Source organism: Giraffa tippelskirchi, chromosome X (genome assembly GCF_054371585.1).
Source record: "Giraffa tippelskirchi isolate mGirTip1 chromosome X, T2T-mGirTip1v1.2.pri, whole genome shotgun sequence".
In the NCBI taxonomy this organism is placed as follows: Eukaryota; Metazoa; Chordata; class Mammalia; order Artiodactyla; family Giraffidae; genus Giraffa; species Giraffa tippelskirchi.
This window is the reverse complement of record NC_137289.1, coordinates 32,686,967-32,744,884: the sequence shown is the minus strand read 5'-3', so window position 1 is coordinate 32,744,884 and position 57,918 is coordinate 32,686,967. Positions and strand designations below refer to the sequence as shown.

Sequence of the window (57,918 nt, the reverse complement as noted above, 5' to 3'; positions counted from 1 at the left end):
CCAGGGGATCTTCCTGACCCAGGGATTGAACCCGAGTCTCCTGGTTGGCAGGTGGATTTTTTATCACTGAGCCACCAGGGAAGCCGATTGTGTGTGTGTGTGTGTGTGTGTGTGTGTGTGTGTGTATCTCAGATTATTTTCAGCCAATCTTCTGCTGATGAGCACTTGGCTGTTATAAACATTAAGGTGAATATGTCTTTGAAAATTAGAGTTTTCATTTTTTTTTCTGGATCCAAGAATGGAATTGCTGGATCAAATAGTAATTCTATTTTTAATTATTTGAAGAACCTCCATACCATTTTCCATAGTGCCTGCACCAATTTACATTCCCACCAACAGTATAGGAGGGTTTCTTTTTCTGCACACCCTGTCTAACATTTGTTTGTAGACTTTTTGATGATAGCCATTCTGACCTGTGTGAGGTGTTACCTCACTGTGGTTTTGATTTGCATTTCTCTGATGATTAGCCATGTTGGTCATCTTTTCATGTGCCTCTTGGCTCTCTGTATGTCTGCTTTAGAGAATATCTATTTAGGTCTTCTGCCCATTTTTTGATTAGGTTGCTTATCTTTCCTGCATTGAGTTGTATGAGCTGGTTGTGTATTTTAGATTTCTTAGGTTTACTTTTTAAATTTAATCTTTAATTTTTTCTGCAGTGTTTTTGGGGCCATGCTGCATGGCTTGTGGGATCTTAGTTCCAAATTAGGGATAGAACCTGGGCTCTCTCTGGGATGAGGCGAGGGTGGGGTGATTTGAGAGAATAGCATTGAAACATGTATATTATCATATGTGAAACAGATCGCCAGTCCAGGATCGATGCATGAGACAGGGTGCTCGGGGCTGGTACACTAAGGTGACCCTGAGGGATGGGATGGGGAGGGAGGTGGGAGGGGGGTTCAGGACGGGGAACACATGTACACCCATGGCTGATTCATGTCAATGTATGGCAAAAACCACTACAGTATTGTAAAGTAATTAGCCCCCAACTAAAATAAATAAATTAATTAAAAATAAAATAAAATAGATACCCAGCAAGGACCTACTGTATAGCGCAGGGAACTCTGCTCAACGTAAGTGCATGCTCAGTCACTTCAGTTGTGTTGGACTCTGCAACCCTATGGACTATAGCCCACCAAGCCCCTCTGTCCATGGGATTCTCCAGGCAAGAATACTGGAGTAGGTTTCCATGCACTTCTCGAGGGGATCTTCCTGACCCAGGGATTGAACCTGCATCTCCTGCATTGCAGGCAGATTCTTTACCACTGAGCCACCAGAAAAGTCTTGCTGAATATTCTGTAATAATCTAAATGGGAAAATTTTTGAAAAAAAAAAGATACATGTGTATGTATAACTGAATCACTTTGCTGTACACCTGAGACAAATACAACATTGTTAACCAACTATACTACAATACAAAAAAAATTAAAAAAAAAAAAAAAAAAAGGAACTCGGGCCCTCAGCAGTGAGTGAGGAGTGCTAACCACTGTACTGCCAGGCAATTCTCTATAGTTTGGATATTAACCCCTTGTCAGTTGCATCCTTTGAAAATATTTTCTCCTATTCAGTAGGTTTTCTTTTAGTTTTGTTGATGGTTTCCTTTGCTGTGAATAATAAGCTTTTCAGTTTGATTAGGTCCCACTTGTTTACTTTTGCTTTGATTGATCTTTCTTTTGCCTTGGGTGATTGATCAAAGAAAATGTTACTATGATTTATGTCACAGAATGTTTCGCCTATGTTTTTTCTAAGAGTTGAACAGTGTCTTGTTTTACATTTAAGTTTTTAAACCATTTTGAGTTTATTTTTGTGTATGGTGTGAAGAAATGAGCTAATTTCACTCTTTCATGTGTAGCATCCAGTTTTCCCAGCACTGCTTGCTGAAGAGACCGTCTTATCCATCGTATAGTTTTGCCCTTTTTGTCATGGATTAATTGACAGTAGGAGCGTGGGTTGATTTTGGGGGTCTCTATTCTGTTCCTTTGATCTATATGTCTGTTTCTGTACCAATACCATGGTGGTTTGACTACTGCGGCTGATGAAAGAATTTTTGATTTGTCAAAAAAGAAAAAGATTTGTACATGACAATTAACTAAAGCTCTATTACCCTTGCTTTCTTTTTTTAGTGTTAATTGTTGATTATTACTTTTTTAATATTTTATTTCTTTATTTGGCTGTACTGGGTCTTTGTTGTGGCAGGTGGGATCTTAGCTCCCTGACCAGGGATTGAACCCAGGTCCCGTGTAGTGAGAGTACAGAGTCTTAGCCATTGCACCATCAGAGAAGTCCCACCCTTGCTTTCTTTTTAAAAAAATATTTATTTATTAATTTTTGACTGTGCTGGGTCTTTGTTGCTACGTGTGAGCTTTCTCTGGTTGTGGTGAGTGGGGGCTACTCTCTAGTTGTACTGCATGGGCTTCTCATTGCAGTGGCTTCTCTTGCTGTGAGCACGGGCTCTAGGGTGTTTGCACTTCAATAGTTGCAGCTTGTGGGCTCAGCAGTTGTGCTTCCTAGGATTTCGAGCACAAGCTCAATAGTTGTGGCACACGAGATTATCTGCTCCATGGCATGTGGGAACTTCCTGTACCAGGGATCCAACCTGTGTCTCCTGCACTGGCAGGCAGATTCTTTACCACTGAGCCACCTGGGAAGCCCTGCAAGGCAGATTCTTAACCCCTGAACCGCCAGGGAAGCCTCCTTTCTTTTTTATGTCAAACTCTTTTAAACTGTACTCTGCTTTTAGTGCCAACTTATTTTTCTTCCTCTCATTTTCTCTACAATCCCTTGAAGAGGACTCCTGCCTTACAAAAGGCTTTTTTAGTTCAGTGAGGACTTACCAAACAGCACATTCAGGTCTCAGCCTCCTTTATTTCTGCGTATGTCTCTCCACAGTTGGCTACTTTCTCTTTCTTGAACTTCTCTCCTCTCTTGGTTTCCGTGAGCTGCTCTCTTTGGCGTTTTAGTGTCTTTCTCCAGCTGCTCCTTGTCTGCCTTGTTTGCTGACTTTTCTTCTCCCCACTCTTCAAGGTTCAGTTGTCACCCAAAGCCCAGTCCTTAGCACTCTTGAATGCTCACTTTTCCCTTTATGATCTCCTCTACCCTTGTGGATTCCACCATCGTCCCTTCACTGTCATGATTTGTCCATACGTATCTATGCCTTTATCTCTGCTGTCTATCCTGAATGCCAGGATTGTTTCTAAAAGTTCATTGAGTTGCCCATGAATCTCAGATTCTAGGTGTGTAATGCTCACTGTTGGTTTACCACCACAGGCAGTGTTCCCTAAATTGCATAATGACATCACCACCCTCCGGTCATCTTGCTCAAAACTTCAGAGCCATTCAACACTCTTCCCCCAAATTATCTCCAAATCCCTGAGTTCTCTGATTCTTCCCTTTTCCCATTCCCATCCCCAGGCCCTCATCTGGCTTACTTTAACCACAAACTCATACTTGATGCCTAACTGTAGCTTCTCCATCTCTCCTTTCCTACTTCCTGCAGCCTGTGTTACTTTCTCAAAATATTAATGGGCTTATGTAACTTGTTTGCTGGAAATAGCTCCTGGTTCCACCCTGTTGTTCAGTTGCTCAGTCATGTCTGACTCTTTGCATTCCCGTGGACCATAACCTGCCAGGCTCCTCTGTTCATGGGATTCTCCAGGCAAGAAGACTAGAATGGGTTGCCATTTCCTTCCCTAGGGGATCTTCCCAACCCAGGGTTCAGACTCATGGCTCCTGCTTGGCAGGCCGATTCTTTACCATGGAGCCACCTCAGAAGCCTAGTTCCCCCTTACATATAGAATAAAAACAGTTTTGCACAGTTTTTGCCACATCTTGATTTCCTCCCTTTCAAAATAATGTCCTATGATGCCCCAGATTCCCTTCCAACATGCACTGTCTATGGATCCCTGACATTCCTCCGTCTCCTGGACATACCTGCATGCTCCTAGCCTAGGCCCTTGGCGCACGTCTTTTCTGCTTGAACTCTGTACTCTATTGGATTCCTAACCATCCCCTCTTTCCAGGTTCAGCTCTCACGCCCAGCTAATGACTTAGGTCAGAGTCTCTGAATTAGAAGCAGATTTCATCAATAACATGAAAGTAACAATATAAATAATAGCAATAGCAATACAAATAACACCAATAACTCACATGGATCAAGCCCTTATCTACTGTGCCAGGCACTGTTCTATGTGGTTTCAACATATAAATTCTTCTGTTCTTGCCAATAACTCCTCACCTGACATCTTCAGTGTCAGTGTGGACGAGGATACAGACTGACCACACTCTTCATCCCTTGACTCCAGCATCAGCTGATGCTGGTTGAGTGCTCACCACGGGCCTTACCTTTTTTACTCCATTTACACCTCACAATACCGAAAGGCAGGTGCCATCGTTAGATCCATTCTATAGACCTGACAGTTGAGGCACAGAGAGAGGTCAGCCAACTTGCCCGGGGTCACAGAGTGAGGAGATGGTGGGGCTCTGCAACGCGCCTCCGTAATCAGTGGCTTCTTTCTCTGGTGGGCGCTGATCTGACTCTGGAGACGCTGAGAACCCACAGCACAATGGCTGGGTTGCGTATTGTGACATTCCCACACCGCCCAGCACAGGGCCTGTATACCAGAGCCAACATAGGCTTACTGATGCTCACAGGTTCAAAAACGCGCAGGACAGATGTCATTTTCACAGGAAACCATCCTGTCCTCATTGGGAATCATCAGAGGATAAACATCTCCCTTCTCACAGACCCTCATGAATAAATGAATAAAGAGAAAGTGACTGAAGTGGTGAATATAAAGCAGTGTGATGTGGTCATCTGTAAAGTTTTATTGGAAATCTTCAATGCCAAAGTGTTACTGCCCACGATGTAAGGAACTACTCCTCCTAAATACAAGCTTCCAAAGAGCACATTAGTGATGGGCACACACATGTCACCTCTTTTCCACACCTGCACTGAAGTGTCATTAAGAATGAGATTCTTGAGGGACTTCCTTGGCAGTCCAGGTGTTAAGACTCTGTGCTTCCACTGCAGGGAACACCGGTTCAATCCCTGGTGGGGGAAACCAAAATCCCACATGCCATGGGGCGTGGGAATAAAAGAGAGAAAGAAAGGTTTAAAGAATTTATCAACACAATTAATTAATGATAAAAATGATTAATGTCCTCCAGGATAAAGGTACCTAAGTAGCTGTCTGTTCAAATGCCCGTGCCCCTCAAAGGCAGGTTGGCTAATAGAGCAGCCCCACCTCTGTCTCCCTGCTCCTCCTTCTCTATTCCAACCCAGTGGTAGAAGAGGGGCCACGTGTGAAAATGCAGTGAGTGGTTCAGGGCAGCACAGAGCCTGTCGGTGAGTGACACTGAACAATTACACTCTGGTTTGATTTCTTTTAAAAGGGGGATGATGATTATGATGAAGAAACAGGATAAATCAAGTATGCCGTCAAGCATGGGACTCATGGTTAGAAGCTATTCTTAATATTCAGGATATTCCCATGCCCCAAGACACCTGTAAATATGTCTTGAACAAGCATAAAACCCTCAGCCTGGCCTGGCTTTCATTTGGCTCTTCTCACTGCAGAAATAGAATTCAGGAAGTTAGAGGAGAGACAGAGAGGGAGGGGAGGGGAAGGGTGGGTTGGTGAGGGGTGGAGGGGGAGGGGAAGGAAGGAACAGAAGTGCAGGAGAGAAGGGCAGCAATGGGGAAGATGGAAACAAAGTCTTCCTGATCTAGAACACAGGCGCAAGTGTTGTAGGGTGCCTGCAGCCAGCGGTGGGGAGCTGAGTCCAGCCCTGTATGCAGAGCTCCACAGTTACCTGCAAAGTTGAAGGAAGGGCCCTGAAGGAAGGTCCACTTTCACCGTAAGCTTTCAGGAGAGCACCAAGCACTGGCCGGGGTCTCCGCCTGCACTCTGACGTGGGTTAGCGCAAATCTGTAGTACTTGTTGCTTTCGCCTGGGGCGGGTTGGGTTTCGTACAGCCGGCTTCTGAGCACACTGTGTGCCCTGCAGATAGAGCCCCCGAGGGCCAGAGCAAGCAGCCCCCTAGCTAATCATTGCATTTGAATCACTAGCCCCATTCATGGAGTTTGCGGGTGAATGAAACAGAACCAGAGCCCCATCCATTAGTTACAGAGTTGGCGTGGTGGAGGGGCGTGGGGGGTGGAGACATACTCAGAGCCCACAGGACAAGGCGGACCACTGGGCTGTGGGTTTTTCCAGCCCCATCTTTGCATCTCTCGCTCTGGAGGAACTGTGGGCTAGGAGCCTGCATCCCTGGAGAGATGTTCTCCTAATGTTTCTCCAGGGCTCTGGCTCCAGGGGCCAGTGAGGGCTCGTTTCCCTGCCCCTCCCCACCCCAAGTTGGCAGGCCTCCAGCTTATGGCCATGCCCTGGCCTCAAGTGCCCCCAGAGGATCCCACCTACCTCGGTCAAGGGGCAGGACGGGAGGGAGGAGGGTCGAGGGAGGGAGGGGGGTCGAGGAGGGAGGACACCTAAGCAAGAGCAGGTACACATTGGACCAGCAACACAAGCTTTAACCCGGACCAGGTGCCCAAAAGAGGTACGGACCACCCGGCGGTTAGCCTCTGATCTATCCCAGACTGGGACATCTGCACAGATCCCGGCACAGAGGCCGATTCATTCACAGCACTCAAGACTGGAGCCTCCGCTGGGGGCAGGTGGGGTGGGGGGGCGCAGCCTGGGTGATGCTATTGCAGCCTGGAAGATGGCGAAGAACCGCATGGTCAGAGCCCGGGCCGGGTCAGGTGCTTTGGCGAAGCCCAGGAAACGCCCTTTCCCTGGGAGAGGCCGGTGGGCCGGACTCAGCTGCTGCACAGTCACGGCCCTCCGTCTCCCTATAGCCTCTCTCTCGGCCTTTCTCCTTTTCCAGATATGAAGCCTCCCGTGGTCTCAGCGATGGTAGTAGGAGGAGAAGAGGGCTAAGTGCGGTCTGAAGTGGGGCTGGGGGAGGACGAGGAGGCGGCCAGGAGCCCAGGCGGAAGCAGCAGCAGCAGCTGGAGCTGACCGCCTGGGGCCCAGAGATGAGGGGGTGGGGGTGGGGAAACACAGGAACCTGCAGAGGCGCCTCCACCGCATCACATTCACCCTTTGAGCCCATGGATGGAGAGCCTTTTCCAGGGCACCAGATACCTCACCTGGTTCCCAAGTACAAGGCTAACCCTGGAGCTGCCTAGTTCTCCAGGGGGCTCGGTTGGCTCTGGGTTCCTCTGGTTCTCTTCTGCAGTCCCTCTTCAGAGACAAAATCCACCTGGATGGCCCAAGGCTAACAGGGACACCTCCCTCAGGACTCTGTGGTGGAGGCGGTACCTGCTGGGCATCCTGCCGTATTTAAATCCATCAAGGAGAGAAACTTTGGCCACTGACCTGGTTTGTTAATAGTGTTTTGTTGGAACTGGGCATGAGGTACAGTGGAGCAAGTGCAGGGTCACAATTACCTATGTTTAAATTTTAATAATATTTTCATCATGTGCTATTTTTGCACTAATTTTGATATTTGTTAAATACTGCATTAAAATATTTTTGTCTTGATTACTGATTTTTTTTTGATGCCACAATAACGTTTTGTACAGGAGGGAATACCACCCCCTAAAGCAAGCCTAGAGCTGTGTATTGCAGAAATGTGTACTAGGGTAGGGGGCATGAAGGGGATCAGTTCAGTTCAGTCGCTCAGTCATGTCCAACTCTTTGCGACCCCATGAACTGCAGCACGCCAGGCCTCCCTCTCCATCACCAACTCCCTACATCCACCCAAACCCATGTCCATCGAGTCGATGATGCCATCCAACCATCTCATCCTCTGTCGTCCCCTTCTTCTCCTGCCCTCAATCTTTCCCAGCATCAGGGTCTTTTCAAATGAGTCAGCCCTTTGCATCAAGGGGCCAAAGCATTGGAGTTTCAGCTTCAACCTCAGTCCTTCCAACGAACATCCAGGACTGATCTCCTTTAGGATGTACTGATTGGATCTCCTTGCAGTCCAAGGGACTCTCAAGAGTCTTCTCCAACACCACAGTTCAAAAGCATCAATTCTTCGGCGCTCAGCTTTCTTTATAGTCCAGCTCTCACATCCATCCATGACCACTGGAAAAACCATAGCCTTGACTAGACGGACCTTTGTTGGCAAAGTAATGTCTCTGCTTTTTAATATGCTATTTAGGTTGGTCATAACTTTCCTTCCAAGGAGTAAGCGTCTTTTAATTTCATGGCTGCAGTCACCATCTGGAGTGATTTTGGAGCCCAGAAAAATCAAGTCAGCCACTGTTTTCACTGTTTCCCCATCTATCTGCCATGAAGTAATGGGACCGGATGATCTTAGTTTTCTGAATGCTGAGCTTGAAGCCAACTTTTTCACTCTTCTCTTTCACTTTCCTCAAGAGGCTCTTTAGTTCTTCTTCGCTTTCTGCCATAAGGGTGCTGTCATCTGCATTTCTGAGGTTATTGATATTTCTCCCGGCAATCTTGATTCCAGCTGGTGCTTCCTCCAGCCCAGCGTTTCTCATGATGTCCTCTGCATATAAGTTAAATAAGCAGGGTGACAATATACAGCCTTGACCTACTCCTTTTCCTATTTAGAACCAGTCTGTTGTTCCACGTCCAGTTCTAACTGTTGCTTCCTGACCTGCATACAGGTTTCTCAAGAGGCAGGTCAGGTGGTCTGGTATTCCTATCTTTTTCAGAATTTTCCACAGTTTATCGTGATCCACACAGTCAAAGGCTTTGGCAAAGTCAATGAAGCAGAAGTAGATGTTTTTCTGGCACTCTCTTGGAAATTTTAAAATCAAGCAGGAAATAACATCCGTATATTTAATTTCATCCACATCTCCAAATACTGAACATTTTGATTTCAGTCTCTAAGGAAGGAGCCTGCAAGGCACATGGATGAGACTGCAGTCAGGGTGCACGTGAGTAGACCTGAAAAAAATTTCTCAGATCAGCCATCCTAAAACCTGCTTCCGGGCGTGGAAACTTTTGTCCTGGACATTCTCACATTGATTTGTGCTTATGGCGATTTCCATGATTGGAAAATAAGACTGGAACTTTCCGGACTCTGAAAGTGAAAGTGACAGTCACTCAGTCCTGTCTGACTCTTTGACACCCTGTGGCCTATACAGTCCATAGAATTCTCCAGGCCAGAATACTGGACTGGGTAGCCGTTCCCTTCTCTAGGGGATCTTCCCCACCCAGGGATCGAACCCAGGTCTCCTGCATTGCAAGCGGATTCTTTACCAGCTGAGCCACCAGGGAAGCCCCTAAGGAGTAGTAAAGGGGATCCGTAAATTCAAGCTTACGGAAATAGCCCTTTAGCAGTGAGAACATAGTTCCCAAAGAAAAAAAAACAGAGCCACTTTTCCTACACCTGTGGTAACCTATCTATCTGAATATATATATATAGATACAGTCTCTTCCAATAAAGTTCAGGTCCTCCTCACACAAATATCCTTTAGGGAGGAAGTTAGCCCTCCTAAAAGCAATACTTCTATCTTCTGAGTTCATATTGGGACTCAATATGACCTGAAAGTACTTAATGCACTGAGGAGCTGGGTTATAAGAGGGTTCAATTGTACTATTTCAAATATTCAAAACCAAGCATATTCTCTGAGGTAAAATGCATGGTTTTGTGACTGCTTCAGCGCTGGTACAAGGGAGTAATTGGTTCAGAGAACACACTATAGGAGTAACTAGCATGCTTAGTTGCACTCAGATGAATGGGGTTGAAACCTTCAAGTCCATGTCCTGCTGTTGTTTTTCAGCATGTGGTAATGCAAGGTAGGGAGCGGCAGCCCTAAACTTGTCAATAAAAACAAAACCAAAAATGAACAATTACGGACAAAACTCCAGTGACCGAAGAAGGGTAAAAAAAGAGAATTTTAATATATAGTCAAAATATGCCTTGAAGATATCACACAGATTCAATGTTATGAAACTATCAAAGGCATAAGTGAATATTCTCTTGAGGAATTTCTAATCTAAGGATTTTTTTAAACCACTTTTTGTGGTACAATTTAGGAACAAGTGGGTTTTGTGAAATTTGTTTGGTGATGGTGCAGTTGCTGTCAATTCAGGGTAGATTTGGACCTGTGTTAATCTGAAGTACTTTTTCATTTCCTCTAGTGATGACTTCAGAGAAGGCAATGGCACCCCACTCCAGTCTCTTGCCTGGAAAATCCCATGGATGGCGGAGCCTGGTAGGCTGCAGTCCATGGGGTCGCTGAGAGTCGGACATGACTGAGCGACCTCACTTTCACTTTTCACTTTCACGCATTGGAGAAGGAAATGGCAACCCACTCCAGTGTTCTTGCCTGGAGAATCCCAGGGACAGGGGAGCCTGGTGTGCTTCCATCTGTGGGGTCGCACAGAGTTGGCCACGACTAAAGCGACTTAGCAGCAGCAGCAGCAGCAGCAGCAGCAGCAATGATGACTTATTTCTAGGTCATGGGATCAAGAGGTGAATACCTGAGACCATAGAAAACCTTAAGTTGTATCAAAGAAGCATTGATAGGAGGAAAAATCAGGAAAGGTTTTTCATTACCTTTGCTGCAGAAACTCTGTGTGAGGGTTGTGATGGACCTGGGCTGCAGACCTGGTTGGGGCTGAGGTGAAGGGTCTAGAAAGCAGGGCTGGGAGCCTAAGGCCGGAGGCTGGGCTCACAGTCAGATCTGGCCAGGGCTTGGGAAGCCCAGGCCTCTGCTCTGTCACACAGGCAAAGGAAGCTCACAGGGAAAGAAAACCTGACATTTTGGTGACTTGCTTCACCTAGGTTTACATAGTGGTCTGTTAGTGGACATCTGAAGGGCGAAAGAGCCACAAGAAACAAGGGAAACGAGAAAATGTTCTCATCTATTTCCAAGCTACAGCATGAATACCCAAGGACTTCCTTTTCTCTGTTTTTTTTTAATTGAGGTATAACTGACATACATTAGTTTCAGGTGTATAACATAGTATTTGTTATTTGCATACATTACAAAATGATTACCACAAGTGTAGTTATTGTCCATCACCACATAGTTACAGATGATTATTTCCACTGATGAGAAGAAATTCATTTTTTGTACTGTTGGCTTTTTGGGTTTTTTTGGTCTACACTTCATGCTTTTCATGATCTCAGTTCCCTGACCAGGTATTGAAATTGGGTCATGGCAGTGAAAGATCAGAATCCTAGCCACTAGACCACCAGGGAACTCCCAAGAAGAAACACTTAATATGTGCTTTTCCCTTTCTCTTTTGCAAATATAATAGACTTGCTTTCTGTAACCACTACTGGGAATAGAGACCTAATGCTGGCCCAATAGTCCACTGTGGGCTCTGGTTGTTTAGGGAGGTACATTTTGTTGTTAGGGAGGTACCGTGGTCCGTTTGAATTCTCCAAAAATGGACGTGGAGTCCTGGTGTGCTGCAGTCCATGGGGTCGCAAGGAGTCGGACACAACTGAGCGAATGACCTGAACTGAAAATGAGCTCAATTGGGCTTTCCTGTTGGATCAGAAGCTAAAGAATCTTTGTGCAATGCAGGAGTCCTGGGTTCAATCCCTGGGTTGGGAAGATGCCCTGGAGGAGGAAATGGCACCCCACTCCACTATTCTCGCCTAAAAAGTTCCATGGACGGAGGACCCTGGTGGGCTACAGTCCACAGAATTGCAAAGATTTGGACACGACTGAGTGACTAACACTTTGTTTCAAAACGAGCTCTATTACACTGGTCTTTATGTACTCATGTAGAGGAAGGATCCTAAATCCTAAAATTACAGAGCAAAAATGAGGAGTCAGGAAAGCAGAGGAGGCTATACTGTCACAATTTGTAGTCTGGAAACTTCCAAATGATTAAATGCAATGTAAACACCAGTAACTAAGATGCTGAGTGGATGGTGTGGTTTAATTGTCATGGTTTTGGTAATAGTTGCCAGACATCCTGGGAAAAGGCTTTCGTGTGACCCCCACTTCCACAGTTATAATAATTTTTTTTTATTGAGGTACAATTGACATACATTATTTTCTAGGGTTCCAAAATCACTGCAGATGGTGACTGCAGCCATGAAATGAAAAGACACTTGCTCCTTGGAAGAAAAGCTAAGACCGACCTAGACAGCCTATTAAAAAGCAGAGTCGTTACTTTGCCAACACAGATCCGTCTAGTCAAATCTATGGTTTTTCCAGTAGTCATGGATGGATGTGAGATTTGGACCATAAAGACAGCAGAGAGCAGAAGAATTAATCCTTTTGTGGTGTTGGAGAAGACTCTTGAGAGTCCCTTGGGGTTCAAGAAGATCAAACCAGTCAATCCTAAGGAAATCAGTACTGATTATTCATTGGAAGGACTGATGTTGAAGCTGAAGCTCCAATACTTTGGCCACCTGAAGGGAAGACCTGACTCATTGGAAAAGACCCTGATGATGGGAAAGATTGAAGGGAGGAGAAGTAGACGACAGAGGATGAAATGGTTGGATGGCATCACCGACTCAATGGACTGAGTTTGAGGAAACTTTGGGAGTTGGTGATAGACAGGGAAGCCTGGCATGCTGCAGTCCATGGGTCATAAAAGTCGGTCATGCCTGAGCGACTGTAATGAATGGAATTGCAATACATTAGTTTCAGGTGTATAACACAGTGATTCAGTTATCTTATATACTGTGAAATGATCACAAGAAGTCTAGTTAACATCGTCACCACACCAAAATTTTTCTTATAATGAGAACTTTTAATAGCTACTCGCTTAACAACTTTCAAATAGAAAATACAAATATTATTAACTGCAGTTACCACTCTGTACATTACACATTCCCCCTGTGACTTAAGTTTGTACCTTTGAGCCCCTTGACCATTTCTCCCACCTCTGGCAACCACCAATCTGTTCTTTTGTGTGAGTTTTTCCTTTTTTTTTTTGGCAGATTGTTTTCATAGTTGTCCATGTAATAGTGAGGTCATACAGTATCTATCTTTATGACTTATTTCACTTAGCATAATGCCCTCAAGGTTCATCCATGTTGTAGCATATTCAAGATTTCTTTTTTGTGGCTGGATGTATTCCATTGCGTATACAGGCATATTTCACTTATTGTGCTTGACTTACAGCACTTTGCGGATAATGTGTTTCTTTTTTACACATTGAGGTTTGTGGCCCTCTTGTATCTAGCAAGTGTACTGGTGCCATTTGTCCAAGAGCACTTGCTCACTTCTTGCCTGTGTCACATTTTGGCAATTTCGAGGAGCCGCGTGCCTCGGCCTAGAATGTCGGAAGCGGGTGAAGAGCAGCCCATGGAGACGATGGAGCCACGGAGAACGGACATGAGGCTGCCCCTGAAGGCGAGTCGCCGGCCAGCAACCAGAACGGCGCCGAGGGCGACCAGACCAACGCCAGCCAGAATGAGGAGGACGCGGGAACAATGTTCGTTGGTGGCCTGAGCTGGGATACCAGCAAAAAGGATCTAAAAGATTATTTTACCAAATTTGGAGAGGTCGTTGACTGTACAATAAAAATGGATCCCAACACTGGCCGGTCAAGAGGGTTTGGATTTATCCTCTTCAAAGGTGCAGCCAGTGTAGAGAAGGTTCTAGACCAGAAGGAGCACAGGCTGGATGGCCGTGTCATTGACCCCAAAAAAGCCATGGCCATCAAGAAAGACCCAGTAAAGGAAATTTTTGTAAGGGGTCTGAATCCTGAAGCCACTGAGGAGAAGATAAGGGAGTACTTCGGCGAGTTTGGGGAGATTGAAGCCATTGAGCTTCCAATGGATCCAAAGTCGAACAAAAGACGAGGCTTTGTTTTCATCACCTTTAAAGAAGAAGAACCTGTGAAGAAAGTTCTGGAGAAAAAGTTGCACACCATCAGTGGAAGTAAGTGTGAAATCAAGGTGGCTCAGCCCAAAGAGGTGTATCAACAGCAGCAGTATGGCTCTGGGGGTGGTGGGAATTGCAATCGAGGGAACCGAGGCAGTGGTGACAGCGGCGGAAGTGGAGGTCAGGATAGTACAAATTACGGGAAGAGCCAGCGACGCGGTGGCCATCAGAATAACTACAAGCCATACTGAGGCTTCAGCAGGAGTGCCTGACTGACCACACGCTTTGTTTTGGTATCGAGTGAACACGATTATATACCAAATTTAATTTGGCAAACTTGCTATGGCCTGTCCCACGTGCATCTTATTTAAACTTTTCCCCCTGGAAATTGTTCTCCTGTTTAATATTTCCAGAGCTCTAGTTGTTTAGGCAGCATGTGGTTTCTCAAGAGGCCAGAGTGGCATTATGGGCTGATTTTTATTACCGGGTTACCCAGAACCAGATTGAAGGGTCTGCTTCCTGCTGCCGCTCTGCAGCCTGGACCTGTGGACCCTGGTTGTAAAGAGTAAATTGTACCTTAGAAAACCAGTGTCACCTTTTTTTCACCTTTTAGTTTTATATTATTTGTGTCATACATTTCCTATAATGGAAGTGTTAATTTTACTGTAGTTTTTGGTACCTTTTGGGAATCTAATGTATTGTAAGGTATTTTACACATGTCCTGATTTTGCCACGACCTGGATATTGAAGCTATCCAAGCTTTTGAAATAAAAATTTAAAAACCAAAAAAAAGAAAAAAAAAAGAACACTGTGTTTTTATAGGCCGTTTTGGGGGTATTTTCAGAAAAGATGTGAATTCTCTTGTTTACCTATTTCTATTTGCCAAATGGGGTTAGTACTGTATGGATAAGAATTGCTGAGGGCTTCCCTGGTGGCCCAGTGGTTAAGAATTGGCCTGCCAATGCAGTGTACACGGGTTCGATCCCTTGTCTGGGAAGATCTCACGTGCAACAGAGTAACAAGTCCCATGTGCTACAACGACTGAGCCTGAGGGCTGCAACTACTGCAGCCTGCATGTCCTAGGGCCCATGCTCCGCAATTAGAAGCCACCTTATGAGAAGCCTCCACACCACAACTAGAGAGTAGCCCCTGCTTGCTGCATCTAGAGAAAGCCCATGAGAACTAATGAAGACCAAGCCCAGCCAAAAGTTAATAAATAAAACTGTTGTCAAAAAGAAAAAAAAAAAAGAATTGATAAGGAATGTCAACCTGGTCCCTTTTCATGAGGTGACATCCCTGAGTCACTATCACTAGGCCTGCACTTCTCAGACACATGTAGGTGAAAGATGGGGTGGGGAAAGTCTCGAGTGAGAGAACGCTGTGCTGCAAAACGGGGCCGAGCTCCATTCCTGATGAAGAGTTCAGGCACGAGCCTGGACTCTAAAGGAATCTTCCTAAGAAACTACTGTTCATAGGATTTTCTGGGAAGGCAGCATCCTAACATTCCCCTACTTTTGTTCTAGATGCTCCAAATTCTGTTCACTGCTCTTCCTTTATGTGGAGGATAGAGGGGAACAAACCATTCTGGCCCAAAGGAACTGCTGCTTCAAAGGAAGCACAGGAGACTCCATCAAGCCCAGAAAGGCTCTTCTCCCTTTTCTCCCCTGCCCCCACCACAGGAGCCATATTATTGCATCATCTCTGGCTCAGGAGTGACAATCATGCCTTCAAAGGTATTCTGTCTCATTCAGAATCACTGAGAGGACCCCAGTGCCTGACGATTAAACGCTAAAAGGGAACCTTTCCGTTCAGTGCTGCTGGAAGCAAGAGGGCCGCCCTGCTTAATAGTCCAGATGAATGGATCATTGAAAAGAAGCAACGAGACCTCGGCTTTCTTCATGCCGTCTTCCTCATGTGACACTGCCAGGCTACAAACAAAAAGAAAAATGAACTGAGGAGTTACTGTCAAATTTTTGGGCACAGTAATGGTAATAAGTTTATGTTGCAAAAAGAAATGTCTATCTTTTAGAGAAACATGCTGAGTTGTTTATACATGAAATGATACGTGGGTTTTGTTTCACAATAAATGTGGAATGCTGACAACTTCCCGTAAACTGGTAATTGTTCAAGTTGGTGGTATGTGCATGGTAGACCATTACGCTATTCTCCATGCTTGTATATATATTTGACCTTTTCCATAATAAAACTTAAAGAAAAAAACCTGGTCATTGTGTTTCCTTTTCTTTTGTTGGGCTTTTTTTTTTTGCCTTCCTTTTGTATCTTGATCTGAAAATTTAAACACATTACAATTCATAAAACGTTTAGCTCTAAAACGTTAATATCTTTGACCTGATAGATATGCTTTTGCTGCCCAATTTGTTATATCACAGAGATTCTTTCATTCAAACATTTACGTCATGAAACGTGCTAGGCAGTGGAAGCATAGAAATTAAAGTTACACTGGGTATTAGATGATATAAGGGATTATTAACTTATTGGCTGAGTTAATGCTATTGTAGTTATGAAAATGCCATTTTTTAATGAGTTGCATACTGAAATACTTAGTGTATTTTACCTGGAATATCTCAAGGACAAGAAAAAAATCCCTATCTGAAGCAAATGTCAAAATGCTAACAGATGTTATACCTGAGTGAGTGACAAGCACTGTAGATGGCATTAATGACACAACTCCCTTCACTTTCAAGGATGTTTGAGTATCTTCATGCTGTGTGTGATTGGGGGGGATGCTTTCCAGGAGCTCAGTCTAGTGGAGGAGACAGAGGGAAGGGGGTCAGGAGAATCTGAGTGACAGGGAAGTAGGGAGGGAGGGGGTGCTCTGGGTACAAGAGGAGTCTCACCATCAGGCTGATTTGGGGAGGGTGGGTGAGAAATGGTTGACCATGAAAAGGTGACTCTTAAGCCAGTTCTTTCTAAAGTCAGTTTTATTACAAAAGTAATGCGTGTCCATCCATGCAGTGAGTAGCCAAGCCTTGTGCAAGCAGAGACCGGCACTGTAGGCAGCCGGACTCTGTACCACATGGCAGAGTCAGGAGAAAGGACGTGCAAGATGAGGAGACGAAAGTCACTCTCAGACCACACTGGACAATGCAGGAGAGCGACAGTGTACGTGTGATGAGAGATCCACTGATCAACAGGGGTCTGACTTGACCCTGAGGCCACGGAGAGCTATGGGAGGATTTTAAGCAGGGACTGCCATGCTGAGATCTGTGCTTCAGGAAAACTCAGTCTTCCAGCAGGAAGGAAGAAAGGTAACATCAGGGGAAGGGGGTCTGTCTGTAATGTGTCCCCAGAGGAGGCACCCTCTGTCGATCGCCAGCCAGGGGAGGGCACAAAAAGGGGGCTTTGTTGTGATGCAGCCCCATAGGAAGTGTCTTCCAGAAATCAGCTGCTGGCCTGAAGGGTCCCCTATGTTGTGCCTCTTTGAAAATCGCACAAAGCTGCCCACTGAATGTGAGAATCTCTCAAAAGAGCCGCTCCACTGGGCTGATGCAGCCCCCTATGGCCTGGTTTGGCACCACACGTCTCACGGACTGACCCCAACTTGGTTGGGTGCCACAGGCCTTGTGCAGCTACACACCACCACTCTGGAGTCACACCGCTTAGCTCTGAATCCCACCTGTGTGACCTTGGGTTCGGGCGGTACTTATAACCTGCTCGGGCCCTCTGTCTCCCCAACTCTAAGATGCGTCCTACAGTGACTGTGTGGAGCACACAGCAATGGTGATATCAGGCACCTAGCAGGGTCCCTGACAGAAAGTCAGTGCGTGTTCAAAACCCTTGGCTATTAAAAAAAGAAAAAAAAAAAACTCTTGGCTATTATTAAGAACCTTCTTCTAATATTAAGTTTTACTTCTTGAAAGCAAGGTGGGCAGAATGATATTGGCTTTCTCACCACTGGAGTCTGTCAGAATCAGAGTCGCTGTCACTATCGTCACAATGCTTCTTGTGTTTTCTTTTAGATGACTTTTTCTTCTTCCTTTCCTTGGATCTTTCTTTTGAATGACCAGACTTCTTTTTTTCTTGTTTTCTTCTGCATAAAATATAAATAAAGTTTTATTGGGAATCTTCAATGCCAAAGCGTTACTGCCCACAATATAAGGAACTACTCCTCCCAAAGACAAGCTTCCAAAGAGCGCATTAGTGATGTGCACACAAATGTCACCTCCTCTCCCCTACACCTGCACTAAAGTGTCATTAAGAATGACATACTTGAGGGACTTCCTTGGCAGTCCAGTGGTTAAGCTCTGTACTTCCACTGCAGGGAACGCCGGTTCAATCCCTGGTGGCGGAAGCTAACATCCCACATGCCATGCAGCATGGAAAAAGAGAGAGAGAGAGACAGAGAGAGAGAGAGAGAGACAGAGAGGGAGAGAGACATAAAGAGAGGTTTAAAGAATTATCAAGAGAATTAATGACAAAAATGATTAATGTCCTCCAGGATTAAGGTACCTAAGAGGCTGTCTGACCAAATCCCCGTCCCCCTCAAAGGCAGGCTGGCTGATAGAGCAGCCCCAGCTCTGTCTACCTGCTCCTCCTTCTCTATTCCAACCCAGTGGTAGAAGAGGGGCCACATGTGAAAGCGCAGTGAGTGGAACCACTTCATCATCAGGCCAGCGCAGAGCTTGTCACGGAGTGACACTGAGCAATTCCACCCCGGTTTGACTTCTTTTAAAAGGGGGATGATGATAGTGATGAGGGAGCAGGTAGAAACAGGATAAATCAAGTACAACGTCAAGTACAGCACTCGTGGTTAGGAGCTATTCTTAATATTCAGGATATTCACGTGCCCCAAGACACCTGTAAACAGCTCTTGTACAACCATTAAACCCTCAGTCTGGCCTGGCTTTCGTGTGGCACTTCTCAGTGGAGAAAGGGAATTCCAGAAGTTAGAGGAGAGACAGAGGGGGAGGGGAGGGGAGGGAAGGGGTAGGGTGGAGAGCAGGGAGGGGAGGGAGATGAGGTGCAGGAGAGAAGGGCAGCGATGGGGAAGATGGAAACTCTTCCTGATCTACAACACAGGCCCAAGTAAAGGGCAAACATGCCCCATTGTAGGGTGCCTGTAGCCAGAGGTGGGGAGCTGAGTCCAGCCCTGTATGCAGAGCTCCACAGTTACCTTCACCGTCAAAGGAACGGCCCCTTGCCCCACTCTTCAAGGTTGAGTTGCCTATCTAGATTTTGGAGGATAACAACTCGATTTCAATTCTATCTATTAAAAAAAGAATTAAGTATTTCACTTAGATCTACTAAGCAATGTCATGGGTGTTTTACATGCTCTGCTTCATTTAATTAAAAAAAAGAAAATCTACGAAGAAGGTGTTATCAACATTCCCATTTTATAGATGAGGAAACTGAGGCACAGAGGTATTAAAGAAGTTAATAGTAAGTGAAGGAGATACTTTCTGGTCAGTAAATTTATGTATACTTAGTAAACTTCGTGGAAAGGGCACTGGTACATAGATTGTCAGGGAAATAAAACTCGATTTCCAATCTATTTAAAAAAACAGAATTAAGTTTGTTACTTAGATCTCTGAAGCAATGTACTCAGTGTTTTACATGCTCTGCTGAATTTAGTTAACAAAAATCTATGGGGAAAGTGTTATCAACATTCCCATATTACAGATGAGGAAACTGAGGCACTGAGGCATTAATGAAGTATCTAGTAAGTGAAAGAGATGCTTTTGGGTGAGCATGTTCATGTTCATGTAAACTTTGTAGGAAAGGGCATTATCTATCTAGATTGTCGGGGGATAAAATCGACATCTATACTCTCTATTAAACTTGGTCGGAAAGGGAATTGTGTATCAAGTTTGCTGGGGGAAAATACTCGATTTCAGTTCTATATTAAAAAAAATAAAAACTAAGTATGTTACTTAGATCTACTAAGCTTTTCCTGGGTGTTTTATATGCTCTGCTTCATTAAAAAAACTTACTTGAAAGTGTTAACAATATTCCCATTTTATAGATAAGGAAACTGAGGCACAGAGGCATTAATAATGTTATTAGTAATTGAAACAGATGCGTTTTGGTAAGCGTATTTATCTATACAAGTAAACATTGTCGGAAGTGGTTTGTCCACCTAGATTGTTGGGGGAAAAAACGACTTCTATTCTCTCTCTGGGAAAAAACAAAATTAAGCCTGTTACTTAGTTCTAATAAGCAATATCCTGGGTCTTTAACATGCTCTGCTTTAACTAATTAAATAGAAAATCTACAAGAAGCTGTTATCAACAATTGCCAATTTATAGATGAAGAAACTGAGGCACTGAGGGATTAATGAACTTACCAGGAAGTGAAAGAGGTGCTTTTCGGTGAACATCTTTAATCTGTATTTATTAAACTTTGTGGGAAAGGGCAATGTGTATCTAGATTTCTGGGGAAAGTTACTCGATTTCAATTCCATTCCAAAAAAAAAATCAAATTAAGTATGCTATTTAGATCTACTAAGCAACGTCCTGTGTGTTTTACATGCTCTGGTTCAGTCAATTAAATAAAAATAGACAAGGAAGGTATATCAAAATTCCCATTTCATAGATGAGGAAACTGAGGCACAGAGGCATTAATGAAGTTACCAAAGTGAATGAGATGCTTTTGATGAGTGTATTTATCGGAACTTTGGAAACTTTGTGGTAATGGGCATTAACTGTCTAGATTGTGGGCTATATAAAACTCAATTTGAATTCTATTTAAAAAAACCCAAAATTAAGTACCGTTACTTAGCTCCTCTAAACAATAATCTCAGTGTTTTAATTGCTCTGTTTCATTTAATTAAAATATCAATTAGGAGGGTGTTATCAACATTCCCAAATTATAGATGAGGACTTTGAGGCAAAGGGGCATTAATGAATTTACTAATAAGTGAAAGAGATGCTATTTGATGAACATATTTATAGACATTTAGTAAAATTTTCACAAAAGGTTATTGACTATCTAGGTTGTTCATGAAAGAAACTCAATTTCAATTCAATATAAAAAAATCAACTATGTCACTTAGATATACTATTCAATGTCCTTAGTGTTTCACATGTTTGGGTCCATTTAATTAAAAAATATATATGAGGAAGGTGTTATCAATATTCCCATTTTATATATGAGGAAACTGAGGCATAGAGGGATTAAAAAGTTAATAAGTGAAAGAGAGTCTTTTTGGTCAGCAAATTTATGTATACATTTTAAAGTTTGTGGAAGGGGCATTGTCTATCTAGATTGTTGGTGGGAAAATACTCGATTTCTAATCCATCTATTAAAAAAAAAGTATTAAGTATGTTACTTAGATCTACGAAGCATGTCCTGGGTGCTTTCCATGCTCTGTTTAATTTACTTTAAAAAATCTACCAGGAAGGTGTTATCAACATTCCCATTTTATATATGAGGAAACTGAGGCACAGAGGCATTATTGAATTCAGTAGTAAGCGACAGACATGGTTCTTGGTGAGCGTACTTATCTGTACTTAGTAAACTTTGTAGGAAAGAGCATTGTCTATCTAGATTGTTGGGTAAATATACTTGATTTCCTTTATATATTTTAAAAAAATCAAATTTCTGTATGTTACTTAGATCTACAAAGCAATGTCCTGTGTGTTTTACATGCTCTGGTTCATAAAATTAAATAAATGTCGACAAGGAAGATACTATCAACATTCTCATTTCATAGTTGAGGAAACTGAGGCACAGAGGCATTAATGAAGTTACCAAAGTGAATGAGAAGCTTTTAGGTGAGCGTATTTATTGGAACTTTGTAAACTTTGTGGTAAAGGGCGTTAACTACCTAGATTGTGCGCAAAAAACCTCGATTTCAATTCTATTAAAAAGAAAACAAAATTAAGTATGTTACTTAGATCTGCTAAACAATGTCTTGGGTGTTTCACATACTCTGCTTCATTTAATTAAAAACAAAATCTACGAGGAATGTGTTCTCAACATTCCCATTTCATAGATGAGGAAACTGAGGCACAGAGGCATTAATGAAGTTACTAGTAATTCAAAGAGATGCATTTTGGTGAGCGTATTTATCTATACAAGTAAATATTGTTGGAAGGGGATTGTCTCCTTAGATTCTTGGGGAAAAATATTGACTACTATTAAACTTTAAAAACTTAAGTATGTTACTTAGTTCTAATAAGAAGTGTCTTGGGTGTTTAACATGCTCTGCTTTAATTAATTAAATAGAAAATTTAGAAGGAGGTGTTATCAACGTTCCCAATTTATAGAGGAGGAAACTGAGGCACTGAGGCATTAATAACGTTACCAATAAGTGAAAGAGATACTTTTGGGGGAGCGTTTTTATCTATACTTAGTATCTAGATTATTGCAGAAAGTTTCACACATTGAAATACTCGATTTCGATTCTGTATTTTAAAAAATCAAAATTAAGTGCAGTATTTGGATCTATGAAGCAATGTCCTGTGTGTTTTACGTGCTCTGGTTCAGTCAATTAAATAAAAATAGATGAGGAAAGTGTTATCAGCATTCCCATTTCATAGATGAGGAAACTGAGGCATAGAGGCATTAATGAAGTTGCCAAAGTGAACGAGAGGCTTTTTGGTGAGCATATTTATTGGAACTTTTTAAACTTGGTTGGAAAGCGCATTAACCATCTAGATTGTGGGGGATATAAAACTCGATTTCAATTCTCTTTCAAAAAAAAAAACCTAAATGAAATATATTGCTTAGCTCTACTAAGCAATGTCCTGGATGTTTTACATGCTTGCTTCATTTAACTGAAAGGAAAAAGATCTACAAGTAAATTCTCTTCAAAGTGCCCATTTTAAAGAGGACACAACTGAAGCACAGAGACGTGAATTAAGTTAATAGTGCTTCAAAGAGATGCTTTTTAGTGAGCCTATGTATCTATACTTAGAAAGCTTCATGGGAAAGGGCATTTTCTACCTAGATTGCTGGGGGACAAAACCCGCTTTCAATTCTATTTTAAAAAAGTAAATATGTTCTTTACATCTACTAAGCAATGTTCTGGGTGTTTTACATGCTCTGCTTCGTTTAATTACAAAAAATCAACTAGGAATGTGTTATCAACATTCCTAAATTATAGACGAAGAAACTGAGGCACAAGGGCATTAGTGAATTTACTAATAAGTGAAAGAGATGCTATTTGGTGAATGTATTTATGGATATTTAGTAAAATTTTCACAGAATGTCACTATCTAGATTGATGGTGAAAAAAGCAAACATTCAATTCAATGTAAAAAATAAAATATGCTACATAGACCTACTATGCAATGTCCTTAGTGTTCCACATGATTGGGTCCATTTAATTTAAAAATACATATGAGGAAGGTGTTATCAAGAGTCCCATTTTGTAGATGAGGAAACTGAGGCACAGAGGGATTAAAAAGTTAATAAGAAGTGAAAGAGGTTCTTTTGGTCAGTGAATTTATGTATACATTGTAAAGCTTGTGGAAAGGGCATTGTCTATCTAGATGATCAGGGAAAAAAACTTGATTTCCAATCTGCCTATTAAAAAAACAGAATTAAGTATGTTATTGAGATCTACAAAGCAATGTCCTGGGTGTTTTCCATGCTCTGCTTAACTTAGTTTAAAAATTCTATGAGGAAGGTGCCATCAACATTCCCATTTTATAGATGAGAAAACTGAGGCACAATGCATGAATGAAGTTACTAGGAAGTGAAAGATATACGTTTTTGTGAGCATAACCATATATACAAGTAAATGTTATTGGAAAAGCATTATCTATCTACATTGTTGGGAAAAAAATTGTCTCGATACTCTCTATTAAAAAAACCAAAATTAAGTATGTTAGTTCTACTAATCCATGTCCTGGGTGTGGTAGATGCTCTGCTTCACTTAATTAAAAAGAAAACATACGATGAAGGTGTTCTCAACACTCCCAGTTTATAGATTAGGAAAGGGAGGCACAGAGGCATTCATGAACTTACTAGTTAGTGAAAAGAGATGCTTTTTAGTGATCGTATTTATCTAGACTTAGTAAACTTTGTGGGAAAGGGCATTGTGTATCTAGTTTGGGAAAAATACTCGATTTCAGTTCTATATTTAAAAATAATCAAAACTAAGTATGTTACTTAGATCTACTAAGTTTGCCCTGGGTGTTTTACACGCTCTGATTCACTTAATGAGATAAATATCAACAAGGAAGGTCCTATCAACATTCCCATTTCATAGATGAGGAAACTGAGGCACAGAGGCATTCATGAAGTTGTCAACGTAAATGAGAAGCTTTCGGTGAGTGTATTTATCCGAACTTTGTATATTTTGTGGTAAAGGGTATTGACTATCTAGATTGCAGGTGATATAAAACTGGATTTCATTTATCTTTATTAAAAACAAAAACAAATTTAAGTATGTCACTTAGATCTACTAAACATATCCTGGGTGTTTTACCCACAATATTTCATTTAATTAAAAAGAAAATCCACAAAAATGGTGTTATCAACATTCCCATTTTATAGATGGGGAAACTAAGCCTAGAGTCCTTAATGAACTTATTAGTTTCTGAAAGAGATGCTTTTTGTTGAGCATATTTATCGATAGTTAGTAAAATTCTTGGGAAAGGACATTAACTACCTCGATTGTGAGCAAAATAAATCTCGATTTCAATTCTGTTTAAAAAAACAAAATTAAGTATGTTAGTTAGATCTACTAAGCAATGTTCTGGGTGTTTTACGTGCTTTGCTTCATTTAATTAAAAAGAAAATCTACAGGGAAGGTGTTATCAAGATTCCCATTTTATAGATGATGATACTGAGGCACAGAGGCCTTAATGAAGTTACTAGTAACTGAAAGAGATGCGTTTTGGTGAGCACACGCATGGATACCTAGTAAACTTTGTGGGAAACTGCACCGTCTATCTAGATTAATGGGGAAAAACAACTCTATTTCAATTCTATTAAAAAAAAAATTAAGTATGCTTCCTAGATCTACTAAGCAATGTCCTGGGTGTTTTACATGTTCTGCTTCATTTAATTAAAAAGAAAATCTACGAGGAAGGTGTTATCAACATTCCCATTTTATAGAAGAGGAAACTGAGGCACAGAGTTGTTAACGAAGTTACTAGTTAGTGAAAGAGGTGCTTTTTGCTGAGCGTAATTATCTTTATTTAATAAACTTTCTGGGAAAGGGCAGTGTCTATCTAGATTGTTTAGGGACAGAACATCATTTCAACTCTCTCTTATAAAAGAAAAATGAAGTATGCCTGTTAAATCTACTAAGCAATGGACTGTGGTTTACGAGCTCTGCTTCATTCAATTAAAATGAAATTCCCAGGTATAGATGAGGAAACTGAGGCACAGAGGCATTAATAAAGTCACTAGTTAGTGAAAGAGATGTTTTTGGTGAGCGTATTTATTTATACTTACTAAAATTTGTGGGAGAGGACATTCTGTATGTAGTTTTTTTCAGAAAAACACTCGATTTCAGGTCTATATTAAAAGAAATCAAATTAAGTATGTTACTTAGATCTACTAAGCCATGTCCTGGGTGTTTTACATGCTCTGTTTTGTTTAATTTTAAAAAATCGACTAGGAAGGTGTTATCAACATTCCCATTATATAGATGAGACTACTGAGGCACAGAGGGAGTAGTGAGCTTAGTAGTAAGTGACACAGATGCTTCTTGGTGAGCGTATTCATCTATACTTTGTAAACTTTGCAGGAAAGGGCCTTGTCTATCTAGACTGTTGGAGGAAAAAATCTCGACTTCAATTCTATCGATTACAAAAAATTAAATATGTTGCTATATCTATTAAGCAATGTTCTTGGTGTATACATGCGCTCCTTCATTTAATTAAAAAGGAAATCTACAAGGAAGGTTTGATCAACATTCCCATTTTATAAATGAGGAAACTGAGGCACAGAGACATTATTAAAGTTACAAGTTACTGAAAGATGCTTCTTGGACAGTGTATTTGTCTATACTCAGTAAATTTTGTGGGAAAGGGCATCATCTATCTAGATTATTGGTGGGGGGGATATACTTGCTTTCAATTCTTTGTACAAAAAAAAAAGTATTTATGTTACCTAAATCTAAGCAATGTCCAGGTGTTTTACATGCTCATCTTCATTTAACTTAAAAGAAAATCTACAAGGAAAGTGTTATCAACATTCTCATTTATGGATGAGGAAACTAAGCACAGGGGCATTAATGAAATTACTAGTAACTGAAAGAGGTGCTTTTTGGTGAACGTATTTATAATTAGTAGACTTTGCGGGAAAGGGCATTGTGTATCTAGTTTGTTGGGGGAAACTACTCGATTTCAGGTGTATATTTTAAAAAAATCAAAACTAAGTATGTTACTTATATCTACTAAGCTTACCCTGGGTGTTTTACATGCTCTGCTTCGTTTAATTAAAAGAAACATCTACTTGGTGGTGTTATCAACATTCCCATTTTAGAGATGAGGAAACTGAGGCACAGAGACATTAAGAAAGTTATTAGTAAGTGAAAGATGATGTACTGGTGAGCATACTTATCTATACTTAATAAACTTTGTCGATAAGGGAACCGTCTATAAATTTTTGGTGCATTTTGAGTTGAGATTTTTGTATATGGTATAAGATAAGGGTTTAATTTTATTTTCTGCTTGTGGCTATTCAGTTCCTTGTTCCAGATTACATTTGACTTTAACTCATGTATTTTCTGTTACTCCATGACTTACTTATGCCGTTGGCCCTTGTTTACAGTACATGGACACGGAATTAAACAATTATGCACACGCGCACACACAAATGACAGGGAGGAAAAGGATGACAACTATGAAGAAAGAGAACGTAACAGGAAAGAAGAGCCTTTGTAGTTCAGATGAGACTCCCAGGGTGGCTCTGCACACAGTGTTTCAGACGGAGAGGAGATCATGTTGCTCACCCATTTCTCCACCCACATGGAAGACCACTAAGTAAGTGCTAGACCCCTTCTGGGAAGATCTTTGCTACCTCAGAGTCTGCCAAACGGGCTGGAAGGAAAATAAGAGGATGGAGCCAACACTGGACAAGCTCAGCTAATAAAAGTCTCCAGGCTCAGTAGCCTTGATCAAAGCCATCCGGTCTTCTTTTGTATTCACCAACCAATCGACAAGTCTCTTTTTGTAATGTTTCCTCTTCTCACTGGCTATCAGCTAAGGCTCCTATTTTATTTTCGGGGGGGGGGGGGCATTAGTTGAATTTTCCTTCCATGACCTCGAAGCCTTTATTGCTAAAGATTTCCTCTCAGTACTGATTGTTTGGATCAGAAACTTAAAAACGACGATGAAAAGGTCATCTCTCTACCTTCTTTCTTGCTTTCCTGGAATTTGGTGTGGCCTAGCCAGAGGTGTGTCTCAGGGCTCAGCCAGAGCAACTCTTCCACCTTCGCTTCACTCCCAAATCCCTCAGCACTGCTCTGGGGAACTACATGGGAAATACTAAGAAGTGTGTAAAGTGTAAGGAGTTTACCATCTAATTGAGAAATCACAAAATACACATATACCTACACACATACCACATTCACCCATGTACACACACACACACACACACACTGGTCATCCTTTCATATATATACATATATATATATATATATATATATAATTTTTTTATTTTAATTGGAGGCTAATTACTTTACAATATTGTGGTGGTTTTTGCCATACATTGACATGAATCAGCCATTGGTGTACATGTGTCCCACCATCTTACTTCCATATATTTAACAGTGACTTGCACTGGAAGTAATGTGTGATTGGGATCCGATGAATTGGTCCCATTTTAAGAGCAGTAAAAGCTCAGAAGACAAGAGTACTGTGAGCTGGGAAGGCTTCTTCCAAGAGATAGAGATTGACCTAGAACCTGAAACATCTGAAAGTCAATGGGATTGGCAAATTGCATTTCTTTCCATCGAGTAGACTAAAAGCAAATAGTTTTTCCTACTCCTGGCAAGGACCAAAAATGTCATTTGAGGTTTCCCCCTGAAGGATGCTCGCAGAGAATGCGGCTGTAGAGAGCAATCCTTTGAGGCTTGAGCCCAGGCTGTCTTAGGGTAATATATCCTTAGTGAGGTGCCTGGTTCCTGCTTCATCAAGCTTGCTTGTCATAATGGCCTAATAGGTCAGGCAGAATTTAAAGAAAAATCATGAAATTTTACGCTTAAGGCCTGGTTAGAGCAAAGAGATGCTCTATCCCACCGTCTGGACTGGGATGACTCGGCCACAGTGACTCGGAACAAACCCGAAGGGCCCATGGTGTCCTGAGATAGGGCAGTGAATGCAAAAACAGAATCACTTTTATTGCCACATAAAACCACCAGTAGTAGTAGATATCCAAGTCTGTCTTTATTTCTTCTTCCCCTTTCTAAGGCAGGAATTAGATATACAAAAACCCCCTCCCCTGGAGTTTTCCTCTTACTGTATCAGTGTAGATACAGAAAAACTTATATCCTATAAAAACCAACCATAGGGGCTTCCCTGGCTTTGTGTTCCCAATGCAGAAGCCTGAGTTCTATCCCTGGTCAGGGAACTAGATCCCACGTGCGGCAACTAAGACCCAGCAAAGTAAAAAAAAAAATAATATCTTTTTAAAAACCAACCATAAAAAGTCACTTTTGAGGCAATCAGGTAATTCTGAATACAAGCGACTGGGTGATGACACCAAGAGATTATTAGTACCATTGAGGTGCCCGGATGGCTCTGTGGTTATGTAGGAAAAAGCCTGTATTTTTAAAGAAAGTACACATAAAGATATAAGGATGAAAATACATGTCTTGAGTTCCTCTCAAATTAGCACCGCCAGAAGAGGAGAGTGAGTGGGGAGGGGAGGAGGAGAAAAGGACAGAAAGAAGAAGGGAGGGAACAAAGAAGAGGGAAGAAAAAACAGGATAGATGAAGCACGTTTAGCAAAATCCTGATAAATATTGAATCTGGACGATGATTTCTATGAGAGTTCATTATTGAATTACTGTATTCTTTCTACCTTTGTGTATGTTTGAAAATTTCATGATAAAAGTTATTTAAAAAAATAAAAAGTCAAATTGCTTAAGACAAACGACAGTAATAGAAATCACTCTTTACATTTTTAGTCAGTTAATATTAATAAAGTATCTTTCCATACTTCATCTCGCATCACAAGAATTCTGAAAATAGCAAGACATACAAACAACCTAAGCATGCATTGATGGTTGAGTGGATAAAGATGTGGTATACATATACAGTGGGGTATTATTCAGTCATGAGAGAGATGGAAATCTTGCCATTTGCCACAACATGGATGAATCTAGAGGACATTATGCTAAGTGAAATACAGACAGAGAGAAACTAAAAAATTAAAAGAAAAAAGAAAAAGCATTCTGTAAGGTGATTGATTTTTATTTTAGCTAGTAGTAGTCATAACAATAGTCACCCTATTTTACACGACTCTCAGAGAGATACAAGGCGTGCTCAGTGTCATGTGACAAGAACTTGGGGCCAAAGTTCTGGTTGTGTGAAGGCAACTAAAGAACAATGCTGTGTGCTGAAACCAGATTCAAGTGTTCCAACTCTAAAGCCTGGCATCTTTACTCAAAACTCTGGTCTGTGTTTGGGGAGGGGATAGTTAGTGTCATCATGCACCCCCTTACTTATCTGATGAAAGGTGCACACACTCTTAAAATTTACATTCAAGTTCAGGGACTTCCCTGGTGGTCCAGTGGCTAAGAATTCATGTGCCCAATGCAGGGGGCTCTGGGTTCGATCCCTGGTCAGGGAACTAGATCCCACATACTGCAACTAAGAGTTCACGTGCTGCAACTAAAAATCCCGTGTGCTGCAACTAAGACCTGGCACAGCCAAATAAAACTAAATAAATACATATTAAAAAAATACGTACACCAGAAAATTTTACTTTAAAAAATCTTTTAAAAAGGAAAAATATATCATTAAACAATTTACATTCAAGTTCAAGAAGGCCCATGATTTCCCTGATGGCCAACCATGGCCTCCAAGTCAGGAAGCTGTGTCCATCCTTGTGGCTGAGCGCAATAAATGCAGTGAGCTGAGCTGGGAGCCAAATTAGAGACTCTCCCCCTCTCCTCCACATCCTAAGACCCTGATTTCATTATCACTGCCCCTGACCAAAACCACTACACTGATCCGTGTCCAGATGCTGGCATTCTGACTCCTTTCATAATTCTGACCTCAATCTACCTTTTAAACTTTATTTCTCACCCACGGTAGTGTTACCTTCAGGCTCTCCTTCCGACTCCCTCTCAAAGCCACACTTTCGGTCTTCCCTGGTGGCTCAGTGTAAAGAATCCGCCTGCCGATGCAGGAGACATGGGTTCAATCCCTGGTCTAGGAAGATCCCACATGCTTCGGAGCAACTAAACCCGTGCGCCACAAATATTGAGCTTGTGCTCTAGAACCCGGGAGCTGCAGCTACTGAACCCTACGTGCCACACCTGCTGAAGCTTGTTCGCCCTAGAGCCCGTGCTCCCCAACAAGAGAAGCCACCACAATGAGAAGTCCATGCACTGTAACTAGAGAAAAGCCCGTGCAGCACTGAAGACCCAGCACAGCCAATTTAAAAAAAAAGTCACCCTTTATCTGTACTCACCTGGCCACATCTGGCTGTGTTGGGGTTCCCTGAGACAAGCTTGCACTCATGCCTCCTGGGGCTGCTCGTGCTACCTTTTTTTTTTTTTAAGTGTAGTTGATTTACAACATCAAGCTCCCTGTTTGATTATTTTATTTTATTTTTCATGCTATCTGTTTTCCCTGGGATTCTCAGCACAACCTGCTCAGCATCTGCCAGTATCTGATCCATCCCGTGGGGTACAAACAACACCCTTCCCACAAACACCAAACCCGCTTCTACCACGGGCTGCTAAGAATAGTCTTTTCAAAGCTGTGAATCTTGGCCCTACCTTTGGGCTGTGTAACCCTGGGAAAGTCACTGAACCTCTCAGAGCCTCCATTACCTTGGTTAGGAACTAAAGAGAATGATGGCCCCCTCCTCGGGCCAATAAGATCGATTAGTCAGGCCCGGGTGCACAGTGAGCTCCCATACGGTGTCACCAGCATGAACAAGCATGGCCATGTGGCATTCTTACCAACTCTCATATCCATTCAGGAGCAGGGGTGATACTCCATGTCCAGCATCTTCAGTCGTGGTGCAGGCCCCCAGTCAGTCCCGACCCCTTAACTCAGCATCAGCGGAAGTTATCTGAGCCCTCACCATGGACCTTTCTTGTATTCCTTCATGTAAATGTCACAACACTGTCCAGCAGCTACCATCATGATCCTCCCCCTACAAAGGTGGTATCTGAGGCACAGAGAGGTCAGTTAATTTACCTCTAGCCACACAGCAAGTTAGTGATGGTAGGGCTGGACACTCTGTCTCCAGAATTTTCAGCTTCTTTCTCTCACATGGACTGATCTCTCTCTCTCCAGACTGTGAGAACCCATGGCACAATAGCTGTGTCTGGAATCATGACATTCTCCACACTGCCTGAGGTAGGGCCTTGTAAACACAGCAGCCAACAAAGGATTACTGACTGAAGCATACATAGGGACAAAAAACATGGCAGCGACACGTTCTCAAGAAAACTCTCTGTCCTCATTGCCAACTGCCAGAGAATAACCATCATCTCTCTTCTCTCATGGACCTTTGTGAATAAATAAATAAACCATACAATTGACTAAAGTCAGAAGTGTAAGACAGGGACTTCCCTGGTGGTCCAGTGGCTAAGACTTCGTGTTCCCTATGTAGGGGGCCCGGGTTCAATCCCTGGTCAGGGAACTAGATCCCATATGCTGCAACTAAAGATCTTGCATACTGCAACTAAGGGTTTACATGCTGCAGTGAAGACTGAAGATCCTATGTGCTGCAACTAAGACCTGGTGCAGCCAAAATAAATAATAAATAAATATTAAAAAAAAAAAAAAGAAATGTAAGGCAGCATAGGATGGCTATTGGTAGCACTTTGTTTTTATCACCTCAGTTAATTCTCACAATAACCTGGTGAGGTAGTTACTATTGCTATCCTCGTTTCACAGATGTAGAGACCAAGATTAAGTGAGAATGAGTAACCTAACAATTTAGCTAGCTAGCAAGTGGTTAGCACAGCCAGGATTTATAGGCCAACAATCTGGCTCCAGGGCCCTTCACTCCCATCAATCTAATACATCAAACCATGATTCGTGGTTATTACTTGAGGCTCCATTCAGTATTTAAGGTTTTAAAAGTGTGAAGTTAAGTAAAATTTAAAGAAAAACACTATCATGACTGATGCCAAAGTAAGGCAACGTTTGTCAAGGGTCACATGGGTTACTACAGTTGGGAAAACACAAATTCACTGTGGAAATCTGAGCTGTAAAGGGACACACTTCCTGAGCTCTCATAGAATTCTTAGCTAGTCTAATGCAAATCATGATGAAAACTCTAATAGGTCTCTCATGAGATAACTAATATTAAGACAAAATTGTGCATAGGATATCCAGCCAAGAGAGGCAGAGGCTTGCTGAACTCAACCAGGGCCAACATGAGGAGGAAACGTCTTGGTTAAAATCAGGAAGAGGTATCAGATTGCCATCTCTTACCATCTTTTTGAAAAAGAATTGGTCACCAACCCCTTTTTTAGTTAATTTCTTAGCCACTCTCCAGAAACATGAAGCAAAAGGTATTATGCGTTAGGCACTGTAGGTGAGATGACCTGGTCCCATGATACATTCAGGAGCCCACAAAAATGATTTGGTTTCTGATCTCAAATGGGGTTGACAAAAACAGTTGTGTAAGATAACACAAGATAAGTACATGGTCAAGTATAGGGCCCATTGTTAGAAGTTATTTTCAGTATTTAGGATATTAACAAGCCTTGGGGCATCCATAAAACACTTCTTCAAGGAAAAATCATAGAGCCTGCAATCTAGCCTGGCTCTCTTTTATTTGACAATGAATAAAATTTATTTATTCCTCAGAAAGGGCTCAGGAAGGTTTCTAGAAAACATGATGAGGCGAGATAAGGGGGTGGGGGAGGCAGCTGCAAGAAAGCAGGTAATTTAGCCACGTCCACAGGAGTCCACCCCAGGGTACATGTATACCTCTAGAGGATTTACAGCCAGAAGCAATAGGGGCTGTTTATAAAGATGTAGCACAATCCATAGTTGCAACAAAGGCAAAAACAAAAGGAAGGGGTGCTCTCTGTACCCCTTGAGTGTTCTAAACACTGTGCAGGTTTCCACACTTGATATTTGATGTGGATTCGTTACTAAAATAGGCTAAGGGCCTTTCTTAAGGGAGTGGGCTGGGGTTTTGTTTTGTTTTCATAGCGCATCTGAGCACCCCACCTGCTCAGAAAACCCAGCCCTGAACTCCTGCTCCTGGAGACCGCTGGAGTATGGCAGACTCGGACTTCAGCCTCACTGCAAAAACTCAGAGCAAGCAAAGGCCTAGCTGGTCCACTTATACACGGGTTTTTTTCTGTAGACACACAGACGGCCCTCCATATCCGTGGGTTTCACATCTGCAGATGCGGAGGGCCCGCTATGGGACTCGAGCATCCGCAGATTTTGGTATCCTCGGCGGGTCCCAGAACCAATCCCCGGCGACACCACGGGGTGAACATATTAGTTTGATTGCTTCTCCTTGCTTAGTACTGGCTGCTGGATATGGCGGGCTGAGCCAGGAGCTAGTCCCCAAACGTTTCTCCAAGGTCTACGGAGCGAGGGTGAGGGCCCGTTCTTCCCATCCACAAATCAGGCACAGGCCCTTGGTCTGGGAAGACGCCGGACCAAGTGCGCAGTACTTGGTCAGCTAAGTTGCAACTTGGGGGCCTGAGTTCTGCTCTCACTCATGCTCCCTACCAGCGCCCCCTGTGGTGCGCACCTAGAATTGCCCCCCATACCTCCTCCCCCCTCCCTCCCCCCGCCGCCAGGACCGCCAAGCTCCTGCCGCATGCGCACTTCAGCCGACCCAACCCCCAGCAGCCGACGATAAACCCCCGGAGGGCGTCTATCCGGACTCTAGTCCTGACCCGACGCCAGTGTAGCCCTAACGGTGCCGAATCGCGGGCCGCCGCTTCTAGCCCTGAGTCTAGAGCCGGGATCTCGGGAGACCCAGGACAGCCTCCGCTGAAGGCACAGCCTCCTGGACAGCGGTCGGAACATGAAGCCTCAGCCGCAGCGTGGCCACAGTGCCCATAGCGACACCGACGCGGTCGTTGCGGGCTTCCTCAGGCTGCGGGTCAAGGACAATTGGGAAGAAGTGCACGGTCAGTGGCAGGCTGGGCACTCGGTTCAGAGGATACCGGGAAACGAATTTCCCTAGGGAGGGGCGAGCAGGAGGATTCCTCCTCAGACGCGGCGGGTTCCCTCCTCTTCCTCAGCGGGCTCGCTCGACGGCCTGACCTTTGTCTTCGGGTTTCTTCTCTTGCAGAGGCTGAGCCCGCGAAGATCTCGCTTCCTGGAGAAGAGGGAGAGGAGCCGAAGGCTCAGTCCAAACCTGAGCAGGGAGCAGCCGCGGAGGGGAAAGAGGCGGGATACGAAGAAGGAGAAGAAAAGGAAGGCGGCAATGTGGCCGCGGGAGATGCGGGCCCCCCAGACGGGGGAAGCCGCTACGCCAAGGCTGAGATAGACGCTGAGGCGGGCGCGGGCGGCGGCGAGGGCGGAGAGAAGGGCGGGGAGGAGCAGCGCCGGGGAGCCGCCATCGAGGTTTGGAGGGGGGCAGGCAGGCGCCACCGAGTCTCCCGGCCCACCTTCACGCTGGAGCAGATGCGGGAGCTGGAGAGAACTTTCCAAGACACTCCGTATCTCAGCGTGGCCATGCGGTAAGCGGGCGGCTCCGGGGGCGCGGGCTGAGGCGAGCGGGTCCCTGTCCTCAGCTCTGGAGTTGAAAACCCCAGGGCCTGGGGCGGGGGCTCTGCCCGGTGGGAATCGAGTCAGTGTTAAGGTGGGGAGTTTGAATAAGTCATGTCGGGAAACTGTCGGCCCATAGTTAACAAATGAGTCGCTGGAGGTATGGTGGAGCACGTGTGCGGTTGGATTCTACTTTGATTTAAAATATTGGTCATCAGTTATTCATGGATTATATTTGCGTTAATGTAGATACTACATTGAATGTGAAAGTGAAAGTCGCTCAGTCGTGTCAGACTCTTTGAGACCCCACGGACTGTATAGTCCATGGAATTCTCCGGGCCAGAATACTGGAGTGGATAGCAGTTTGCTTCTCCAGGGGATCTTCCCAACCCAGGGATCAACCCAGGTCTCCGGCATTGCAAGAGGAAGCTTTACCAGCTGAGCCCCCGGGAAGCCCAAATACTACATTAGAACATCCTTTGTCTTAATTACTGAATTTTTAGTTACCCTTAAAGTTTGTGCCGGAGGTAGAATTGTCCCTAAGGCAAGCCACAGAGGGGAGAATGAATGGATTGCTGAGTGTCTGAATGCAGAAAAGATTTTAAAAGCTATCATTTACATTGTACTTACTGTGTTAAGCACTTGCCCTAAAGGGTTTCCTACAGATTGTCATTGAATCTTCACAACCCTATGTGAATGTGGCAGCTATTGTTTTTTTTATCCCTGCTTGACCTGTTAGAAAAACTGAAGCCCAGAGACGTGAAGAGACTTGCCCAAGATCCACACAGCTCGAATGTGGCTGAGATTTGATCCTAGGAGGCTGTTCAGTAGGCAAGGCCAGAGGTGATGGTGTGGTAATGGATAGAAGTGAACAGATTGAAGAGGTATTTAGCAGGTAAAATTGATAGCGATTCATGGTAATTTGGACATAGGAGTAAAGGGAAATGATTAAGAAAAATATCTGAATTTCTGATTTGCCCAACTGAATGGCTGGTGGAATACTCAATGAGCTAGGGAATATTGAAAGAGTGACAGAAGCTTGCAAGAGACAGAGGAGGACTGATTGGAGAGGCTGTAGGCAAACCGTTTCATGGAAACCTCCATGGTGGTAGGAGATGAGTTAATGAGAAAGGATGGTAAATAGCATCAACTTTGGCTCAGTATTTTCTGTTCAGTTTGATTACTCCAAGTTCGGTTGGCTTTTGCTGTGTGATAATTCTAAGAATCAGCCCAATTTCTCCCTTTCTCAAGTGTCAAACTCAAGATGCCCCTTGATTTGGGTGTCCAGAACTGCCTATATCTCATTTATACCTTTTGACTGCCTTCACCCAGTTCCCCCACCTGACTCCCTCTGGTAACCACCAATCTAATCTCTTTTTTTTCAGTTTGATTACTTTTGAAGTGTAGCTGACCTACAACAATATGTTAGTTCCTGTTATGCAACCTAGTGATTCATTATTTCTAAATTTATTTATTTATCTATTTTTTTACTTTACAATATTGTATTGGTTTTGCCATACATTGACATGAATCCGCCATGGGTGTACCATTATTTCTATACATTTAAAAATGATCACCATAAGTCTGTCACCATAAAAGATATTATATAATTATTGACTATATTCCCCACACCGTACATTTCATACCAGTTATTGATTTTGTAACTGGAAGTTTTTACCTCTTAATCTCCTTCCCCTATTTCTCTCCTCCCCCCACCCCTCCTTTCAGACAACCACCTGTTTTTTTCCTCTGTATCTATAATTTTGTCTCTGTTTAGCTACGTTTTTTCATTTGTTTCACTTATTAGATTCCACGTGTAAGTGAAATCATACAGTGTTTGTCTTTCTGCCTCTGATTTATTTCACTAAATATAGTACTCTCTAGGTCCATCCACATTGTTACAAATAGCAGAATTTCATTCATTTTTATGACAGAAGTATTCCATTGTGTGTATATATATATATATATATATCACATCTTCTTTATCCATTTATCTGTTACTGGGCATTTAGGTTGCTTTCATCTTTTGGCTGTTGTAAATAATGCTGCTATGAACATTGAGGTGCAGATATCATTTTGAATTACTGTTTTCGTTTTCTTTGATATTTACCCAAGAGTGGAATCGCTGGATCGTATGGTAGTTCTAATTTGAGTTTTCCTGAGAAACTTCCATACTGTTTTCCATAGTGGCTGCACCAGTTTACATTCCCACAGTGTAGGATTCCCTTTTCTCCACATCCTTGCCAACATTTGTTATCCTTTTGATGATAGCCATTTGACAGGTATGAGGTGATCTCATTGTGGTTTTGATTTGCGTTTCTCTGACGATTAACAGTGTTGAGCATTTTTTTTTTTCATATGTCCGTTGGCCATCTGTGTATCTTCTTTGGCAAAATGTCTATTCAGGTCTTTGCCCATTTTTGCGTTAGGTTCTTTGTTTTTTGATACTGAGTTGTATGAAGTGGCGTGAAAGTCACCCAGTTGTGTCCGACTCTGTGACCCCATGGACTCTACAGTCCATGGAATTCTCCAGGCCAGAATACTGGAGTGGGTAGCCTTTGCCTCCTCCAGGGGATCTTCCCAATCCAGGGCTCGAATCCAGGTCTTCTGCATTGCAGGCGGATTCTTTACCAGCTGAGCCACACAAGGGAAGCCTAAGAATACTGAAGTGGGTAGCCTATCCCTTTTCCAGCAGATCTTCCCGACCCAGGAATAGAACCAGGGTCTCCTGCATTGCAGGTGGATTCTTTACCAACTGAGCTATGAGGGAAGCCTGACCTGTTTTTATAAATATTGGATATTAACCCCTTGTCAGTAATATCCTTTGCAAAAATTTTCTCCCATCCAGTAGGTTGTCCTTTTGCTTTGTATATGGTTTCCTTTGCTGTGCAGAAGCCTTTAAGTTTAATTAGGTCTCATTGGTTTGTTTTTGCTTTTATTTCTTTTGCCTTAGGAGACAGATCCCAAAAATTATCGCTGTGATTTATGTCAAAGAGTGTTCTGCCTATGTTTTCCTCTAGTTTTATAGTATCTGGTCTTACCTTTAGGTCATTGATCCATTTTGAGTTTATTTTTTAATGTTCTGTGAGAAAATGTTCTAATTTCTTTTACACGCAGCTGTCCAGTATTCTTAGCACCACTTATTAAAGTGACTCTTTTCCCTATTGTATGTTCTTACCTGCTTTGTCATAGAGTAATTGACGGTAAGTACTTGGGTTTATTTCTGGACTCTCTAGTCTGTTCTAGTGTATGTGTTTTTAATGCCAGTACCATACTGAGGTGTTGTTTTTTTTTTTTTTTGGCCGCACCCCATGGCATTCAGAATCTTCTCTGTCCAGGGATGGAACCCAAGCCCCCTGTAGTGAAAGGGCGGTGTCAGGTGTCTTAACCACTAGACTGCCAGGGAAGTGCATTGATGACTATAGCTTTGTGGTATAGTCTGAAGCCAGGGAGTGTGAGACCTCTAGCTTTGTTCTTTTTTCTCAAGATTACTTTGGCCATTTGGGGGTCTTATGAGGGTTTCATATAAATTTCAGGATTATTTCTTTTTTGGGTGAATTTATTGTAGGGTGAACAATGTCATATATTCCACTTTTTTGTAGGTACTTTTTGTTTTTTAGTTAATTTTCATTGGAGTATAGTTGCTTTACAATGTTGTATTAGTTTCTGCAGTATAGCAAAATGAGTGAGCTATACATATACACAGCCCCTCTTTTTTTTGATTTCCTTCCCTGCCATGTATTTTGATAGGAATTGCATTAAATCTGTAGATTGCTTTGGGTTTTATGGACATTTTAGCGATATTAGTTCTTCCAGTCCAAGAACATAGATTATCTTTGCATTTCTTGGTATAATTTTTAAATGCCTTCAGCAGGGTTTGATGGTTTTCAGAGTATAGGTCTTTCACTTGGTGAAAGTGTATTGCGCTTCCTTTGGTGAAACCAAACCTCCTTGGTTACGATTATTCTTCGGTATTTTATTCTTTTTAATGCTATTTTAAATGGGATTGTTTTCTTGCTTTCTCTGATAGCTTATTATTAAGTGTATAGAAAAGCAACACATTTCTATATATTAATCTTGAATCCTGAAACTTTACTGAATTCATTTATTAGTTCTAATAGACTTTTGGTGGAGACTTGAAAGTTACCTTTTTTAAAAAATTGAAGAATAGTTGATATACAATATTACGTAAGTTTTAGGCGTACAACATAGTGATTCACAATTTTTTTTGATTTCAAAGTATTTATTTAGAATTGTGTTTTTTAATAAAAACAATAGTATCAGAATATCACAATAATATATTTATCTTTGTGAAGAAAATTTCTGCATTAAAAAAATGAACAGTTGTATATACAAGCCAGTTAAACTATCATTTCTGTTTTTATATTTACTGCTACATATTGGGCAGAATCAATATATAACCATACAACAGAGTTGATGATGATGTCTAAAGATGCTTCTAGGGCAAAGATATGAAGACATAAAACTCTATATCAAGTTTAGATAATTGCAAAATAGAATTAGGAGCTTATTTTTATAATACCATTGGAAGATTATAGCCTACACAAAGGCAGCAGCAACTCTGATATGGAGGAGAGGACATATTTGAGAATTATTTAAGATTTAGGTGACAATATTGTAGTGGATATTAATGGAAAGACAAAAGAGATAATTTAGAGAAACTCTCAGAAATATGGTACTCACATAGCATGTGAAAATAACAAAGCCAGATATAATCAATGATTGTAACCAGATTATGATCATTATAATCAGATATAATTTATATTACATAGTTGTCATATGAATCTAGCACCATTATACTATATGTTATATCTTGTAATTTAGTATCTCTTACAATTTCATGAAAGAGTTACTGTTTATTTTATTTTATTTTATTTTATTTTCAATTTTTTCCTTCCAGATATATTAGGATAAAATTGACATATATCACTGTACAGGTTTAAGGTACACAGCATAATGCTTTCACTTATATACATCATGAAATGATTACATGTTCACAATAAATGTAGTGAACATTCATCATCTCACGTAGATATCAAAAAGTATTTTCCTCCTTGTAATGAGAACTCAGGATTTATTCTCTTAATTTTCATATACATCATAGGGGAGTATTAACTATAGTCATCATGTGTATACTACATCACTAGTACTTATTCTTCTTATAACCAAAAGCTTGTATCTTTTTTTTACCCAATTCAGCATAATTAAGATTTATACAATTTTCACACAACAGTTTTTTAAAGTTAGATAGATGCTATTGTCCCATGATTCCAACACTAAAAATATGAACGAGAACACACTGAACATCCTTATTCTTGTCCCTTCCTTTTCCCAGTAACTCATTTCTGCTCTCTCAGACAGCCATCTGGACTCATTTCTTTACATCCTTCTAGAAAAGGATGTCTCTCATCCTTTTTTCCCGCAAACCTTTTTGCATCGTCACTCTCCTGAGGAGGCTTTGAAGACATTTCTTCCTGATTATTGGCTCCTCCTTTAATTTGAATACACAGGTATACTGTGTATCTGTTTTTGTACTCTACATATAACTGTGCTCCTTACATAAAAATATTCAGATTCCTCCCACACAAGAACCAATTTTTACCCCTTCAGTGGTGATATCACCCCCAACAAGAATGCATATTCCATAGCTGTTTCGTGCAAATACAAGTAAATACAAATGCATTTTATTTTCCTCCTTTCACACAGATGGTACCATACTACACACATACTAACCTGTGCTTTTTTTACTCAAAATATCTCATGGTAATATTTTTATAATATTTTATTAAAAATATCCCCATTGTTTTTAATGGGTGCATAGTATTTAATTGTATAAATTTAAACTAACTTACTAAGATAATTTAAACTTATTTAATTCCAGTGATGGATGTTCAGGTTATTTCCAATTTTTTCTGCTTTAAAAAAAAAATGTTACAATGATTAGGATTATACACATCGAATATTGGGATCTGTGGTAGATTAAAGATGTCACGATTTCTCTGACACAGCAAAAGAGACACAGACATAAAGAACAGACTCCTGGACTCCGTGGGAGAAGGCGAGGTCACAATTTTTAAAGGTTGTACTCCACTATAGTTCTTATGAAATATTGGCTATATTCCCTGGATTGTGCAATATATCCTTGTAGTTTATTTATTTTATAGATGGCAGTTTGTACTTATTAATCCACTACCCCTATCTTGTCCCTCTCTCCTGTCTCTCCTCACTGGTAACAACTACTTTATTCTCTATATCTATGAGACTTGTTTCTTTTTTGTTATATTCAATAGTTTGTTTTCATTTTTAGATTTCACATATAAGTGATATCATACACTATTTGCCTTTCTCTGTCCTACTTATTTATTTCATTAAGCATAATACCCTCCCAGTCCATCTGTGTTGTTGCAGATGGCAAAATTTCATTCTTTGTCACGTTGAGTAGTATTCTATTGTATGTCTATACCATATCTTCTTAATCCGTTCCGAAGGCAATGGCAGCCCACTCCAGTACTGTTGCCTGGAAAATCCCATGGATGGAGGAGCCTGGCGGGCTGCCGCCGGCTGTGGGGTCGCTAAGAGTCGGACACGACTGAGCGACTTCACTTTCACTTTTCCCTTTCATGCACTGGAGAAGGAAATGGCAACCCACTCCAGTGTTCTTGCCTGGAGACTCCCAGGGACGGTGGAGCCTGGTGGGCTGCCGTCTATGGGGTCGCACAGAGTCAGACACGACTGAAGCGACTTAGCAGCAGCAGCAGCAGCATGATGATGGACACTTACGTTTCCTCCATATCTTGGCTGTTGTGAATAATGCTGCATGAACACGGGTGCGTGTAGCTTTCTGAGGTAGTGTTTTGTTTTGTTTCCAGATATATGCGCAGGATTGAAATTTCTGGGTCATGCGGTGGTTCTGGTTTTAATTTTGTGAGGAACCTCATACTGTTCCCCGCGGTGGCTGCACCGGTTTACACTCCCGCCAACAGTGCGCAAGCGCTCTCTTTCCCCGCGTGCTCTCCAACATGTGGTATTTGGAGTCTTCTTCTTGAGAGCCATTCTGACCTGTGTGAGGTGACATCTCATTGTAGTTTGGGTTTGCATTGCTCTCGTGATTACTGATGTCTGTTTCATTGAGGTGTAGTTGATTTCAAATATTCTATGAGTTTCAGATGTGCAACATACTGACTGAAAATGTTTATAGATTATCCTTCATTTGAAGTTATTATAAGATATTGGCTATATTCCTGCTGCTGTAAAATAAATACATCCTTTTTAATTTTCCAATTCAGTTTCATCACTAGTAATTGATCTGTTCAAATTTTCTATTTCTTCTTGCTTCAGCCTTGGGAGACTGTACATGTCTAGGAATTTGTTAATTTCTTCTAGGTTATCCATTTTATTGATGTCTAAATAATTGCTCATAGTAGTCTCTTATGATCTTTTGTATTTCTGTGGTGTTGATTGTAACTTCTTTTTCATTTCTGATTTTATCGATTTGGACCCTCTTTTTTCTTGATGAGTCTGGCTAAACATTTATTAATTTTATTTACCTTTTCAAAGAATCAACTCTTATTTGCATTGCTATTTTATATATTTTAAAATCTATTTCATTTATTTCTTCTCTGATCTTTATGATTTCTCCCTTGTACTAACTTTGGGTTTTGCTGGTTCTCCTTTTTCTAGTTCCTTTAGGTGTGCGGTTAGGTTGCTTATGTGAGATTTTTCTTATTTCCTGAAGTAAGCTTGAATTACTACAAACCTCCCTCTGAAAACTGCTTTTAGTGTATCCCATAGACTTTGGATTATTGTGTTTTCATTTTCATTTGTTGCTGGATTTTTTCTTTATTTCATCTTTGATTTCTTCAATGACTTATTCATTGTTCGGTAGCATTTTGTTTAGCCTCCACGTGTTTGTGGTTTTTTTTGAAGTTTTTTTTCCTTGTAGTTGATTTCTAGTCTCACAGCACTGTAGTTGGAAAAGATGTTTGATACCATTTAAATTTTCGTAAATTTATTGAGACTTGTTTTGTGGAGAATGTTCCATGTACACTTGAGAACGCGTTCAGTTCAGTTCAGTTCAATTGCTCAGTCGTGTCTGACTCTTTGTGATCCCGTGGACTGCAGTATGCCAGGCCTCCCCGTCCAGCGCCAACGCCCGGAGTTTACTCAAACTTATGTCCATTGAGTCAGCGATGCCATCCACCCATTTCATCCTCTTTCATCCCCTTCTCCTCCTGCCTTCAATCTTCCCCAGCAACAGGGTCTTTTCCAATGAGTCAGTTCTTCCCATCAGGTGGCCAAAGTATTGGAGTTTCAGCTTCAGCATCAGTCCTTCCAATGAACGTTCAGGACCGATTTCCTTTAGGATGGACTGGTTGGATCTCCTTGCAGTCCAAGGGACTCAAGAGTCTTCTCCAGCACCACAGTTCAAAAGCATCAATTCTTCAGCGCTCAGCTTTCTTTATAGTCCAACTCTCACATCCATACGTGACTACTGGAAAAACCATAGCTTTGACTAGACGGACCTTTGTTGGCAAAGTAATGTCTCTGCTTTTTAATATGCTGTCTAGGTTGGTCGTAAGTTTTCTTCCAAGGAGCAAGCATCTTTTAATTTCATGGCTGCAGTCACCATCTGCAGTGATTTTGGAGCCCCCAAAAATAAAGTCTGCCACCGTTTCCACTGTTTCCCCATCTATTTGCCATGAAGTGATGGGACCAGATGCCATGAACTCAGTTTTCTGAACGCTGAGCTTTAAGCCAACTTTTTCACTCTACTCTTTCACTTTCATCAGGAGGCTCTTTATTTCTTCTTCACTTTCTGCCATAAAGGTGGTGTCATCTGCATATCTGAGGTTATTGATATTTCTCCTGGCAATCTTGATTCCAGCGTGTGCTTCCTCCAGCCCAGCGTTTCTCATGATGTACTCTGCATATAAGTTAAATAAGCAGGGTGACAGTAAACAGCCTTGACTTACTCCTTTCCCGATTTGGAACCAGTCTGTTGTTCCATGTCCAGTTCTAACTGTTGCTTCCTGACGTGCATACAGATTTCTCAGGAAGCAGGTCAGGTGGTCTGGTATTCCCATCTTTTTAAGAATTTTCCAGAGTTGCTGTGGTCCACACAGTCAAAGGCTTTGGCATAGTCATTAAAGCAGAAATAGATGTTTTTCTGGACCTCTCTTGCTTTTTCGATGATACAACGGATGTTCGCTATTTGATCTCTGGTTCCTCTGCCTTTTCTGAATCCAGCTTGAACATCTGGAAGTTCATTGTTGACGTACTGTTGAAGCCTGGCTTGGAGAATTATGAGTATTACTTTCCTAGCGTGAGAGGGGAGTGCAATTGTGTGGTAGTTTGAGCATTCTTTGTCATTCCCTTTCGTTGGGATTGGAATGAAAACTGACCTTTTCCAGTCCTGTGGCCACTGCTGAGTTTTCCAAATTTACTGGCATATTGAGTGCAGCACTTTCACAGCATCATCTGTTAAGATTTGAAATAGCTCAACTGGAATTCCATCACCTCCCCTAGCTTTGTTTGTAGTGATGCTTCCTAAGGCCCATTTGACTTCGAATTCCGGGATGTCTGGCTGTAGGTGAGTGATCCACACCATCGTGGTTATCTGGGTCATGAAGAACTTTTTTGTATAGCTCTTCTGTGTAGTCTTGCCACCTCTTCTTAATATCTTCTGCTTCTGTTAGGTCCATACCATTTCTGTCCTTTATCGAGCCCATCTTTGCATGAAATGTTCCCTTGGTATCTCTAATTTTCTTTCTTTTTTTTTTTTTCAAATACCCCAAATAGTTTTATTTTAAACATTTACCCATTTAAACTGTGCTAACTTCTGATACATAGACAATGGTATCTACTTAACTGTATATGCATACATGTATAAATATATACATAATTCCTACATATGGTAATATTTTGAGCTTCACCTATGAAATTAATTTCAATTGGGGTCAAACGTTTCATCTTTTGCAAGACACCTAATTTGTTCATGAAAATCTTGAATCCATCTGAGGTAAGGAAGAGAATCTCAGATAGGACTGGGGTATGGGATGGGGATGGTCAGACATGCCACTAGACCGTACAGGGTGCACTGCTGCAAATCAGAAAAAGAAGCCACATCATTTGGCCAGGCACCAATAAACTTGGCTTGGTGAATGGAGCAGGATTTCACTCCCAACCCCTGCCTCAGCCAGATGCCCTGCACTGGGTGCAGCCTACATGTAGGTGGCAGTCCTAGAGAGACAGCTCAGTGGTGGTGCAGGCAGATGGTGATCTGGCCACGCTGCACAGCTCCATTCCTTGATAGACTGATTGAATTTGTCTGAAGCAGTTTGGTTGGGTAGGGGGTCTCTTCTTCTCACCACTTCTGATGATTCAGCTGAAGAAGGAGATCACCCTGATGGAAAAAACGTCCATTTCTCAGGTTCAAGTTCGCAGACAGGTGTGCGGCCTCCAAGAGGGCTTTCATGGTTTACTTTCAGAAAATTGCTCAATGTTGATTCTTAAAAAAAGTATATGCTGTAGATCTGGTTATAGATGAGCTTGCTATTTCCCTACTGAGCTCAGGACTGGACTCCACAGTCCAGCAGATTCTTCTCAGTTATTCTGTCACCTCTTTCGGGAAAAACCTAGTTCCACTAGCAAATCCAGGCCCTCCCGCAGCCTGCTCTTCCTCACTTTCTCTCGGCGCCTCCGCTCGGGGTCGTGCGGAGGGGCTGCGTGAGGAGCGAGGAGCGGACGGAGAGCCACCGGGCGGCGCGCCCCGGTCCGGAGGGGGACGGGCCGGGGGGGACCAGAGCCGTGCACGGCCCCCACCTCACCCGACCCGGGCGGCGGGCCAGGCGGCGGCGCGGACACCCGCGCCCTGGAGGCTGGCTCCGAGGGCTCCGCCCGCCGCCGCGGCCCCTCCCCGCCGCAACCTAGAGGCCGCCGGGCTCTAATTTTCTTGAAGAGATCGCTAGTCTTTCCCATTCTGCTGTTTTCCTCTATTTCTTTGCATTCATTGCTGAGGATGTCTTTCTTATCTCTCCTTGCTATTCTCTGGAACTCTGCATTCAAATGGGTATATCTTTCCTTTTCTCTTTTGCCTTTCGCTTCTCTTCTCTTCATAGCTGTTTCTAAGGCCTCCTCAGACAGCCATTTTGCCTTTTTGCATTTCTTTTCCTTGGGGATGATCTTGATCCTTGCCTCTTGTACAATGTCATGAACCTCTGTCCATAGTTCATCAGGTACTCTGTCTATCAGACCTAATCCCTTCAATCTATTTGTCACTTCCACTGTATAATCCTAAGGGATTTAATTTAGGTCATATCTGAATGGTGTAGTAGTTTTCCCTACTTTCTTCAATTTAAGTCTGAATTTGGCAATAAGGAGTTCATGATCTGAGCCACAGTCCGCTCCTGGTCTTGTTTTTGCGGACTGTATAGAGCTTCTCCATCTTTGGCTGCAAAGAATATAACCAATCTGATTTCGGTGTTGACCATCTGGTGATGTCCATGTGTAGAGTCTTCTCTTGTGTTGTTGGAAGAGGGTGTTTGCTATGACCAGTGCGTTCTCTTGGCAAAACTCTATTAGTCTTTGCCCTGCTTCATTCTGTACTCCAAGGCCAAATTTGCCTGTTACTCCAGATATCTCTTGACTTTCTACTCTTGCATTGCAGTCCCCTATAATGAAAAGGACATCTTTTGGGGGGTGTTAGTTCTAGAAGGTCTTATAGGTCTTCATAGAACCGTTCAACTTCAGCTTCTTCAGCGTTACTGGTCGGGGCGTAGACTTGGATTACTGTGATGGTGAATGGTTTGCCTTGGAAATGAACAGAGATCATTCTGTCGGTTTTGAGATTGCATCCAAGTACTTCATTTTGGACTCCTTTGTTGACTATGATGGCCACTCCATTTCTTCTAAGGGATTCCTGCCCACAGTAGTATATATAATGGCCATCCAAGCTAAATTCACCCATTCCAGTCCACCTTAGTTCACTGATTCCTAAAATGTCGACATTCCTAAAATGTGAACGTGTATTCTGCTGCTTTTGGATGGGATGCTCTATGAGTCCATTAAGTCTAATATGTCACTTGAGGTCAGTGTTTCCTTATGGATTTTCTGTTGGATGATCTGTCCGTTGATGTAAGTGGGGTGGCAAAGTCCTGAATGTGATGCTTACTGTCAGTTTCTCCTTTATGTTTGTTTGTATGTACTGTATGTATTTTAGGTGCTCTTATGTTGGCTGCCTATATATTTACAGTTGTTACATCTTCTTGAGCTGATTGCATGTTCATTATGTAGTCTTTCTTTGTCTCTTGTTATGGTCTCTGTTTGAAAGACAAGTTTATCTGATACAAGTGTTGCTACCCCAGCTTTCTTTTGATTGACATTTGCATGAATACCTTTTTCCATCCTCTCTCTTTTTGTCTGAGTCTTTAGATCTGAAGGGAGACTCCTGTAGGCAGCATGTACGTGGGTTTTGTTTCTGTGTCCAGTCAGCCACTCTGTGTCTTTTAATTGAAGCGTTTATTCCATTTATATTTAAAGTAATTATTGGTAAGTATATATTTACTGCCATTTTGTTAATTCTTTTCTTTTTGTTCTTTTCTTCTTCTTTGCGCTCTTCCTTTGTGATTTGATGGCTTTCTTTAGTGTTATGTTTGGATTGCTTTCTCTTTTGTTGTATGTGTGTCCATTATAGATTTTTGGTTTGTGGCTACCATGAGGTTTATATAGATAGTGTTTTTGGTTATACTTACGTATACATGTTGTGTATATGTATTCTTTTTCAGATTCTTTTCCTTTACAGTTTATCATAAGATAGTGAATAACCTTCCCTGTGCTATACAGTAAATCCTTGTTGTTTATCTATTTTATATATGGTAGTGTGCATCTGTTAATCTCATACTCCCAATTCATTCCCCCTCCTCGGTTACCAGAAATATGTTTTCTACGTCTGTGAATCTGTTTCTGTTTGTAAAAAAGTTCATGTGTACTGTTTTTTTTGAATTCTGCATGTAAGTGATATCTTACGGTGTTTGTCTTTATTGGAATTAATTCACTTAGCCTAATACTATCCAGGTGCATCCACATGGTTACAAAAGGCAGAATTTCATTCTTTTTATGGCTGAGTAATATTCCATTGCATATACATACCACATCTTTATCCATTCATCTGTTGATGAACACTTAGGGTGCTTCCATGTTTTAGCTGTTGTCAACAGTGCCACTATGAACATCGGTGTGTGTGTATCTTTTCTAATTAGAGTTTTTCTCTTTTCTAGATATATGCCCAGATGTGGGATGAGCAGTGTTGAGAATCTTTTCACGTGCCTGATGGCCATCTATATGTCTTCTTTGAAGAAATGTCTGGGCGGGCTTAATTTCCAAAATACAGAAATAGCTCATACAACTTAATAAAAACAACAACAAAAACCCAACCCAATCAAAAAATGGGCAGAAGACCAAAGGAGAGATTTCTCCAAAGAAGACGCGTGTGTGTGTGTGTGCGTGTGTGTGTGTGTGCGGGCACACGCGCGCGCAGTTGTGTCCAACTCTTTGTGACCCCATGGATTCTTGGCTTGGAAATTCCATGGACAGAGAAGCCTGACAGGCTCCAGTCCCACACATTCACAATGAGTTGGACACAGTAGAGCACATGTGTGCACACACACACATACATGTCTTCTTTGGAGAAATGTCTATTTAGTCTTCTCATTTTTTGATTGGGTTGTTTTTTGTTGCTGTTATTGAGTTGTATGAAGTGTTTGAAAGTTAAGCTCATGTCGATTGCATCATTCACAAATATTTTCTACTATTTCGTAAACCCTATGGACTTTCGTTTTCTTTATGGCTTCCTTTGCTGTGTAAAAGCTTATAACTTTACTTTTTACTCTTTTCTTATTTGTATTAATAGCCTTTTTCTTTTTTGCTTAGAGAAGTTCCTTTAACATTTCTTTTAAAGCATGTTTTGTGGTGTCGAACACTTTGCTTTTGCTTGTCTCTAAAAGTCTTTATCTCTTCTTGAACTCTGAATGATAGCTTTTCCAGGTAGAGTATTCTTTGTTGTAGATTTTTTCCTTTGATCACATTAAATATACTGTGTCACTTCCTCCGGTCGTCAGAGAGAGCTATATGCTCCAGGGGTGCTTTCTGTATGGGCTGCATGAGCCCTTCTGTTGTGGTGGGCTGACTACCATGGGTGGACCCCAGGTCTGTTGGTTACCAGGCGTTGCCTAGTGCAGAGGCTGCTGGCCCCACTGGTGTTTGGGGCTGGGTCCTGGGACCTCTGGCGGGCAAGTCTGGTTCTTGGGTGACTGGGGACTCAGGAGGTCCTATGGCAACTGACTTGTTGGTGAGTGAGGCTGTGTCCCTGCCTGGCTAGCTGCTTGGTTTGGGGTGTGTCGGGATTAGTGCCAATAGACTGGTGGGAGGGCTGGGTCACAGTACTAATAGTCTAGAGGGAAGATTTCAAAATGGCCCTTGCCAGCAGCAGAGTCCTCACGGTCCAACGAGCACCTTAAACTGGCTGCTGCCAGCGTCTTTGTCCCCAGGGTGAGCGGTAGTTGTTTCCTGCCTCTTCAGGAGATTCTCCGGATCCACAGGCAGGTCTGACCGAGGCTCCTTTCAAATCACTGCTTCTGCCCTGGGTCCTGGAGCATGTGAGATTTTGGGTTCATCCTTTCCGAGTGGAGTCTCAATTTCTCACAGCCCCCGGGTCTCCTGAAAGGAAGCCCTGCTGGCCTTCAAAGCCAAATGTTCCGAGAGCTTATCTTCCCGGCTCAGGACCCCAGGCTAGGAAATCTAGTGTGCTCAGACCCCTTGCTTCTTGTGGTAAATCTCTTCAATTATAATTATCTTCCTGTATATGGGTTGCCTGGTGGCTCAGATGGTTAAGAGTCCCCCTGCAATGCGGGAGACCTGGGTTCGACTCCTGGGTTGGGAAGATCCCCTGGAAGAGGGCTTGGCAATCCACTCCAGTTTTCTTGCCTGGAGAATCCCCATGGCAGAGGAGCCTGGTGGGCTACAGTCCATGGCATCGCAAAGAGTGGGACACCGGTGAGCGACTAAGCACTGCACATATGGGTTTCCGACCTGTGGGTGTGAGTCTTGACTATACCCCTTCTCCACCCTTCCTGTCCATCTTATCGTGTTTCCTTCTTTATAGCTGTAGTTGTGGAAGATCTTGTCTGCTCACCTTTCAGGTCATTCTCATCAAGAGCTTCTCTGTATATAGTTGTAATTTTGGTGTGCCCAAGGGAGGAAGTGAGCTCAGAGTTTTCCTATGCTGTTATCTTGGCTACTCTGAATAAATATTTTAAATAGTGAGAAATGTACAACATACATTTCATTTCATGCATAATGTCAAATGCTGAATGTTTGTAATTATTCCCCCTCAGACAGGAGCTTGCAAGACGCATGGGAGTGACTGAAGATAGAATGCAGGTGAATAAACTGGGAAAAAGCACTTTGGCGTAACAGCTCTTCTAAAACCCACTTCAGGAACTGGATACCTTGTCCTGGACATTCTCACGTTGGTTTGTTTTTGTAGCCTTCACTATGTTTGGGAAGTAAGATTGGAACTTCTGGGGCTTTGGGAACTTCAGTAAAGTAAACTCCTTCTAACACTGATATCCTTTAGGGGCAATTCTCTGTGGACTCATGTTGGGACTGAGTCTGACTTAGGAATTATTCAAATTAATGCACCAAATAGCTGGGTTATAAGGGGGTCCACCCCTTGAGTGGCAACTCACTCCAGTATTCTTGCCCGGAGAATCCCCATGGACAGAGGAGCCTGGTGGGCTACAGTCCACGAGGTCACAAAGAGTTGGACACGACTGAGTGACTCAGCACACAAAGGGGGTCCAAGTATACTAAATTATCTAAAATACGTAAGCCAGGCATCAGCTCTTTCTGCAAGGAGTGAATTTTCAAGTATTCAGGCATTTGGGTAAGGGAATAATTCACCTCAGGACGCAACATATGAGCAACAAATGTACGTTTAGTTTAGCTGAGACTGATGGGGAGGGGGATAATTTACAATTCCAAGTGCCCGATCCTCCTGCTGTTGTTTTTGTGTGTTTGGTAGAGCAACGCAGGAGACACAAGAGACGGGGGTTCCATCCCTGTTTTAGGAAGACCTCCTGGAGAAGGAAATGGCAACCTGCTTTAGTATTCTTGCCTGGAAAATACCATGGACAGAGGAGCCTGGCAGGCTCTCTGGGGTCGCAAAGAGGCGGACACAACTGAGCAGACACATACTCACACTCACTCAGAGCAGTGTAGAGTTTCAGCTGTAAATTTTAATTTTCTGAAATTGTTTGATGTGCAGTCTGAAAACTTTGCTAACATAGTCGGTTGTGCATTATGATGGAGATGGAGGAAAGATGTGCGACCCTTAGGAATTTGTCTAAATATATATATTAAAATAAGTTGAATAAATTTCCACTGACCTAGAAAGGTGAGTTTGAGAAAATTGGACACTATCAATATATTTATTGGAGATACTGCATATATGCAACATTATGAAACTGCCAGATGTATCAGTGAATATTATTTTGAGCAATTTCTAATGGCTAAGGATTTTTTTCTGCCCTTTTCGTACTATTTTCAGGGATTGGTTTTGAAGAATCTCTCTCTGATGGCCCACGGTCCATGGCTCCAAGCCAGTAGCTTCCTTGTGTTAACTCGAAGTACTTGCCCATTTACTTAGATGGTAATGACTACTCGGTACCTCAAGGCACAGAAACTGAATAGTTGTTTTTAGAACAGAGTAAGTTGTATCAAGGGAATATTTTTTTAAAGTAGAAAATTAAGGAAGGAAGGAAGAAAAATCAGGAAGGTATTATTATTCACTTTGCTGCAGAGCCCTTGTGTGAGGGTGGTGATGGATGCGGGCTGCAGACCTGGTTGGGGTGGGGAGGTCTGGAAAGCAAGGCTGGGAGCCTAAGGCCAGGGACTAGGATCACAGTCAGGTCTGGCCAGGGCTTGGGAGGCCCGGGCCTCTGCTCTTTCATGCAGGCAAAGCAAGCTCACTGGGAAAGAAAACCTGAAGTTTTGGTGACATGCTTCTCCTGGGTTTACATAGTGGTCTCTTAGTGGAGCTCTGAAGGGAAAAGGACCCACAGGAAACAACTAAGGGAAAAGAGAGAATGTTCCCACCTATTTCCAAATTCTATGGCACGAATTTCCCAAAGAAATATTTAATAGACATCTCCCCTTGTTTTCACACACAGCAAGAGTTACTCTATGAAAGCAGTACTGGGAATATGGAAGTAGTAGCCGCCAGAACTTCAGTTAGCCAGTTTTGCATTTTGCTTATCTTTATGCAGATTTGATCCCTGGTACACTCTTATCTCCCCCTTCAAAAGGAGCTCTATTAATCTGGCTCCTTAAGACTACATATTCATGCATCAGAAGAGCCCAGATACTAAGGATGGGAGAGGAAAAATGAGGCGGTAGAGAGCAGGAGGCCCTTGGTTTCATGTAAAATTTGCGGTGTGAAAACATGCAAAACTATTAAATATGATGTAATTCCAATAAGTGGGATGCTGAGGGAGCAGTGGCACCCACAGCACAGGTTTTTCTTTCAGTTGTTAAGAGTTGGCTCATATTTCAGAAGGAGCCATTTTGTGAATCCTGACCCGGGTGGTTGTCGATTATCTTCCTAATATGCAGGTTGCACCCTCTTGCCTTAAGCATGAGGGGACGATGGGGCCCTGCTGGTTGAGTGGCAGTGCCTAGAGAGCAGGGCCATGCTGGGAACCAGAGACTCTGGTCCAAGGCCTTGCAGCCACACCCAGAGCAGAGGGAGCTGACTGGGTCCTGAGCGCAGGCAGGTTTGGAGGGTGGGACAGGCTGGAGAGTGCAGAACTGAGAAAGACAACAGTGGTTGCCTCCTCCCCCCGCCCCCATCTCTTGGCTGGCCAAGATTTAAGAATGTCGGTCAATTTGGGCGAAGTTTGTTCCATGGACAGAGGAGGCTGGCAGGCTGCAGTCCATGGGGTCGCCCAGAGTCGGACAGGACTGAAGCCACTAAGCAGCAGCAGCAGCAGCAGCAGTCTAAACCTCTCTGATCTGCAGTCTAGTACTAAGGCGGTGTCCAGGGCTTCAGCTCCACTGGTGTCAGCAGACGAGCCACAGAGTGCCTGGGCCCCCACGACCAAACCTCCCTGGCAACACCAGCTCTGTCTCTATGACCGTCGCATCGGTCCCCGAGGACAGCTTTTATTTACAAATCCAGCCCGCGCCTATTGATTATTTACTGTGCACCAAAGATGGGTCATTCAAAATGGGTCCCGTTCCTCTCAGTATGATTTTAAAAGGCACCCACTTTATCCTGTGCTCAACTTCCCCCATCACGAAGGCGCACCTGCCTAGTGAGTGGGGTTAGGGGCAGGAATAGTAATAGGTGGGGGGACAGACGAGGCCATAAGCCAGTCCAGAGCCAGGCACATCGTCGGTGCTCATTTGCTGGGGGTGGGGTGGGGGACTGATGGCAGGGCCTTTAAGTAAATGTCCTAAAAACTTTTAACCAGAAGGAAATAGCTTCTTCTCCTGGTGCAGTTTCCCATCTTCAAGTCACCAAGATTTCCCCGCTCTGTTTTTTCCTGTCTGACATTAAATGCTCCATGTACTAACGCAGCCCGTTTTTCTCTCTGATTGGAGGTGTGGTTTAAGCATAGAAGGACCATGTGGAAGAAATGCCAGAGAGCACTGAGGTTCAGAGGTGCACCCCTTCGGCTCCCGGCCTACCCTGTGGTCAGCAACTGGGGTGGACCCTGCATCACCATCCTCATTCAGGAGCCAAATTGGGACTGGGTCCTTCTGGAGCCGATGCCCCTGGAGCTGATGCCCATGCTGCCCATGCCCCCCATGCTGCCCATGGCCCCCATGCCCCCATGCCGCCCATGCCCCCCATGCTGCTCTTGCTGCCCATGCCAACCTTACCCCCTCTGTTTCTGCCTCCTCTGCCCTGGATTCCACCACCCTCCGTTCACTCCGGCCGCCCCCACAGGGCCTTTCCTGGTCCCCTACCACCAGTGGCCTTTCTGTAGCCCCGGTTCCTCTTGAATGGTCTCTCTGACAGCTTTGGCGAAAGTGCCTTTGAGCCAGAATGAAGTTCTGATACCTCACCATCAGGCACACAGTGCCTGCCAAGTGTGTTAAATACAAATGCTGAGTCATTGACCCACTGTTTTAGGGCACGTTTTCTGTATTTTCAATAAAGTTGTGAATTCTCTGCATATTTGTTCTGTGTGTCACATGGGTTAGTGCATCTGATGGAAACTGCTGAGCCACAGTCACCATCAGTAGGCCACGCACATCTCCGACGTTTCCCAGGTGCCCAGGAGGAGTGTACACAGACGCATCCGTTCTCTTCCACCCTCATCTCCAACACCCATCCTCCCCCCTCTCTGCCCCACTGGGACCACCGAGATGTGCAAGACGGGTGGCGTGAGTCTCCAAGGGAGGAGAGTGTGTTCCCAGGCAGGCCTGAGCCACATTCATGGTGACGAGGTCAGAGGCAAGGACCCCAAGGGCCACTTCTACAGGGGCAGCTCATAGGGCTTTATGGAGAAGAGGGAGCTGGGTGTTAACCTGATTCTCTCATAGTTCTGTTCCCCGCTTTCCCTTTTGTGGAGGGTATGTGGGGTTGGGGGCGGCGCAGATAGAAACCACTCTAGTGGGAGGGGGAGTTCCTGGCTCTGTAGAGGAAATGCAAGAGGAGACTCTGTCTAGGCCAGTGTAAGACTCTTCCCTCTCCCTCCCCTCTCCCAGAGGTGGAAACCATAGCCCTCCCTCCCCAGCTCAGAGCTGATCATGTGGCCTTCAGATATATCCTGTCACCTTCAACATCCTGGAGAGAACCTGGGTTCCAGCTAATTTACTACTGCAAAGAAGGCTCTTGGTTGAGTGCTGCCTGAAGCCAGGAGGAGTGGTCCCTGAGCACTGATGCAGGATAATCACATTATTTAAAAGAAGCAGGAAGACCTTGCCTTTCTTCTTCAAATGGAATTCCCAGGTAGAAACCACCCAGGAAAGGGTTTGTGAGGAGAAGGAGAAGGCCCTCAGCCAAGTTCCCCTTGTAGCTGGGGGTTGGGGTGGAGGAGGGGGTCATTTGCTGGCAGAGGAAGAGAGTCTTCTCCAGTTGCCTATCCCAGAGGAAGGAGGGACTGAAGAATGGGGAGGGGGAGCATCCAGGCACAGAACCTTATGGAACTGGCTCTCCCCAGCCCTTGGCCATGCCACTGTGCCCAAAGAAAACCGCAGTAAACTCTGGATTTAAAAATACCAGCATTGGGACTTCTCTGGTGGTTCAGTGGCTGGGACTCTGCACTCCCAATGCTGGGGGCCCGGGTTGGAACCCTGGTCAAGGAGCTGGATGCCACACACAGCAGCTAAGAGTTCACATGCTGCAACTAAAGAGCCCACATACTGCAATGAAGATGGAAGATCTGCCCTGCCGCAACAAAGACCCAGTGCAGACAAATAAATAAATAGAATCTTTAGAAAAACCAGATTATTTCTTCTCTTAAAACAAATAACAACATTGTGATGGCTTCATGGTTTTGTATATATGTCCAAACGCATCGAAATGTATATATTAAATATGTGCATTTTTGTATGTTAAGTAACAACAAGCTGAAGTAAATACACAAAACCACAGTAAAGGTTTTGGTAAGTTGGTAAGTTTGGTAAGCTCTGGCACATTAGTCATATAGTAACTTAATCCTTCAAAGAATGACCTACTTGTTCACTGGGTCATTCTGTGTCTTGACTTTTGGTAAAACGATGGCTTTTGATGAATTGACTTGGAGCCAAATCCAAGATGTCTAAGGCCAAGCCAATGAGGCAGGGTGTTTATTTATGGAAAGGTCTTATTTAGAACTCCCTCATGGAGCCCAGGCTCCAACATGAGAAGGAAAATGCTGGGATTTTTTTCTCACATATGACTGAGACAGATCATTCTTGACCCTCTCTCCTAAGGGCCTTTCCCAGGTGGCACTAGGGGTAAAGAACACTCCCAGAGACACAAGAGACTCGGTTTCCATCCCTGGCTCAGGAAGATCCCCTGGAGGAAGGCATGGCAACCCACTCCAGTATTCTTGCCTGGAGAATCCCATGGACAGAGGAGCCTGCTGGGCTACAGTCCATGGGGTCACAGAGAGTTGGACAGGACTCAATCGACTTAGCACAGCAACATGCCCTGTCCTTTCCTAGTTCCTTTTCTCCCTTTACCTTCCTGAGGAGAGGCTATTTGGCTGAATGGCTGTGCAAGGTCAGGAGCACGGTCAAGTTTGGGCTCTGGGTGATGAATGGGGAGAACCACTGCAGATGATTTTTTAAGAGTCCTCCCTTACTAACCCTCAATACCTTAGTGAAGGTAGGATGCATGGAGAGAGGAACATGGAACCATATGGTACCATATGTAAAATAGATAGCCATTGGGAATTTGCTGAATGACTCAGGGAACTCAAACAGGGGCATTGTAACAACCTAGAGGGGTGGGATGGGGAGGGAGGTGGGAGGGAGGGGACATATGTACACCTATGGCTGATTCATGTTGATGTTGGGCAGAAACCAACAGAATGCTGTAAAGCAATTATCCTTCAATGAAAAATAAATAATTACCTGAGTGGCCATCCAACCTGTGAGCAGCTGCGGCAGAAGCCTCAGAAGAAGTTTATGAGTCCCTCTTCCTCAGGGTTTTCAGAAGGAAAGTTTGAGTGCTGCTATGGCAACAGCTGAGCTATTTCAAAGCCTAAAGATGCTGCTGTGAAAGTGCTACACTCAATACACCAGCAAATTTGGAAGACTCGGCAGTGGCCACAGGACTGGAACAGGTCGGTTTTCATTCCAATCTCAAAGAAAGGCAATGCAAAAGAATGTCCCAACTACCACTCAGTTGCACTCATCTCACATGCTAGCAATGTGTTTCTCAAAATTCCCCAAGTTAGGCTTCAACAGTATGTGAACCGAGAACCTCCAGATGTTCAAGCTGGATTTAGAAAAGGCAGAGGAACTAGAGATCAAATTGCCGACATCCGTTGGATCATAGAAAAAGCAAGAGAATTCCAGACAAACATCTACTTCTGCTTTATTGGCTACACCAAAGCCTTTGTGTGGATCACATCAAACTGGAAAATTCTTCAAGAGATGGGAATATCAGACCACCTTACCTGCCTCCAGAGAAATCTGTAGGCAGGTCAAGAAGCAACAGTTAGAACCAGACACGGAACAATGAACTGGTTCCAAATTGGTAAAGGGGTACATGAGGGTTGTAGGTTGTCACCCTGCTTATTGACCTTATACGCAGAGTACATCGTGTGAAATGCCAGGCTGGATGAATCACAAGCTGGAATCAAGATTGCCAGGAGAAATATCAATAACCTCAGATATGCAGATGACACCACCCCTATGGCTGAAAACAAAGAGGAGCTAAAGAGCCTCTTGATGAACGTGAAAGAGGAGAGTGAAAAAGCTGGCTTAAAACTCAACACTCAAAAAAGGAAGACCATGCCATCACTTCATGGCAAATAGATGGGGAAACAGTGGAAACAGTAACAGACTTATCTTTTTGGACTCCAAAATACTGCAGATGGTGACTGCAGCCATGAAATTAAAAGGCGCTTGCTCCTTGGAAGAAAAGCTATGACCCACCCAGACAGCATATCAAAAAGCAGAGCCATTACTTTGCTGACAAAGGCCCGTCTACTCAAAGCTCTGGGTTTTCCAGTAGTCATGTATGGGTGTGAGAGTTGGACTGCAAAGAAAGCTGAGCACCGAAGAATTGATGTCTTTGAACTGTGGTGTTGGAGGAGAAGAGCTGACTCATTTGAAAAGACCCTGATGTTGGGAAAGATTGAGGGCAGGAGGAGAAGGGGACAACAGAGGTTGAGATGGTTGGATGGCATCACCGACCCAATAGACATGAGTTTGGGTGAACTCTGGGAGTTGGTGATGGACCGGGAGGCCTGGCGTGCTGCAGTTCATGGGGTCGCAAAGAGCCGGACACGACTGAGGGACTGAACTGATGTATGAAGTCATTTAATTTTCCAAGCACATAGTAGTATTTTCACATTAAATTACAAAATCAAAGAACAAAACAGAGACACAGCATTTACTTTGTTCAAGACAAACCCTGAACCATCCGTGCTTTTAGTTGATTTTCCTAAATTCTGAGATCAGGGCCTCTGGTTGTGCTTGATGGTTGCTTTTCTTTCTTTTCTTATCTTTTTTTGGCCACACCCTGTGGCACTCAGGATCTTAGTTCCCCAACCAGGAATCGCACCCATGCCCCCTGCAGTGGAAGTGCAAAGTCTT

The 57,918-nt window shown here is 43.0% G+C and overlaps 1 protein-coding gene and 1 pseudogene across 1 annotated transcript; both read left to right on the top strand.

The window, feature by feature from the left end:
• The first annotated feature begins 13,231 nt into the window (after window positions 1-13,231).
• LOC145536192 (heterogeneous nuclear ribonucleoprotein A/B pseudogene) lies at window positions 13,232-14,054 on the top strand (annotated as a pseudogene).
• Window positions 14,055-33,665: 19,611 nt separating this feature from the next.
• LOC145535920 (uncharacterized) lies at window positions 33,666-53,837 on the top strand. The gene is made up of 4 exons (XM_081564262.1): window positions 33,666-33,998; window positions 34,163-34,553; window positions 49,992-50,037; window positions 53,260-53,837. Exons 1-4 carry the CDS (start codon window positions 33,893-33,895, stop codon window positions 53,662-53,664), a joined length of 948 nt encoding a protein of 315 aa, XP_081420388.1. The 5' UTR covers window positions 33,666-33,892; the 3' UTR covers window positions 53,665-53,837.
• Window positions 53,838-57,918: the final 4,081 nt, after the last annotated feature.

Coding starts and splice junctions, on each gene's coding strand:
- LOC145535920 (XM_081564262.1), top strand. CDS start 33,893: ATGAAGCCTCAGCCGCAGCGTGGCCACAGTGCCCATAGCGACACCGAC. Junction 34,554..49,991: donor TATCTCAGCGTGGCCATGCG/GTAAGCGGGCGG, acceptor ATTCCCCCTCAG/ACAGGAGCTTGCAAGACGCA. Junction 50,038..53,259: donor TGACTGAAGATAGAATGCAG/GTGAATAAACTG, acceptor CTCTGATTGGAG/GTGTGGTTTAAGCATAGAAG.